We start from the raw sequence: 70,671 nt of genomic DNA on the forward strand, positions 1-70,671 counted from the left end.
ATACAACGGAACAATATGCAGTGCTTTAAAAAAAAAAAAAAAAGCCATCAAGCCATGAAAAATCATAGATGGATCTTAAATGCATGTTGCTAAGTGGAAAAAGCTACCTACTGTATGATTCCAACTATATGACATTCTGGAAAAGGCAAAACTAGGCAGACTAGGTAGAGGGCCCAGGAGGAGAGAGGGAGGGATGAACACTTACAGCACAGGGGATTTTTTAGATACAAGAAACTATTCTGTGAGATACTGTATATACATGATATTAGGTATCTGTCAAAACCCACAAAAGGTACAACACAGAAGGAATCTTAACATAAACTATGGACTTCAGTTAATCATCTTGGATCAATAATGGTTCAACTGTAACAATTTACTACATTAATGCAAGATGTTAGCAATAAGGAAAATGGCAAGGAGAGTTTAAATAGAACTCTATGTACTGTCTGCTCCATTATTCTGTAAATCTAAAACTGTACTAAAAAGAAACTTACTATTAAAAATAATTATATGAAATTCAGGGGGCACCTGCCTGCCTCAGCCAGCAGACCTTGCAACTCTTGATCTCAGAGTTCAAGCCTCACGTTGAAAGTAGAAATTACTTAAAAATAAGTGTAAAAATCTTAAAACAGAATAAAATAATTACATGAAATTCAGAGTTCAGTGTCATAAATAAGGTTGTATGGGAACACAGTCTTCCTCATCTCCATGTTCAGCTGACGCTGCCTATGGCTGCTTCTGCATCGTAACAGCAGAGGTGAGTAGCTGCAACAGAGACCACAGAACCACAAAGCCTAAAAAACTTACTATCCGGACCTCTACAGAAAATGTTTGCAGACACTGCTCTAAATGTCACTACCCAAGTTAGAGGGGAAAAGCCCCTCCCACCATAGACTGTTCTGACCTAATCACTCTATTTAATTATTCAAAGTTATGAGAGTGACAAGTACTAATTACATACTCTAAATTTTTAAATATCACTGGCCACCTTCTAACATTAAAAAAAAAAAAAAAGTTGGGGGCGTCTGGGTGGCTCAGTAGGTTAAGGATCTGCACTGGGCTCAGCCATGATCCCCAGGGTGCTGTGATGGAGCTCCACATCAGGCTCCCTGCTCTACAGGAGCCTGCTTCTCTCTCTCCCTGCCACTCCCCTGCTTGTACTCTCTCTCTCTCTATTAAATAAATAAATAAAATCTTAAAAAAAAAAACAAAAAAACAAAAAAACAGATAAATCAGTGAGGTCTTTGGATCCTCAAGATGGCAATTCCCAGAAAATGAATCCCTATTCTACTGAAAAACAGCAGCAGACGGTAGTGTTTCACTTTTGTGCCTGTGAAATCGATCCTACTTACTGACTACCTAACAAATCAGAATTAAAGTGTGCAACCAGGAGAAGACTGTCAACAGTCTGAAAAGAGAAGCCTGGAAAACAATGGGAAATGAACACATTCAGGGAGGAGCAGGGCAGGATATCTGAGTTAACTCAGTGAAATGACTACAAAGAACTGAATGCTCTGTCAATGAACAGTAGGACTATTCGTCAATTTACGCATCAATTTATCGGGTTAATCAGGAAAATGCAGCCTGAGTATCAAAAGACAAAATAATGCTTCAAGAAAGTGCCCCACAGTAGCAGTTTAAGAAATATCATGAGGGGTGCCTGGGTGGCTCAGTGGGTTAAAGCCTCTGCCTTCAGCTCAGGTCATGGTCCCAGGGTTCTGGGATCGAGCCCCGAGCGAGCAGGGAGCCTGCTTCCTCCTTTCTCTCTCTGCCTGTTTCTCTGCCTCCTTGTGATCTCTGTCTGTCGAATAAATAAATAAAATCTTAAAAAAAAAAAAAGATCATGAAAATGTAACAGCTGACTAGCTGAGAAAAAAACGTAACCACCTGACACTTTAATGTAGATTTATTAATAACTGGGGGGGGATGGTGTTGGGAAGAATCACATCTGCAGAAATAATTAAGGAAAGCATTACGGAATAATGACTAAGAGCACAGGCTTTGGAGGTAGACAAACAGGTTCTGATCCTGCCTGTGCCCCTCACAGGCTAGAAGACTGACCACTCTCCCTCAGCCTCAGTTTTCTCATCTGTAAATTAGTATTAACTTCTTGCGCTGTTGAGAGGATTGAAGAAGATAATGCATGTAGAAGCTCTGCGGCACACCTGACACAAATGAAGTCCTAGATAAAGGGTAACCACCATGACCACTCTATCTGGCACAGGAAAACACACTTGAAATTGACAGTCTACAGTCCTTCCAACAACTGCTAGGAAATCCACCAACGACTGAAATAAATTTCTCATGTCACATAATTGTAGAAAAGTTCTGTCCTTAGAAAGTCAAACGAGGACTTCAGGTCAATAAATAGAATTGAGATTGCCCTTTGCTTCTCAGAATGATGGTCCAAGGGGGAAAGCTGAGCATCAGCCCGGGTCATCCCCAAAAGTTCCAAAGTAGGTGAATGGCATAGGCTCAACTACAGGGCCCACTCGACCTATGCAATCCTAAATTCTCACTGAAGCTCGAGACCAGCATTAGTATTACATCCCACAACAAAGAGAAGAATAAAAGGTTCCTCTAAACACCTAGATGAGGAAGTTTCCCCACTCTGAGTCGCACTGCATTGCCTTCCGCTCTTCCTGACCATAAAGCCGAACAAAAATACAGGAGGCAAATTTTTAAAACAACAAACAACAACAACAACTAGAGCTGTTTCTGGAAGGCAGTAAGGATTACATCAGTCTTCAAGTACTAGGTCTAGGTCGTCGGGGACCCAAGGTCTGGTGCTTTGGTTCTCTGCCAAAATGGACATCAGCCTAGACCAACAGTGGCAGCTGCGACACGAAGATCACCGTATACACTCCCATTCTCTCCCACAGACACACTCCCGACAGACACACTTCACGGCAATCACCGCCCACACCCCACACCGAGAAAACAGCTTGGAGCCTTGGGGTGGTCACAGTCCTCCTGCCCTCTGCTTCTTACCTACACCCTTTCCAGCCCCACACAACGATCATCTCGTACTTTCCCAGCGGAAACGCTGAAGAACGATAATAATTCCAATCAGGCAACATTTCACGCTCGCTGCTTCCCGGGCCGAAACCGACGGGTTCGGCGAGACCCTCCCAGGGAGGACCGCGGACGGAAGCGACGGGCGAGCCCCGGCTCCCGGGGCAGAGTTCGCCCACACCTGCCTCCACAAGTGCGCGTCAGGAGGAAGAACCCCACGGCCGGCAGCGGCCCGTTCGCAGCTGCCACTCACCCCAATCCTCCTCGGCTCGGTGAGAGAGGCCCGGGCTGAGAGGCGACTCCATGGTGCCGGCAACGCCAGCCGGCTCCCGCAAGCCCCACGCTCCGGCGGCCTGGAACTCGGTGACTGATATCCCGTACGGCGGCGCCCGGCGGACAAAATACCGCCCACCGCGCTGCGGACGGTGGCCGAGGGAGGACAAATTCTCACTGAAGCTCGGGCCCTTGGGCGGATCTGAAAGGAGGAGCGTGAGATACTGACGAGCTCGTTTAAACAAACGTCCGAGTAAATATTTCCCTGTAGGGCTTTTCGGCACTTTCTGTCCCGCTAGTTTAAGGAAAAAGAGAGAGAGAGAGAGAGAGACGGACAGACACATAAACACTACATTGGTTAAATAGAATGTACGGATAATATTAAGAAAAGTAAGAGCCCTTTCTGAACATGCTGGATGTCTTTAATACCACAGCGTAGCTCTCGCGGAGCAAAAGCAGAGCCCGAGAAAGCGAATCCGATTTAATTTTCCGAATCGCTCGCTAGCGATGTAGAAACTCGCGGTACACACGAGCGTGAGGGAGAACAGCTCTGGTGCGGCGCTCGTCAGACGCCGCCCTCGCAGGCCCCGCGCGCGGCGCGACCACCAGGGCCGCGCGCGGGGCCGCTCTAGAAAGCCTACTTTTGTTGAAACAGATTTAAGCGAGGCGAGTATAGACGATGAGCCGCCCGGCTCAGGCCGATCGCCTAGATTCGCGGGTCTACATCGTGACGGGTGGAAAGGCGGGCGCGCGTACCCCATATATGCAACCTACAATCAGGAAAGTCCCGATCTCTTTGTTACTAAAACTTAAGGTTCCGTTTTGTGTCGAAGAAATTCACATCTCGAGCTGCGACTGCAAACCTGAGCCGAGTTTGACACCACAGCGTCCGGACCGCAGTGTCCCAGCCTTTCTCTTCGCGGCACTGCAGCGGCGACGGGGGTCGCACGCCCTGAGAACACGTATCGCTTTAGGACCAAGCGGAGTCTTTCCCACAGTTTCGGAACCAAACGCGCGCTTCCCAGAATCCGCCCCAGTCCTCGCGCCCGGAGGGTTACTCCGGATTGCATAATCCGCCGCGGGCCGTGCCGCCCCGGGACCCAGAGCCGGAAAAAAACAAAAACAAGACGAAACCCCGCTTGCTCTCTTTCACCGTCGGATGGCTAACCAGGTTTCGGGTCCGGTGAAATATGCATCAGGTGTTCTCACCTGCAAATCCCAAACTGACAAACTAAGGTAGAACCAGCGAGAGTCTTCTTTCCGTATCCACCGGGCACCTCAGTGCTTTTTTTTAAATCACCATGACTGAACTCCTGCCAGCGTTGCTTTTTGTTAATTTTTGAAAATTTTATTTTTATCCCCAAAGTGCAGATAATGAAACAAACGTTTGCATACCTATCACCAAAAATTAACAAATATTAACGTTTTCCACTTTTGTTTCAGGTTTTTCATAATATAAGAAATTAAACATTGCAGATAAGACCCAAGTCTGCTTTTCCCCCGCTTCATTTCCCTCCCTCCACATAGATGGCTTATATGACACACACAGACACACTTCTATGACACAGTATTGGGTTGGGTTTTTTAATTTACATAAATGTGTCATTCTCATGTTCTCCAAATCACTTTTCTTATCCAACATTACTTTTTGATGATCTATTCATGTTTTAACTGTTACACGGTATTTCCTTGAAAATACATATACATATATATATACACACATACATATAACTCTCAATTTCTTCTTTCATTTCCCTACTAATGGACATTTGGATTGTTTCAAATTTTTACCATTACATTCGCCTTTGTATGAGTCCCTGTGCATATAAGCAAGAATGTCTTTAAGATATATGCTGGGTCATAGAATAGGAATGTTAATATTTGCCAGATTATACCATTTTACATCCCTGCTAGCAGCAATGAGTTCTGCACATTCTGACCAACACTAGATTTGGTCACTTTAACATTTTTTGCCCCTGAGAAGGGTGTGACCATAATTTACATTTCCCTGACAATTAAGGAGATGGTGCATCTTTTCGCGTTTATTAAACCTTACTTACTCTTCTGTGAATCGTCTTTTCTTACAAAATTTGCTATTGCATTTTCTTTCTCTGATGATACTCACATCTTTAGCTAGCCTACTGTCTTCATTTAACAGATACATATATGGCAAATACATTCTCTCAAGTTGCACTTGTCTTTTTTAAGGGGTTTGTCTTTTAGGTTTTAATTTCAGTGTAGTCAAATTTACCGGTCTTCTGTTTAAGATCTGTGGCATTTGTAACTTGCTTAAAACTCCTTCCCTCTCCTGAGGTCATAGAGATTTTCTTATTTTCCCTGAATATTTTTATAGTTTTGTTTTTCACATTCTTCCTCCTACCCCCCTCATCTGTTATTCCTTGGGTATAGTAACACTGTTGATTTTTATACTGCAATCTTGTATCCAAAAACTTGCTGAATTGTGTGACTTGTAGTATTTTGTCTGTAAATTCTATAGGATTTTCTATGTAGAAAAATTCGCATGCGAACACTGACATTTTAAATTTTATTTTAACACTGTAACCATTTTAAAATTAATCTCTAATGTGGAAAATTTCAAACACACACAAGAGACAAACCAACCAATCCTCTTGTTCCTGGCACCCAGCTTCAACAATTTGCCATTCTTGTTTTATCTACTTTCTCTCCCCACAACAATTTTATTTTTTGTTTTGGTTTGTTTTTTTCCCCTGGGGTGTTTTTTAAACATATTTAAAAATATTTTCTTTATGTGCTTATTTATTTAGAAAAAGAGAGCATAAGCAGGGGGAGGAGCAGAGGGAGAGGGAGAGAGAGAATTTCCAGCGCTCTCCACTAAGGATGGAGCCGGAGGCAGGGCTGGATCCCACCACCCTGAGATCATGACCTGAGTTGAAATCAAGAGTTGGACACTGAACCGACTGAGCCACCCAGGCACCCCATCCCCTGGAGTATTTTAAAGCAAATCCCAGGTATCATGTTATTTCACCTAAAAATACTTCAATAAGTATCCTGACAAAGATTTTTCCAATTTTTTAAAAACATAGCTACAATACCATTATGATACCCACCAAAAATAATTCCTTAATATCATCTCTACCCATTCCACACTCAATTTTCTCCCCAAAATCCCTTTCTACAACTGGTTTGCTCAAATCAGGATCACCGGGGTGCATATGGTTCATGGGACAGTCCCCTCTTCCCCTTGTCACCCCATGCCCTTTGTTAAAGGATCTGTCATTTGTGCTGTAGAATTTCCTACTGCTCAGGGTCTTCATGGTGATTTGTTCCTGTAAACTGCCAGTTAAATGTAAACTTGACTAGATGGTTTTTGTTTCATTTGTTTTCGCAGGAATGTTTCTTACGTACTTCCTTGCATCATACAAGGAGGCACCTAATTTCTAAATATCCCACTTTTAGAGATGTCAACACCTATCAGTGATTTCTGTTTTTTTCCTAAGGTTTAATCCTTTTCCCCTTCTTATTTTATTGCAATAGCAAGGACCTCTGGTACCACACTGAAGGTAGATACACAAATACACATCTTTTACCTTGTTCTCAACTTTAATGTGAAACTTTTTAAAAGTTTTACTATTGATAAGATTTTTCCTGTAGTATTTCAGTGCAAGGAAAATTTCATTTTCATCCAGAAATTCGCTGTGGTTGTTGTAGTTTTTATACACACTGTGGTCATATACTCCTTCCATTCTGGTTACTGTGTGTGTGTGTGTGTGTGTGTGTGTGTGTGTGTGTGTTTAATGATAAGTGTCAAATGTTATTGAATCTTCTTTCTTTATTACCTTGCTTTCAACTTAAACCCTTGGAAGCAAAGTGAAATTTGAAAGAGAGTTTTGCCTAGAGACATAAAGGAGGTCCTTGCCTAGATCCACACTTCGGAGGACTCAACTCTGGCATCTGGCAGTGTCTCTTCCCACAGGGTGAGAATCCATGGTGCCAAGGGGATACGCCCAACCAGAACACATGCCTCCTTCTAGATATGCTTCTCATGCCCAAATAGCTCCATGCCTGTTTCTAAAGTTTGCTCAGGCCTCTGACTTCCCAAGGGTGAACTGTGCCAATGCCATATGCCAGGAGTACAAGACTAAGTTTAGAAATGTGAGGTGGGAAGTTCACCTATGCATATGCACCAGGCATGTGAATGAACTCCAGGGTGGGGAAAGGGGCCGACTCTGCAGGTTGCTCTGTAGGTTGGGAGCCTACTCTCTCTACATTGTCATATTGTCAGGAACTCCATAAAGTCAGAGAATTTTAAACTCAAACCTTGTCTCCCAGATTTTCATGAAGTTATGTTTGTCAAGATAAGAGAATGACACAGTTTATTTAATAGTTTGGTAACTGGATTTATAACTTTCAAGTACTAAGACAAGTAGCATCTAGGCCCCAATTTGCACTCATCAGAACTCTGCAAGTGCTAGGGGGGCACCTGACCAGTATATTTACAACTTGGTTAAAAATTGCATTTCACCAGTACTTTTATATTTGACAATCTCACATTTTGAGTATGAGTATGACATCTTTTCTATCACCCTAAACAGTGAACTCAAACCTAGAATACAGAGTTGAAAGATCAGATTTTGGAATAAGCCAAATCTTCATTCTATTCTAGGTTCAACCATTTGCCAGCAATGTTACTTTGATGAAGTGGCTTAATCTTTCTAAGCCTCAGTTTGCCCAGTAAAATGGGAATAATGGGATCTATCCCACACAGGATTGTGGGATTAGATAAAACACCTTAAATGGGGACACCTGGGTGGCTCAGTGGGTTAAAGCCTCTGCCTTCGGCTCAGGTCATGATCCCAGAGTCCTGGGATCGATTCCCGCATCGGGCTCTCTGCTCAGAGGGGAAACTGCTTCCCTTCCTCTCTCTCTGCCTGCCTCTCTGCTTACTTATGATCTCTGTCTGTCAAATAAATAAATAAATAAAATCTCTTAAAAACACATACATTAATTGCACAGTGACTAGCACATGGTAAATTCTCAATAAATTGCAGCTATTTTAAGGAACCGTGTTGAAATTTACTAGCTAGGTACTGTTTTACATTCTGTGCCTGCATTGTATCATTAAAATCTCCACAACTGCCCGGACTGGATATAATTATTATCTCCCTTTTATACAAGTGTTTTATTTAAGGCTTATATAAATGACCTTTAAAACAACCCTACTAAGAGGGCGGAGCAGTAGAACATACATTACTTCCATTTCATGAAGGAGATGCCTGACCCTCAGCTTGCAGAAGACCTTCCCAGCAGCTAGAGACAGGTGGGGCCAGAAAGATCAGAGCCTAGGCAGACTTCTACTTCAGTACTATCTTAACTGCACCTGAAACACCACCTATGAAAGTTCATATCACTCTTTTGGACAAATATGTAAACCCATTTGTTGTAAATAGATGTTCTTAAATATTAAAAAGGGTTCCACTTGTTTGTTTTTTAAAGATTTTGTTTCTTTTTCATAATGGATTTTCTATTTACCATTTCTATTTACTATTTACCAAGTAAAATATTCATGGAGTTTAAATTGGGAATTGTTACTTAGTGGATGTTTCACAGAATTTCAAAATTTACGTAAAGAAAAGTCAATTTCCCCAAACTCATTTTCCACTGTCAAATACCAATTATCTTTCAAAAAAGGAATCTTGTCAGAGGACCTGGGTGGCTCAGTCAGATAAGCATCCACCTTTGGCTCGGGTCATGATCCCAGGGTCCTGGGATTGAGCCCACATGGGGCTCCCTGCTCAGCAGAGTCTGCTTCTCCCTCTGCCCTTCACCACCCCTGCCCCCCACATGCCTGTGCACACGTGCATGCTAGGTGCACTCTCTCTCAAATAAACAAAATCTTTAAAAAAAAAAAAAAGAAAGAAAAGTACCCTCTCTCCCAGCCAGAATATAAATTGTTAAGACAGGTTTTGGGGTGCCTGGATGGCTTAGCCAGTTAAGTGTCTGCCTTTGGCTTAGGTTGTGATCCCAGGGTTGTGGGATCAAGTCCCCCTTTGAGCTCCCTGATCCTTCATCTGCCTCTGCCTCTCCGTCTCTCATGAATAAATGAATAAAATCTTAAAGAGAGGGTTTTTTTCTAGTTTGTTCACTGCATCACCTAGAATCTGCACATAATAGGTGCTCAGTAAATACTTAATGAATTGAGAATTGCAAATTCAGATAAAATCTATGTAATTTTCTCTGTGTTAGATGCTAGTGTGGATAGCCATACAAAACTCTCGCTACTCAGTTTTGCACCTACAAAAGACACAATTCATAATTGTTTTCAAAAAGCTTGTAGAGTACATTATGAAGCAAAGTGAACACATATTACAAAAGCTAAGAAAGAAATGGAGAAATTTTTTCTCATAAAAAAAACCATTTTATGAAGTTACCAAAGGCTTCAGGCCCTATGCCAAGATGTTCTCAAGAACCACCAATAACACTCCCAACATTTCAAAAACAAACTAGGTAGGGGCGGCTTTTTTTTTTTTTTCCCCAAGCCAAACTGTATCCAGCTTTATTAAAGATACTTTTCATAAACAATCATGGTATTTCAGGCAGGACATGGGCAGACAATCATTAACAGTATACAACAACTTTCAAACTCCCTTCTTCAATGAACTACCAAAATCAGAAAGCCACTATAAAACCCAATGCAGTCTTCATGGGATGCTCGGAGCAGGGACGTTTAGAGTGAGTTTAGAGTTTAGCGTGACGTTTAGAGTTGGTTAATCTCAGGTCATGATCTCAGGGTCATGAGATCCTTCTGGGGAACTGGGCTCTGGGACCCGTGCCAGGTGTGGAGCTTGCTTTGATTCTCTCTTCCTCTCCCTCTGCCCCTTCCCACCTCCCCAGTGGCTCTGGCACTCTCCCTCAGTAAAAATAAATAAATAAATAAAATTTAGGTATTTTTAAAGAGGTTCATTTTCACTTTTTGCATTTAAAATTACTCCCATTTTGGTGTTTATATAGACATATTCACATGTAAATATGCAAAGCGGCTTAAGAACATGGACTATATTTCTCTTTACTAGCTAATGCTGATTTCATGTAATTGTTCAAATATCTAATTAGGTCCAATTCTAATTATTAGTAATGAGTAAAATAAACTCCAGTTTCCAGAGAGATGTTAAAAAGCTAATATGGACACAGTACCTTTTCCAATTCTCCAACCTATCAGGCTAAAAAAGTAACTGACATATAGTTATTCCACATGTATTTTCCTTATCATTAGAAACATACCTAACATTAATACATTTTTAAGTAGATTACTTCAAAATGTATCTTAAACATGCTTTTCTAAAAATTTACATAATTGGGATTCCTAAAGAGTAACAGAAAAAGCTTATTTTAGTCAAGGTTTTACTAATAGCCTTTCCTTCTACACTTCCAAGAAAAATCCAGACATATGTAGATTTACTAATGTCCCTTAAAGAAAGAGAAATAGTTTTGAATTATGGCCAAACAAATCTGCTTTACATTTCTAGAAATAAAAATCTATTTAAACATGATAATTTCCAATTTTTATAAATAATTTTGTCTATCTCGACCTTAATATCACATACCTACACACTCCAAAAATCAGAACTCTTGAAAATAAATGAAACAAAGAATATGCGTTATAGAAAATTTTAATATCAAATAAAGTACAATTTACATGATTAAAAGTTTTGATTTGCAAATAAAGTATTCTGCTTAAATAGAGTAGGAGTCTAACAAATAACAGAGTACAGTTTCCATGTCACATCAAATGAAATGCTCATGGCCTATAAACTAAACAATTTGCCACAAATGACAGTAAGCAAGGGAAGCATGTATCAGCAAATTTCTTTCCAAGCTATCAAAAATGTCACAAGTTCATGTTTTTCTTGTCTGTGATCCCAAAACTGGCAGCATTTTCATTTCATCCACTCTATTCTTATGTATTTGAAAAGCAGGTGTTATCCATCGACCACATGAGCACTGTTCACCGTACCAATTGAAAGAACCCAACTTGGCATTGCATTTGGGGCAAAGAAGCTGAAATAAAGGAACTGTGTTACTTCATTCACTCACTTCTAAGACAAATAATTATTACTGGCAATAGAAGATATAAAAACAGGTTAGACACAGTCAGTTAAGCACCGTACTCTTGATTCAGGCTCAGGTCACGATCTCAGGGTCCTGAAATCAAGCCCCACCTTGGGCTCCGTACTCAGCAGGGAGTCTGCATCTCTCCTCCCTTTCCTCTGCCCCTCCCCCTCTCTCCCTAGTAACACAAACAAATGAAACAAAATAAAAACCAGGTTAAGACATGGCTCCTAGCTTCCAGGCGTTTATGATCGAATCAGCAAGGTAAAAGGCAATGGCAATTTACCATAACAGATAGTGGACTATGATAATCGTGTAAGAAACATGTATCCTGGGAGTCTGGAGAAAGATCAGATTAATCTGGTCTTCATGCCCCAGTATGAGGGCAGAAAGGTTGAGATAGGACCCAAGATTTCAGGAAGTGGCATGTGTGCCTTTTATATCAATCTGCAGTTTAATATTTCAAACTAAGATCATCATGACTAAAGAACAGGAAAGTATGTGAAGAGTCTCATGTCAATATCAGTATTGCGACTGACAGCATGTAGGTTAGGCCTCAGATTCACGGCTTTTTAACGACTAAGCCACCTAGACATCCCTGATTCACAGCTTTTTAAAAACAAACTGATACTCAAGTAAAATAGATTAATTAAAAAAAAAAAAACCCTGAGCACGTCAATTATATTTTATGTATATAGAGCATTATTTTTTAAAATTTAGCTTGTTATTTTGTGCATGAAATGAGTCAGGGAGTCTTATTTTTAATCTTAAATGATACAAAGCTCTGGACATAAAACTCAGAAACCAAATTTGATTACATAAGTAAGTTAATTTTTTCTTTAAAGATTTTATTTATTTATTTCACAGACGGAGATCACAAGTAGGCAGAGAGGCTAGCAGAGAGAGAGGGGGATGCCGAGCAGAGCTGGAGCAGGATGCAGGACTGGATCCCAGGGATCTCGATCCTTTGGGATCATGACCTTAGCCCAAGGCAGAGGCTTTAACCCACTGAGTCACCCAGGTGCCCCAGTATCTTAAATTTCAATATGACAAAATACACCACAAAGCTGAGATATGCGACAGGAGGAAATATTTGCAATATATTAGAGGAATCATTAACATCTAGACTATATAAAGAGCTCCTATAAATCAATAAGAAAAAGGCAAAATCCAGAGAAAAATGGACCAAGGTTGTAAAGGAAATGTACAGAAAAGCTGTAAATAGCTGATAAGTATATAACAATATTGGTCCTCAGTAGTAGTCACGGAAATTCAAATGATGACATTTTAAGATGAATATTTTTCATCTCTCAGATTGACAAAACGTTACCAGTTTTATAATATCCACTATGCCAAGAGTATCGGAAAATGGGTACATGCATTCAATGCTAGTGAAAAGCCAAGTTGTATAAGCATTTTTATTGTCAGGGTAGAATATTAGCAATATTTAAGACGTACACACACCACAAACCAGGGATTCCACTTTCAGGTCTACAGGAAAATTCAAGTAAGTGTACAAAGAAGTATGCACAAATGTGATATAGTCTTCCACAAAAATGCCTCCATCTTATATGTTTTCTAGGCTAATTAAGCCACAAAAGAAAGAAAGAAAGAAAAAACAAAAAGATAAAGTGGATTTCAAAATTAAAACCCCACTGCTGCAAATGATATCATCAAGAACAGGAAGTGATGGCTAACGGGTGTAGTGCTTATTTTGGGAATGGTGAAAACAATGATGTTGCAAGAATTCTGTGACTATTCTAAAAACCACTGAACTGTACACTTTAAATGGGTAAGATTATATAGTAAGTGACTTATATCTCAATAAGCAGAATTGTCTGAAAATGTGGGTTTGAATATAGGGTATCTCTTTCTAGGCAAGATACTAAGTTTCTTCACATATAAAACATGACTATGTATGTTTTACCTATTTGTACAGTTACTGTAGTCTTCAAGTGAAATATAGTGAGTTTCATAAAATTTTCATTATACAAACTTTTATACAAACCATAAACCTTTATCATTATTAATCATATCTTAGATTATATTAATAGATATATATTATCTATAATAATATGTATTAATATAATTAGATTATATTAATTATATCTTAGATTAAGAATATCTTTAAATTAAGTAACCCTAAAGGACAAATGTGGCATGCCAGGATACTCTCATGAGCTGCAGTCTTAAGAATAAATAGGAAATGAAAATGAATCTCTTAGCAAACATACTGAATTGAAATATCAGGGAAAAAAGAGAGAGGAGACGTAAGAGAAGAAGAAAGAGAAGAAGGAAAGAAACTTTAAATGTAATCTTAAAATCTTCGACTTGCACTACTTGTTACCAAATTTGAATTTGTTAAATACATTCTAATCAGCTTACGTTAGTCTTCTATTTGAAAAAATATAAATAGCCTTAAAAGGAATTCACATAGACCAACAGTTCTCAACCAAACGTGGTTCACTACTTTAGATAGGCTGGATTTTTACTTAATTTATTTGATAGATTCTTATCTGCACTAGAAAGATATAATCTTCATAAGAAAATATTTATGATGGAATGAAACACCAGTTAAAATATGGTTGAGAGGGCAAGAAACAAAATATAGATGATACAATGAAATTGCAGAAAATAAAATGCGTTCTCACCTGGCCATCCATCACACCCAACAAAGAAGATTCCATCCACTGTACAGGCTCAATGAAATATGATGTACACTGAGCCTGACTCCCAGCGGTGAGCGTGAAAGATGGCGTCACTCTCTTGTGGGCAAAGGCTATGGGACCACTTCCTTCATTATGATCCAAAATGCTAGAACTTCGAAATAAAGATCGCCTGCAACCCCCAAACAAACAAAAACATTAATGACCTCCAAAAGGATGAAGAAACAGATGAATTGTGCAGCGTTTCTTAGCAAAATAAAAAAGGATTATGCTACTTTAATTTTCAATAACCTTTACAAGTAACCTTTCACTCTTAAGAGTTTATATTCTTTTTTTTTTTTTTAAGATTTTATTTATTTGACAAAGAGAGAGATCACAAGTAGGCAGAGAGGCAGGCAGAGAGAGAGGGGGAAGCAGGCTCCCTGATTAGCAGAGAGCCTGATCCCAGGACCCTGGGATCTTGACCTGGGCTGAAGGCAGAGGATTAACCCACTGAGCCACCCAAGTGCCCTAAAATTTATATTCTTTTTTTTTTCTAATTTTTAATTTTTTATAAACATATATTTTTATCCCCAGGGGTACAAGTCTGTGAATCACCAGGTTTACAAACTTCACAGCACTCACCAAAGCACATACCCTCCCCAGTGTCCATAACCCCACCCCCCTTCTCCCCACCCCGCCCCCAGCAACCCTCAGTTTGTTTTGTGAGATTAAGAGTCACTTATGGTTTGTCTCCCTCCCAATCCCATCTTGTTTCATTCAAAATTTATATTCTTTTTTTTTTTTTTAAGATTTTATTTATTTATTTGACAGAGAGAGACCACAAGTAGACAGAGAGGCAGGCAGAGAGAGAGAGGAGGAAGCAGGCTCCCTGCTGAGCAGAAAGCCCGATGGGGGACTCGATCCCAGGACCTTGAGATCATGACCTGAGCCGAAGGCAGCGGCTTAACCCACTGAGCCACCCAGGCGCCCCCAAAATTTATATTCTTAAAAGTAGTTTTGAATTTGAAATTTTTATAATATTCAATTGAACAAATTCTTCCTACAGATTTTAAGAAAATGAAACTTTTAGTACAGTTCAGCTCCTGATATAAGATAAAATCTCCAGAGGATAGAAAATATTTTACCTGCACTTTCTACATTTGTAGAGAATGCCGTCTTTCAATCCTTGTGAAATGGTGGTTGGGTCAACAGCAAAGAGTTCTTGAGGTAAGTTCTGTAATTCTACATGAGATCATTAAAATTTATCTATTTGTTGCAATCAGCTCTGCATTTTCAGACAAAATTCAGCTAATGTTAAATTGAGGCAAGAAATGCTAACCTCAGAAATTAAAAATAATAAAAATTAAAAAATTAAAACCTCCAGCGTTGAGAAATGAGGGTGAGGTCAGAGAACATTGTGAAGAAGCCCTTGGTTCTGAGCACAGACTGCCTGAGTTCAAATCCCAGCCCACCACTTACACACCATGTGACCTCAAACAAGTTACTTCTTGGTAAACCACTTTTTCAGAAGGAAGTAACAGCACCTGTCTCAAGGGACGACTGGAAAAGTAAGGTAACACACTGGAAGCCTTTAGCATCAGAGTAAAGAGCATGTAACAAGGGCCCAATAAGTACTAGTAATTATTACTTACCTGGATACTTTTCCGTAACCTTTTGTAAACGATATTGCTTATAAATTGCACTAGAAGTATCTACTTCATATCCCATTGCCTGGTATAATTTCAGTTGCCACTCAAATCCCTCATTCATCCTATAAGGACAAATATAAAGCTAAGTTTTCTTTAAATGGATAAAATCACTTTGAAAAACCAGAATTATTTCTTTAACAAAGAACTCACTTAGCCTCTGGTTTGATGGTCTGGAGATTTTCATAGGCTTTTTCAAAGGTAAACTGGTCAGTCTTCATCATAAAAGCAGTAATCACAGCCACACTACGACTAATTCCTGCATGACTGAAAAAGAGACCTTTAAAATAAAATAGCAAACAGCAGCAATTAAAAAAAAAAAAAAAAAAAGCCCAGCTTCCCATAAACGGTGAAGTTCAGGTCCACTTCACGCCTGCTCCTTCTACCCAAATAAAAACCCTTTGCCTCTGAAATGAATGACTCCTTTATTTCCTTAATCTTTTTGAATTCTGAACCACGCAAATGTATTACCTTTTCAAAAATAATTACACTAATTTAAAAAATTGTATAATGGCTTTGAAAAAAAATCCAAAGCTCCCCTCTCTTGGCATTACCGGCCGGAAGATCTGGTCCCAGGCTTCTTTCCATTTTACCACTAGCTTATGTCCTGTGTGTAAATATTTAAAACAAGTGTTGGCACGCAGTAAAAGGGCTGATTCACTAAGTTTAAACTAATTATTACACTCCAGTGCAACTAAAGAAGACTACTAAGAATTCCCAAATACCTATCAAGATTTTCTTTTACGCATTTCTATAAACTTACTCCATCTCTGCCCTCGGCACGGCTTAGGGCTCCTTCGTCCTAACCAATTCTTCTCTCCCCATTTCCCTTCACCAACCGTCCTCTGCCCCAAACAAAAACACTGAAAACAATCTGCCTTTGCGGTGAACTGTGAATAATCTTAATCTTTGTTATTATCTTTTACTGCATGACTGGCATCCTAATCTGCATTATAATCATCTGGGTAGGTGCCTGAAAAGCTTTCGACCCTTTTTAGGGCCAGGGGCTTTGCCACCTCTCAGTCCCCCCTAAAAAGCAACTCGGGGTTGGGAGGGGCGGGGGCTGCAGAATGAATCAACCACGCCAGCCTGAACGCAGGCACGCACGCCCTCGGGGGCCCGCCACCGGCCCCTCCTCTCTCTCTGACACTCGCCAGCCGCGGAACCGTGGTCTGACAGCCCCTGGGTCCTCCGCTAGGGTCCTCGGAGGAAGGGGCGGCGGCTGCAGGCTGGAAGCAAAGCCGGGGGGCTGCCCCACGTGCGCGCCACTCACCAGTGCACCAACACGGCGCGGCCCTCGGCGCGGGCCTGGCTGATGAAGGCCACGCACCGGTCCAGATGGCTCAGTAGGTCAGTCTCGGGCTTGTCCAGCGCCCACACGAAGAGGCTCCGTAGACCCTCCATCCCAGCCCCCGACCTGAAGTCGGGCTCCTCCGAATCCACCGTCAGCACGGCCGTGATGCCCGCCTGCCTCAGGCGGTCCGGCTCCGCCACGGCCGCGGCTCCACCCAGGTACAGGCCCGGCCGTACCTCCAGCATCTGCCCGGCGGAGCTGGCGCAGCTCTGACCACGCACCTGCCGACCGCAGCCATGGTTCCCTCCCGGAGCCTCCAACATGGCGGCCGCCGGGGCCGAGCGGGCCGGGGCCCCACCATCGAGTACGCCGGCAGCTGGCTAGAGCGCCCTTCCTCCGAGTCGAGCCGGCCTGAGATGCGCAGGGCTCCCTCGGAGGACCACGGAGACTGTAGGAGTGTGTACTACTGGGGAGCCTTTAATCCCGTGTCTGGGCCCCAGCGCTTGCAACTTGGTGGTAGAGGATAAACCCCAAATACAGGGTTTTCCAGGCTTATAGTGCCGAGGCTTTACAGAAAGGGACAACAAGAGTAGTTGGACTCCAATTTGAAATGATGTCCCACCAACTGAAGCAGCAGTGTGCATTTGGGGTAAAACACTTAAAAAAATTTTTTATGAAGCCATTTGCTTGTATTTCTTCTCTTGTGACTATTTTTTTCTTTCTTTGTCCAGTTTTTTTTTTATTGGTATGTGAATCTCTTTCTTATTGATGCATACTGTCCTATATACTTTGAAAATAGTAATCTCGTGTTTTCGTACGCCCATACCCTCCAACCAACGACCGCCAGGAACCCACTTCACTTTCTTATCATTTGCATGTTCACTGAAGTAGCATTTTTAATTTCCTTCAAGAACTTTTCCTTTGCATTCACATTTTTAGCTAATTGTTTGGTACAAAAGGCCTAATTTTCAGCCTAGTTTGGCTTTTGACATGCCTCCCCCACTAAACTTAATCATTTCCAGCTTCTGCCTTAAAGTGAGAGACATGTGAGTCTTCCTTTCACTTGAACATTTAGAGACCATTGTAGGATGATTAATTGGCTTGCTTTCAGTATTATTGTGTCTCAGGGATAGGGAGGCCCACGGAGAGGGAGAGGGATTGGGGGAATGACTGGTCTGTGAAGCAGGGAGAACATGCATAACATTTATGAAATTTGTCATCTTTTATAGGCGTGATTTGTGGCACCCCAAAAACAATTACAATAGTAACATCAAAGATCACTGATCGGAGATCACTATAACAAATATAATAGTAATAAAAATTTTGAAATGTGGGGAGAATTGCCAAAATGTGACAGAGACGTGAAGTGAACAAATGCTAAATGCTGTTGGGAAAATAATGCCAATACACTTGCTCAATGCAGGGTTGACAACGACCTTCAATTTGTTTAAAAACTACTTGTTAAGCACAATATCACAGGTATGCCTGTGTAGGATCTGGGCTTACACTGGGTGATTTTGGACAGAGTTCAAGGAAGCAGGGCTTTGCTCTGGATTGGATGCTGTCAGGAAGTGGTGGTGATTTTATGATTGGGTATCTCCGCGTATTTTCCCTACAGACACAAGGACCAATGGAACAGGATATAGAGCCCAGAAATAGACCTTCACATATATGCTTAAATGAAAATGGGGGAAACTAGCCTCTTCAAATGGTGCTGGGAAAACTATATATGCACATGTAAAAGAATGGAGTGTGATCCCTACCTTAAACAATGTACTAAATTAATTCAAAATTGATGAAGGACCTAAACGTAAGACTATAAAACCTAGGGCACCTGGGTGGTTCAGTCGGTTGAGCATCTGACTCTTGACTTTGGCTCAGGTCATGATCTTAGGATCATAGATTGAGCCCAGCATTGGGCTCCACACTCAGCGTGGAGTTGGCTAGTCCCTCTCCCTCTGTTCCTCCCTCTGGTTGTGCTTTCTCTCTCAAATAAATAAATAAAAATCTTTATGGGCACCTGCGTCGCTCGGTCAGGTAAGCGTCTGCCTTTGGTTCAGGTCATGGTCCCAGGGTCCTGGGATCAGGCCCCGCATCAGGCTCTGCCAGGGAGCCTGCTTCTCCCTCTCCCTCAGCCTGCTGATCCCCTTGCTTGTGTGCTCTCTCTCTGTCAAATAAATCAATAAAATCTTGGGGTGCCTGGGTGGCTCAGTGGTTTAAGCCGCTGCCTTCGGCTCAGGTCATGATCTCAGGGTGCTGGGATCGAGTCCCGCATCGGGCTTTCTGCTCAGCGGGGAGCCTGCTTCCCTCTGTCTCTCTCTGTCTGCCTCTCCATCTACTTGTGATTTCTCTCTGTCAAATAAATAAATAAATAAAATCTTTAAAAAAAAATCAATAAAATCTTTTTTAAAAGATCTTAAAAAAAAAAAAAAGACTACAAAACTCCTAGAAGAAACTTAGAAATAAATCTTCATGACAGGATTATATCAAAATTTAAAATTTCTGCACATCAAAGGAAATAATCAAAAGAGCAAAAGGGCTACCTATGGAATGGGAGAAAATAATTGCCAATCATACATCTGATAAGAAATTAATATCCAAAAAATACAAAGAACTCTAGAAGGTGATAATCAGCATCATGGCTGAATAAGATGTTCCTCTTCCCATGTTCCCCCACCCCCAACAACAAGTTAACACCCATCCACAGGCAAAAGGGCCTTGGTGGGAGCTGTGAAATCCCGTACCATATGCCAAGGGACCTGGGAGGAGTCTTGCCCTCCTGTATGTGAGGTATTAGGCACATGGACCTTGGTCCTAGCTACAGACCCTGTGGTGGCCTGTGAACCATCTTCCCTCTTGGCTCTGGTCAGGGACCCTGCAGAAAACACTGACTTAGATACTCAACAGGGATAGGAGAGCCTTTGTGGAAACCCAGGTTTCCAGCAGAGACGTCCTAGCAGACAGTTGGAACAAAAAAAGTATGGTTGGATGCATCAGAGAGGGTAAGATTGACTTTCCTCACATCACTCCTCCCCCAAGGCAGCACAACTGAGGGCCAAGAGAGGTCTCCTGGGCCTGAGCTTTATCCTGGGGTTTGGGGTGGGGGAACATGGGGGATGGAGGGAAGAGACCGAAAGAACCACACAGAGGACTCTCAGAGGGCACCAAAGGAACATAGGTCCTACTAAGTAATTCAACAGGCTCCATCAAGAAGCCAGCCCAGGAGCCCAGGAGCCTTGCCCCTGGAACCCCTTGTCTGCCTATGGGCACCCCTAGTGCTCTGTGCACCTCAACCCCACTCTCACCTCCACCCTGTGGCCAGCTCCTCATGGGTGCTCCCAATGGCAGCAGCAAGAGTGTTTTGTCAAGTGTCTGGAGAGCATGTGCAGAGAGCCAGCCTGAATCTGCAAGACAGGAAGAGATCACAAACTTAGACTTTAGTGCCACTTTTGGGAAAAAGAAGGGAAGCTGTCAGCATTTGGCCTAGTGTGTTGCCGCATCTGAGAAGGCACTCAGGCTTAAGATATCTGCCTCAAGAGGGAACAAGGAAGCATGGAGTAGGTGTATCCATAGAAGACTTGAAGAAACCTCAGAATCTCTAGGGGGGGCTGATGGAAGGCATCTCTCCTCTGAAGGCAGTTAGTAAAGACTGGGGGTGACTATGACTTCAAATGCAAAGGTAACAATGCAAAACTTCAGGGAACATGAAAAGTCAAAGAAATGGTACCACTGAAGGATCAAAATAGTCTTCCAATAACCAACCCCAAAGACATGGAGATCTTCAATTTATCTGATAAAAAATCCAAAACAGCTGTTTAAGGAAACTCAGGGAGCTACAAGAAAAGAAATAAGGACAATTCAATGAAATCAAGAAAACAACACAAAATGACAAGTTTAACAAAGAGATAGAAACCATTAAAAAGAACCAATCAGAAATTCTGGAGCTGAGGAACACATTTAATGAAATACAAAAATGCAGTAGAGAGTATCAGTATCAGAATGGATCAAGCAGAAGAGAGAACCTGTCAGTTAGAAGAAAGGAATTTTAAGGGCACCTGGGTGATTCTGTTGATTAAATGTCTGTCTTCAGTTCAGATCATGATCCCAGGGACCTGGAATTGAGCCCTGCATGGGGCTCCCTGCTCAGCAGGGGAGTCTGCTTTTCCCTTTCTCTCTCCTGCCACTCATGTGCTCTCTCTTTCTCTCTCTCTCTCTCACCTTCTCTCAAATAAATAAATAATACTAAAATCTTAAAAAAAAAAAAGAAAGAAAAGAAAAAACAACAGAAGAAGAAGACAGGAATTTTGGAATTACCCAGTCAGAGGAGAGCAAAGGAAAAAGAATGAGAAAAACTGAAGAAAGCCTAATTGATCTACGGGATACTAGCAAAGGAAATAATTTGCAAGTTATTGGAGTTCCAGAAAGAGAAGAGAGGGAGAAGGAAGTACACAGCTTATTTAAGGAAGTAATGGTTAAGAACTTGCAAATCTGGGGAGAAATTTGTATATCCAAATTCATGCCGCTCATAGGTTACCAAACAAACTTAAAGAGATCCTGTCTAAGACACATTTTAATAACATTGTGAAAAATCAAAGACAAAGAGAAAATCTTAAAAGCATCAAGAAAATAGAAGCTTGTAACTTGTAAGGGAATCCTCATAAGGCTATCAGCAGATTTCTCGGTAGGAACCTTACAAGCCAGGAGAGAAAGGGATGATATATGCAAAGTGTTGAAGGAAAGAAAAAACTGCCATGGAAGAACACTCTATCTGGCAAAAGTTGTCCCTCACAAATAAAGGACAGGTAAAGACTTTCCCGGAAAAACAAAAGCTGAGGGAAACCACTAGATCTGCCTTTGCTGAAAGAAACTCTTCAAGCTGAAACCAAAAGATGCTATTTAATAACATGAAAATATGCAACACATTGTTAAAAATACATATATAGTCAGGTTCAGAATAATACAGTGATATGGTGGTGTGGAAGCCACTCAACTCTAGTATAAAGGCAAAGGATGAGGATATTATAAGTAACTAGAACTATATTTTGTTGATAAATACACAATATAAAAAGAGGTTGGGCGCCTGGCTGGCTCAGTCCATTGAGCGTCTGACTCAGATGAGTGTTTCAACTCAGGTCATGATCTCGGGGTCCTGAGATTGAGCCCCACACCGGGCTCTGTGCTCAGTGGGGGATCTGCTTGAGATTCTTTCTCTCCCTCTCCCTCTGCCCCTCCCCCATCCTCTCTGTCTCAAATAAATAAATAAATATTTTCTTAAAAAAAAAAAAGAGGTTGGGACATCTGGGTGGCTCAGTTGTTAAGCATCTGTCTTCGGCTCAGGTCATGATCGATCCCAGGGTGTTTGGATGGAGTTCCACATTGGGCTCCTTGCTCAGTGGGGAGCCTGCTCTGGCTGTTCTACCTACAGCTCTCCCTGCTTCTGCTCGCTCTCTCTGACAAATAAAATCTTTAAAAATAAAATAAAATAAAATTTAAAAAGAGGTTAATTGTGATTTCAGAAAATCAAAAGGGGGAGAGGACTAAAAGGGTGGAGATTTGCATGGATTAAAGTCATTTTCAGGGCCAAATAGACAGTTACAGCTACAAGATGTTTTATATCAGCCTCATAGTAACCACAAAACAAAAACCTACAGTAGATACAGTACAAATGAGATAAAAAACAAGGAATCAAAGCACACTCCTGGGAAAATCATCACTTCATTAATGAAGGAAGCAAAAGCGGAAAAAAGGAACAAGGGAACTACAAAACAGCCAGAAAATAATCAACCAGACTGCAGTAGTCAATCCTTGCCTTCCCATAATCATTCTAATTGTTAATGGATTGAATTCTCCAATTAAAGTGCATAGAGTGGTTGGATGGATAAAAAGGAAGACCCAAGTATATGCTCTCTGCGAGAGAATCGCTTCTGCTTTAAAGACACACACTCTAAGTGTGTGACCAGATGGAAAATGATATTCCATTCAAGGGGAAACCAAAAGAGCACAGGGATAATTATATCAGATAAAATTGACTTCAAGCCAAGAACAGTAACAAGAGACAAAGATGGTCATTGTATAATGATAAGGCGGTCCATTTATCAAGAAGCTATAACAATATTAAATTTATATGCACAAAATGAGAGCACTTGATATATCAAACACTACAGATCTAAAGGGAGAAATAAATAGCAATACAATAATAGTAGGAGACTTCAGTCCCCCACTTTCAACAATAAATAGATCATCCAGACAGAAACCAACAAGGAAATGTTGGAATTGAGCCATAATTTCAACCAAATGGCCCAACAGACATTTACAAAACATCCCATGAAATAACAACAAAATGCATATTCTTCTCAAAAACCCACAGAGGGGCGCCTGGGTGGCTCAGTGGGTTAAAGTCTTTGCCTTTGGCTCAGGTCATGATCCCGGGGTCCTGGATGTGAGCCCCACATCGGGCTCCTTGCTTGGTGGGAGGCCTGCTTTTCCCTCCTCTCCCACTCCCCCTGTGGATGTTCCCTCTCTCGCTGTCTCTCTGTCACATAAATAAATAAAATCTAAAAATAAAATAAAATAATTATCCTGGTGGGAAACCTGAACCTGAGTGGTTCAGTTGGTTGGCCTCTGTCTTGGTATCAGGTCACGATCTCAGGGTCCTGGGATAGAGCCCCCCCCCCAAAATCAGGTTCCCTGCTCAGTGGGGGGTCTGCTTCTCTCTCTCCCTTCTGCCCCTACTCCTTACTTGTGTGCTCTCTCTCATATAAATAAATAAATAAATAAACAAATAAAAATCTTTAAAAAAAAAGACATATCTTGAAACAAGTGAAAATGGAAGCACAACCTATCAAAACCTAGGGATGCTACAAAAGCAGTTTGAAGAGGGATATTTATAGCGATAAATACCTACATTAAGAAACAAAAAAGATCTGAAATAAGTAACCTAACTTTATACCTCAAGGAACTAGAAAAAAGTGAGCTGAGTCCAAAGTTATCAGGAGGAAGGAAACCACAAAGATCAGAGCAGAAATAAATGAAATTGAGACCAGAAAAGCAATAGGGAACATCAGTGCAACAAAGGTCTGGGTTTGTTTTTTTTTTTTTTTAAGTGAACAAAATTGGCAAAACTTTAGTCAGGCTCACTAAACCAAAAAGAGGGAAAACAAAATCAGAAAGAGGAAACATTACAACTGATATCACAGAAATATAAGGGAACATGAGAGACGAGTATGAACAATTATCTGCTAACAACCTGGATAACCTAGAAGAAATAGACACATTCTAGGAAACATGTAACCTACAAAGACTGAATCATGAAGAAATGGAAAATCTGAGCAGATCAATAATAAGTAAATTGGATCAGTAATCAAAAATCTTCTAAAAAACAAAATTCCCAGGGCCAGATGGTATCGCTGGTGAATTCTACCAATATTTAAGGAAAAATTAAGGCCAATCCTTTTCGAGGTCTTCCAAAAAATTAAAGAGGAGGGAAAACTCTCAAATCCATTTTACAAGGGCAGCATTACCATGATTACAAAGACAGAGAAGGACCCTCCAAGGAAAGAGAACTACAATAAATGTATGATACAGATGATACAGATGCAAAAACTCTCAACAAAATATTAGTAAGTAGAATTCAACCACAAATTAAAGGATTATAGACCATGATCCAGTGGGATTTATCCCTGGGAGGTAAGGATGGCTCAATATTTGCAAATTAATCAATGTGATACACCTAAAATTAGCAGAATGAAGGATAAAAATCACATGAGCGCCTCCACAGATGCATACAAAGCATCTGACAATACATGACATCCTTTCATGGTAGAAGAAAAAAACACAAACTTTCAACAATTGGACATGAAGGGACATGCCCCAACATAATACCGGCCATGTATAACAAGCCCGTGGCTAACACCAGACTCAACAATGAAAGACTGAACGCTTTTCCTCTAAGATCGGGGTCAGGGCATAACTGCCCACTCTTCACCACTCCTATTCCACATAGTTCCGGAGGTGCCAGCCAGAGCAATCAGGCAAGAAAAGAAATAAAACCTCCAACTTGGAAAGGCAGAAATACACTTGCCTTTGCTTGCAAATATGTGATCTTATATATAGAAAATCCTAAAGACCCTCCCCCCCCAAAAAACTGTTAGAACTCATTCACAATTTCTATAAAATTACAGGATACAGAGTCAACACACGGAAATCGGTCGCATTCCTATACACTAAAAACAAACTCTCTGAAAAAGAAAGAAAGCAATCTCATTCACAACTGTGTCAGAAAGAACAGCTCAGGGATCAACGTGACCAAGGAGGTAAAAGGTCTGTCCAGTGAAATATGAAGGATTAGCCTTGTCCGTGGTCACTGAAGGAAAGGGGGAAAGAGCACGTGCGGATGAAAGGGGACTCTGTGGTTTGGTGGCAAGAAGCTAAAGGCATGCTCTTGTGATGTCTTCTATTTTCTGGGTGAAGAATCTGTATATGCTGAGAATGAGGATGGAAGTTTGAGAAGAAAAGGCAGTCTGCGGAAAATTTGCCTGAAGAGAGTGGAGAACGTCCGTGGGAGCTAACCTGTGGGGTCAGGCAGCCCGGGTCCTGATCAGTGTTCGCATCATAACGATAAAAATCTTCCGCACAGTAAAGAGTTAACTCAGTAGCCTCAGTTGCTCAGGCTCAAGCCTGAGGGTAGTCTCTGATATAGAACATATTGTCTAGAATAATGAAAAACCAGAACTATCTCAAACGACTACAGATCCTAGTCGTTGGATCTGCATACTTGCCCAGTATCTGGATGAGATACTAGGCAAGTATTTCAAAGATAACAAAGGGAAAGGTCAATGCTAGCTTTGTTATAGTTGTTTTTTTAAAGCTGGTTTACAAATAGAAAACATGTCTCAGCCCACTTATATGTACATGAAAATTATTAAAAGATTTGTATCAAACCGTTAACAGTGGTTATTTCTGGGAGCTGGCTTAAGAGACTTACATGATAGTCTTCACACACTTCATTCTGTGTAGCTGTTTTGGTTTTTTGGTGGTTTGTTTTTGTTTTTGTTGTTATTTGTTTTTTTAACTACTATCATTAGAAGTATTCATTGCAGGGGTGCCTTGCTGGGTCTGTTGGAAGAACACGTGACTCTTGATCTTGGGGTCATGAGTTTGAGCCCCATGTGGTTTATACAGATTATTTAAATAAAAACTTTAAAAAGTTAAATTTTTTGTTGTTAACAATTTTAGATATTTATATTCCGGGGAGAGGAGGGAAAAGGCTATTAAGGGTTCATCTCCTGGAGATTTTATGTAGTTACCTTAATCATTCCCTCAGCTTTATTAGTTTTTTGTTGGAAGTGAGCTTTCAATCCTCAACTCCCTAAAATGATTGTAAGCTCCTTCACGGACAGGAGTAGGAGACACACCTGAATTGTTAACTACAGAGTCTGGACCAGTAAATCTGTAACTGGATAGCTGAAGCCGAAGGTTATTTACCAGGTTCTGCACTTAGAGTCTTCACCACTAGATGGCAGCATTGACCCTTTGGCCAGATACATTTTCCATCCCTCGGTTGCAATAGGGAAAAATGAGTGTGACAACCTGTAGGAAAAGCAGGATGTTAGCAGAGGAAATGCAGGCTTTAGAGAGGGAGCTGGATTGTCTTCTGTCAAGAGGAAAAGCGGCTCTCTGTCCTAGGAATAGTGGGCCCCACCCCCACCCTGCCACACCACACAGACCCAAAGGCAATTAACTGTTCATTTTATCACCAGAAACTCTGCAACCCTGATAAATATGGAGTAGGCAAGAATTCTTATAATTGCTAAGTGATCGTCAAGTATGTGGTGGCTTGCATGTTAAGAAAACACCATTTTATGTAATGTGACCGGATCTCATGGGAATACACATTACCCAAACTTCCCCTTCTTTGGTTGTTTCTCAGAGATTTTTGGCTACAGTCTCATAATTTATCATTTTCATTTTTAAAAATATTTTCTGTAAGTGTATATCTGTGCTGAGCCATAAGCAAGGAAATTTCCCCTCTTCTGTCCCATCACCTCCCCACCCAAGTCCAAAAACAAACTTCCTCTTTCTATCCTCAACATGTTTCCTGAACCCTCTTGTACCCAATGAGTTTTCAGTAAATGTTGGTCAGTGGTGTTCTTCATGGGACTTAAAATCAAAGACAAGGATGAAGAACCCCCTGAAATGTACTTTGAAACCAAGGAAAAATGAACAAAAATGTAAACGGGTGATAATGACATAATTCTATTATTTGGCTTGCATCTGTGAGGGGAAGTGATTATCTCAAGAGTGATGAACTGGGACTTGGCATTGCTCTGGAGGGACACAGTCTGAAGCCAGAGAAAACTTGGGTGTGATCCTGAGCTGCGCCGGCCCCTGCTTCCCAGCAACATGCGGTGATGTGCCTTTCTAGAAAGTTCTCTGATTTCCCTAAGTCTCTGTTTCTTCCTCTGCAAAATAGGGGTGATCACAGAAAGATATCCTGCACTGAACCACTGCACCAGGAACAGCCTTGAGGGGCTTGGGAGAGGGGAGCTGAGCTGGGGTAAGAGAGATGCCTGCCCATGGCTTGTTCTGCTGAAGCTGTTGAGCAGAGATGAACCATGAACTGGGATCTGCCCAGGAATTCAGGTGGTCATGAAGCTCAGGGGAAAGTGGGTCCCAAACACCTACCCTACTACAACCCCATCCCTGCCCAAACTCACTTATTCACTTGGAGTCTGTGTCTTTGTAAAGGTGTGTTCTCCACAGAGGGGTACCTGCTGCCAAGATTCTGAGGACAAAACTTCAGAGTCCTGGGACCAGAGATGACTGCAAGGAGTTGGAGCATCCTTGGTATGTAGGGACAGCTTGGTCAACGGACCCAGCAACTCTTCCTGCCTTACTCCCACCTCCTCCCCAGCCCCCATCTTTTGCAAACTTACCATGTGGGGTAGCTATCCCGAGAAACGCTGGGTCAGGAACTGATCTGTTTCTTTATGACTCAAAGAGAAACTGGTCAACAGAGAGTCAGATGCGCAGAGCAAAGGAGACCACAGATGTTCCCTGCTGCACACTAGAGGTTTGCTGGGTTATATTTGGCAGAACCTGCTTCCCCTTCCCAGCGCTGCTTCTACAGACAAACAACATGCAGGGAATGGCCTATGTCACAACCTTCCCAGCATTACAAGTTTGGAGCTCTTTTGCTGCCAAATTTCATCCAGCGAGTTACACTGGGGAGAGCTCTGGACAGGTGCACACAAGACCTAGACGGAAGCGTGGTTCTGTCATGTGGTGGTCGTAGAACTTGGCCAAGCCAGTTAAACCCTTTGAACTGCAATGTCTCTAGCCACAAAAGACAAAGCCAATGATACCACCTCTAACATTCCCCAGAGAGCTTAAACTATGAAATCTGAAATCCGATAAGTTTTGGATCAGTCCACAAAAGATTTCGAAATCCTTTAAGATGCTATTCCTTCCTCACCACCAAATACACTCCACTTGTTAGTGTTTCATGTTTGCAATTGCACCCACCCCTTTCAGGAAATATTTCTTTGCCTGCGCCTACCAGTAATCTATCTACTCATCCTCAGCCAGGAGAACTGAAAGTAGAGATGGGCCATTCACAAACATTCAAATCAGCAGGAGGAAACTGCCCAAGGTGAAAAAAGAAAAAACAAAAAACAAAAAAACTGGATTTGGATGTTCATAGAAGCATCTTCATGTGGTCCCCAAGTTGAAATCTTTTTAAATTACTTAATGAAACCTCACTGATTTTATCTCCATTGGTTCATTCTTGCTCAGCAACGGGAATACAGCATGGAATCAGGTGAAGACTTTAGGGTTAAGTTTGCACTACATAGGCAGGGGTAGAGACACCCAAACCACGTGTGAAACCAGCCCTACAAACAAAATATTTGGGGCTCAGACCAAAAAACAAAACAAAACAAAACAAAAACACCAAAACAGGAATACATTTTGGCTGGGAGAAACTGGGAGAAACTCTCTGAGAAGGTGGCATCTGAGTTGGTTCTCTCCCACAGGTAAAGGAGGCGAAGGGAAAGGGTTGGGGAGGAGAGCCAGGAGGAAGGTACTGATCTGAGGGCTGACCCCCCAAGACTGTCTTGTTCGGCATGCCCGATGTCACTAAAGGGACGATTTCTTGTCACACTTCATGAGATGTGTTCATAAGAATTGCAGCCCCTGTGAAGGCCTCATGGTTCCACAGCACCCACCCCTACCCGTCGCGGAGGGTCTCAGGATCCCTTAGCAGCCCACTGAGCGCTGAGTGAATAGGCTTCCATCTCCCCCTATACCCTTAGACCATCAAACCAGTAAGGTTGCCTGCAAACCAAGACAATATTCCAGAGCAGGTTCCTGTGGAAATGACCGATAAGCACTTACAGAAATAAGTGGCTACATTAAGCACAGTGTTATTAGCCCCAGGCGCATGTTTATTAACTATAGTTAAGCATATGGTGGGCATGGGGATGATCGTTAATAATATTGTACTGCATACTTAAAAATTACTAAGAGAATAGATCTTAAAAGTTCTCGCCACAAGAAAAAAAAATTCTGTTAACTATGTGTGGTGATGGGTGTTAAGTAGACCTCGTGAGGTGATCATTTCACAGCATGTGTCAATACGGAGTCATTCCATTGTGTTTAAAAGCAGCAATGGCAGCAACGTCCACTAGGGGCCAGCACGAGCTCACCAAGGCCAGTCTGGCTCCGAGAACCTGTTCTTTGCCGACAGAACAACAGAGGTCGATCAAGACTGGTCGCATGCCTGGATCTGTACTTCTCCAGGTTGGGACACATCTCCTGTGAACAAGCGCTGAAATACATGCCGGATATCAGAACAACTGAGTCGTGGGTTGAGGTTGGTAGGTGGTGTAACGATTTGGATTAGAGCACTGAAGGTCAGCTTAGACTTGCATGTGTTATAGCCGAGTGGAGCTACGCTGGGATCCAAAATGATCACAGGAAGCTAACAAAGACAAAATTCAAAAGAGATCAGCATAAGGTTCTGCACTTCCGTCCCCTAAATCAACCACACAAGTAAGAGTTGAGGGGCAAAGAAGAGCATCTTAGCTGGTAACAGTCTCACAGGTGGGTTCACGGGCAGTAAGATTAATGAGGCTGGATGACATCACTGGACCCCTGGAAAACCCGCTGTCCTTCTCTACCCGGAACCCCGTGTCTGCCTCTCCCCCACCACTAATGAGTCCTTTAGTCTCTGGGTCTCCATCCCCGTCTCTAGATTCAACAAGCTGGATTAAATCTCCAGGTCCCCGACAGCAGGAAATGACAGCCTTTTACTGTCTCTGGACCTGGGGTCAGTGTTCACTCCACTACCTCTTCAATTACCTTCCTGAGCTGTGGAGTCGCCGGCTGGAAGGGACAGAGACCCCCTTCAGTGTGGGCCCCAGTGGACGTCTGGCCACTTGGAAGCCGAAGAGGCTGTACTTCTGTCTCTTCTGTTCCTTCTGGAAAGAGGGTGCAGAGGCTTTGGGGTGTTCTGTAGCAGTCACCACCGGGATCCAGCTCAGTGGTGCTCACGCACAGGGTCCTGAGCATCCATTTCTTGGGCTATAACAGACCAGGTTCCATCCTGGTGCGGCCGAAATCACAGCTTCTTTCTTACCGTATCACGGCTGTTTCTCCGTTCACAGCTGCATCTGAATGGTCCTTGGCCAGCGATTTTCTGACTGTGGAAGGGGCCACAATTCCCATAGTGGCCTGGTACTGGGAGGCCTCACGGAATACTCAAACTAGAATCTGTTTCATCTCTCCCAACTGTTCTGTAGGCTGCTAAATACTATATAATAAATTCCTTTTTACTTAATCCAGCTAGAGTGGATTCTGTTCTCCAAAACTGAATGCTGACCAATATGACAGTATGTTGTGTGTGTGTGTATGTTATTTAAGTCCTGGAAGACTGCAAAACAGTATGGAGATTCCTCAAAAGTTGAAATTAGAGCTACCCTATGACCCAGCAATTGCACTACTGGGTATCTACCCCAAAGATACAAATGTAGTTATCTGAAGGGGCACGTGCCCTCCAATGTTTATAGCAGCAATGTCCACAACAGCCAAACTAGGAAAAGAGCCCAGATGTCCATCAATAGATAAATGGATAAAGAAAATGTGGTACACAAACACACACTCATGTGCCGCTTCCAGTCTGCAACGAGAGAAGAATTAAGCACAAACAAGTCAGCTGCAAAAGACTGGGAACTGGGGACAATAGACGAGAAGGAGAGAGGCCCCGAGCAACTCCACCGTCTCACTTTTATTGGATAGAAACAATAGCCAACAGAAGGACTGATGAAGGTCAAACGTTAATCCCGTCTTGCAGACAAGCGAGAAGGAGGATCAAGTTTATAGTTAACCAAGCACATTCAAAGGACTCTTCTAACTAACAGCAGGCACTTCTGGGAAGAGAAAGGAGCGACCACGAAAAAGGGAAGCAGGCGGTTTTCATTCCACCCTGAGCTGACCGGGCGTTCCAGGCTGCCCGGCTTCGGTGAAGGGGCGGCCTTCCGCCCTGAGCGAGGCAGGTATCCCCAGCTGCCCAGCTTCACGGTCGTACATCGTTCTTCTCCCCAAAGACCTGTTGCCAGTATATGTATTTCTTAAGGCCATATCTAAATGTGCTTGGCAACTAGTAAAATCCTCCAGGGGTTACAGTTTAAGTAACAAATTGTTCCGAGGGGCAGCAGCAATTATGCAGCCATCGAAAATGAAATCTTGCTATTTGCAACACTGTGGATGGAACTAGAGAGTATTATGCTAAGTGAGATAAGTTAATCAGAGAAAGATAATTACAGTATGATCTCACTGATATGTGGAATTTGAGAAACAAGGCAGAGGATCATAGGGGAAGAGAGGAAAAAGTGAAATAAGATGAAACCAGAGAAGGAAACAAACCATAAGAGACTCAATCTCGGGAAGCAAACAGAGAGGGGTGGGGGTGTCAGGGTAATGGGTGTTGGGGAGGGTATATGTTGGTGGTGAGTGCTGCGTATTGTGTAAGACTGCTGAACCACGGGGGCACCTGGGTGGCTCAGTTGGTGAAGCATCTGCCTTTGGCTCAGGTCATGATCCCAGGGTCATCTTCTTCCTCTCCCTCTGCAGCTCCCCCTGCTGTGCTCTCTCTCTGTAAAATAAATAAAATAATCTTAAAAAAAAAAAAAAAAAGACTGATGAATCACAGACCTGTACCACTGAAACAAATAATACATTATATGTTAATGATTAAAAAAATAAATAAAGGCCTGGAAGACCACACACCAAACTGTCAGATGGTGATGGCCTCACCGCAGGGGTGGGAAGGTAGCATCTGAAAGTGGACTTGAATATTTTTCTATACACAGTGACTTTAAAAAAAAGGGGGGGGATTTTTAAAAAGATTTTATTTATTTATTTGACAGATAGAGATCACAAGTAGGCAGAGAGGCAGGCAGAAAGAGAGGAGGAAGCAGGCTCCTGGCTGAACAGAGAGCCCGATGCAGGATTCCAGGATCCTGAGATCATGACCTGAGCCAAAGGCAGAGGCTTTAATCCACTGAGCCACCCAGGTGCCCCATACTTGTGACTTTTTATAAAAACAAGTACAACGTAGTCCCTTGTGAGCCTCTGCTTAAAAAATGTAATAAGGGTGGACAACTTGTCTGTTGAAAGCCCAATTCGTGGCATAATCAAAATGCTCCTTTTTAACCTTTTTATAATCCATTTAAAATTTATTCAGTGGGGCACTCTTTCCCTGGTCGAACCACTTTCCCAGCACTATGCGCATCCACTGGGAGCTTGTTAGAAATGCTGGGTCTCTGGCCCCACCATGGACCCACTGAGCCAGAACCTGTATCAGAAGAGGGCTGGAAGACTCAGGTGTACATGACTGTTTGAGACAACTCATGATTTTTCTCCTTCTCTTGATAATCGATAGTCTTATAATGACTTTAGGTCACAAGCATAGTTCCAATTTATAAATTAGAATGCCCAGTCAGTCGTCCATGTTACTCAGACCTCAAACTTAATTCCAAGATAAGTCTTTGTCCTCCTACTTCCCCTGCTCAGGTTCTGTTTTGGGGAAGGAGCTTGACTGGCCTCCCTCCTGCTTTCTGCCTCCCCATCCTCTCCACTCCCCTTTCATTAGGGTATTTCCCTTGGGGTCTCTCCTAAGCCAAAGTTGGAGGGCAGAGAGAAGGATGAGTACGGAAGCGGGAAGTTCTCCTGCACCTGGGCAGTTTTCTGCTCTCTGAACTTGGCAGGTCACTTAAGCCAGTGCTTTTTCCCATGGGGAATCTTTCTGGACTTCCTGGGGTTGTTTATTTCAGAGGCTGCTCCCCTCTGGCCCTGTGTTCAAGGCAGAGGCCTCATGGGTCTTGCTCCCAGGCCTTTCCTTGTCCTTCTCCTCTCAGCTCCGGGGAATTCAGATCCACCTTCAGCTTTTCTGGGACTTCAACCACCCCTCCTGATGGCCTTAGTACAGGAACCAAGACAACCCCATGACAGCTTGTAACCAGATTCAGGTTCATCTGCCCGGGATGCACCACAAAGACCATTTACTGGGACACAGGTGTACAGCAAAGGAAAGCGTTTATTCCAGAGGAGACTGGAGGGCAAACCTCAAATCAGCCTCCAGGAGGAGGAGAGAAAGTCAGGGGTATTCAAAGGCAAATGAAAGGCCCAGTTGCTGCTGAATTTGTCCAGTTTATAGCTGGGATTAGTCCCATTAACCCTTTGGTTGCTAGTTCAGGCTCCATCTTCCAGGAACCATGGAAATACACGGCTTTGCCCTGGGATGTTCTGTAGCACAGGCTGATCCCCAGACAGGCTCTTCTGTGCTATAGTCAACTTCTCACCATAACCTTCTGAGATGTGCGTCAGGCTGGCTGCCCTGTGTCTTCCAGCTGAACCCATTTCAGACCTCCCTGAGTGACCCCATGGGCATTTTCATCGTTAGGCTTGAGGGAGACATGGGGAGCTTCCCACACCTTCACACTATGAGGGAGAATTGTGATGGGAACTCATATCAGGCAAAGGAATCTCTTTACACACGCTCTCTCTTCCTCGTGTTCCTCTCCCTGTTATCTCCCCCATGTGACCGCAGTGTCCAGAAGTCAGAGAACAGATCCTCCACCATTTCCTCTGTAAATCGTGCGTGTGATAATCTGGTTTCAGAATTTCACGTCTATTGTGTCATGAAATATCACTGTAGACATCCTGTCATGAGTGCAATTTTTTGATTGTAAAAAATAAAAATAAAATCCTGCCTTCCTGCCATATTCTCCCCAGACAGGCCCCCCTGAGGAACTGTAATAAATTTTGGGTCCCGTGTTCTAAACCAGAGATAGAGCAGCTGGAGATGTGCTCAGAAAAGCCAGGATGGAGAAGGAACTCCGAATTAGGGATGGTTGCAAACACTGAAAAAACAACAACAACAACAACAACAAGAAAAAGAGTCTATCTCTAATCAAACCTAAACATGACCTACCCAGAGTCTTTAAAAATCTGTGAAGGGCTCACAAGAGGGTCAGGAATCAGATTTGTTCTGCATCCCCCTAAGGAGTGCAGTGGATAAAAGCTATAACAAAACCATTCCAAATCACATTTGAACCTAAGTCTGAGCTCCTGAGCCAGCGTTCTAAACCTCTACACTCGGCGACCTCCAGGTCCAAAGCTGATTAGCTTGGCTATTACAGTTTAACACGGTACACTGTGGGCATACTCACTCTGAGAGAGGAGGAGAATGATCATCTCCCACATGCCTGCGATAAGATTGGCTCCTTTGAACTGAAAAAGATGAAAATGTCTGATCCCTATTCTTCTGCCTTGGATCTTAGCGGGACCAAGGATATGCAATTATATGAGGCCTCTCATTATGAGGAGGGTTCAAGCATGGAAACCAGTTACCTTTGCAGGTGTAGTGACTGGGAAAGGAGCTAACCCAATGTGGGCTAGCTGTAGTATATGTTGGAGATAAGAGCTCTACTTGGCAGAAAGTCTGCTCTAAATAAGTAAGTAGGGTCAGGAGTGCATTTCCCTTAGTTAACTAGGGACCAGGAGCAGGTAATTCAGAAGATGGGTGAGGCAGCATCACTGACAGGGGCATTGGCTCTGGGCTGCTGCGTGACACTAAGTCAGTAATGGTTCAGGATCCAGTGGGAACAGTCAACAGTGGATAAAGAGTTAAAAGAGTCTCTGGGTCTAATTAAGAAAGAAAAGCATGATGGTGCGCTCTCCTGGCTGGGGTAGGTGAGACAAGCCCTCTCGTGCATATCTGGCAGAAATTCAAATTGCTACAGTCTCTTTAAGGGATAATTTGACAACATGTATTAAAATGTAATATAGAATCCAACAGTTTTTCTTATAGAAGTTTATCCCATGGATCTATTCAAAGATCGGCGTAAAGATGTAGGGGATGGGCCCCTGGCTGGCTCACCTGGTTAAGCTTCCGACGCTTAATTTTGGCTCAGTGATGATCTCAGGGTCATGTGATCAACTACATAGGGCTCTGCATTCACTGGGGAGTCTGCTTGAGGATCCTCTCTCCCTCTCCCTCTCTCTCTCCCCTGATGGTGTTCTCTCTCTCTCTTAAATAAATAAATAAATAAATAAATCTTTAAAAATAAAGATCTAGGGGTAAGTATATTCACTGCAGTATAATGTAAAACAGCAGAAGTTTAGAAACAATCTAATACTCTGTCAGTAGGGACTGGCGGATGTCATCTCTCTGGGAAATGACTTGTGGACCCCCACGTTGGGCTTAGTGTCCCTCCTCTGTGCTTCTAAGCATCCTAACATCCTCTGTCTTAAGACTTCAGGTAATGAAAGAATTCATTTACTTGTTTGTGTCTCCCTGTAAGGTTTCTCTTATTTCCCTCATTTTGCAGATGAGGATACTTGGGCTCAGAAGGCCTAGCAGCATTCTCCACCCCCACCCCCGCCATGGGGGTCGAGGCAAGAGTACATGACAAGGCACAGAGGTGGGCAAGGTGCTGTGTTGGGGAGAGAGTGAGGGTTCGGTGTGACTGCAGTATAGCGTGAATGGGCTTCATGGGCCATGATAGGGAGTTTTGACTCTAACCAGAGGATTTGATTCAATCTTTTAGGGAAAATGTCATCAGTGTAGAACCCAAAGTGTTTCTCCTTTCCATAGAGTTGAGATGAGATAAGAAACTGAGACTCGGGGAGGCTGAGATCCAAATGAAGTAACTTGCCAGGATTCTCTCTGCTCTCTGATAACAGACAGTTGGGTTCCTTGCCTGGAATCTGGTTTAGAGTCCGACACTGGAGTCTAAGACACTGAACTGATCAGAGAACCAGAGAGAAGCAGCTTCCTCCTCAGGCTTCTCCAGCATTTTGCTGCTATCCTTGCTGCTTCAGAATGAGCTCTAAGCTCTCCTTGGGAAGCCTGGGCTAGCTATTTTTCTGTTTCCTTGAATGCATATTGGAACTTCAACCTGATGCTGGATGAGGTCATTCCCCCCCCCCCCTTCCCCGGAGAAGGGCATGGCCAGTAGGCTGCCTGTCTGATTATTTTCTGCTATTTTCACAGTGTAGACTTTCCTGGAGATCATTAACAGGAGTTGTAGGGGATGATCTATAAGACCTGGGGGCTTAAAACAGAGGGCAGGAGGGCTTATGAGTCAATCCCTCTTGCCCCTGGTGAGACACACACACACACACACACACACACACACACACACACAGAATTTGCAGAATGAATGACTTTCGTTCTAACGCTTAAGCCTTATTCTTCCCCATCTCCCACATCTCTAGTGCAACAGTGAGGAACGTGACAGGACAGGAAGGAAGCGGTGTGTTGTGGCTACTCACGGGATGTGAGTGAAGGAGATACTGCCCTACTAGATTTCTTGTGAGTGGCTATTTCACTTATTTTCTTTCTTGACAAATGATCAATTGGTTTCTTCGGTTCTGGGGGTTTTTGACTTGCAATCCTTTGACCCCCAAGCTTCATGGCACTAAAACTGGTCACTTCCTATTTAATTCAGAGATGGCAGAAACATCAGCAGAACAAAACCAGAAGGAGGAAGGGCGCTCGCCCCCCGAGTAGCATGGGATTAGCCAGAACTCTAGGAGAGTTCTGAGAAGAGAGATGAGCTTGCATTAGAGAGCTTGAAACCAGAGCCACAGTGATTCTTGTAAACCAGAACCCAGTACTGGGTTATAGGGGCCTGGACATGCCTTCTCAGAAATAAGTAAGTGTCCACTGAGATCTGTTTAACTGATTTTTCTTTTCTGATTTTAAATTGGCATCTCCTCCAATAAGGCTTTTTGATGCCTTCAGTAAAGAATGCTTCCAAACACCCATCCCAAATATCCAACAGGTTGAAGAACTTCTTAACAAGACTTTTTACTTTTTCATGTCCTTCTCCTGTCATCTTCTCCCTAAAAGTCATCTCCCCCCACAAAGACACACACAATTCTCCAGCAACTCTCAAATTATTTGCAGCTCTAAAGGATCTTCCAAGTCTCCATGTGTTTGTTTCCACAGCCCACACACCCGACTCCCAAACTTTTTCGCATCTCCACTTGAATTCTTATTCTTTTTCCAAGATTCAGCTTCCTTCTCTGAAATCCCATGTTTCAGAGAGCATGTATTACATTGCACTGTAATTTATGGGTGGACCTGCCTGCCTCTCTCCCTGTACAATTTTAATGACTTTGTAGTAATAGGATGACGAGTCATACTAAGAAGAGTGTGATGAAGGATGTTGATGTCATTCTGGTTGATCACTCAAAAAGAAAGGGGAAATTGGGTTTTGACAAGTTCAAGTAGAAGTGAAAGACGGGAGGGTTGAGTTGTTATTAGTTCTTAGCCTTAACAGTGCGCTTACTTAATGATGGGTGTGGACCCAATGACCTTCTGGGAACCAGTCACACCAGCCCTGCGGAGAATAAATGGCTCTAGCAGGCAGATGGGGATTCACATTCCTGAGATCACAACTGACACGGTGTCTTGCTTTTTTCCTTCAAGTAACTGTGAAGTCGCCATGCAGGATGGTATATGGACCATGCAGGATGGTATATGGTCATGCATGTCTCAATGTGTTAGGGTTGAAGTGACTCTTAGGGAAGTAAAAAAACTGCTAAAAACTAGAATTCTGCAATTTTCAGGATCTGTCTTAAAACTTCCTTGAAAGAATTTTCTGAATCAAATAACACCGCTTAGTTTAAGTTCTGGCTGAAGTGAACCTGGTCAAAGCCCACCCCACTGTCCAGATCCACAGGGGGCAGGAGGAGCCAAAGGGTTCATTGTCTCAATGACCCGAAACACCCAACTGTTTCCTGTGCTGCCCTGCGTACTGGGTCGGCATCTATGGAAAGCTAAGGGTGACTAAATAAACTTGCCAATAGAAGGCAAGTAACAGAAAGGGAGTCCTGCGAGTGGAGGAAGAGACCTGAGGACCGGCCTCATGCTTGCAGATGCTCAAGAAGATGCGACCCCAGATCGTCAGCCACCACACTTTATGATGCTCCTTTACCATCACCGCCAAACAAAGCGCAAGCAGAGATGGCTTCGCGGGGTCTCTGCAGGTGGGAAGCAGGGGAGAGGAGAGGCAGGACCCTGGAGGAGGGGACAGGAGCGCCCCCCCCCTCAGCTCTCCACAATAGTGGTCTCCGGGGTTCTCCCGCTCACGGCAAAGTGGGAGGTGGGGGTCTCCAGCGTTCCCCTGTGCTCTGGGAAGGCCTGGGGCTCCTTTAATTCCAGGACCACCCGGTTCAGAAGGCCCTTGAGCAGCTGCATTTCTTGGAGCAGAAGGTCCACGTCGGGTTTCAGGGCTCCAGCGGACGGTTCCAAGGGCGTCGGCGGGGCGCAGGCGGGCGGCCCAGCTGTGGGGGCTCTGCCCGCGGGGAACTGCAGCCCGGATGAGGTGGTGTTCTGGACGGAGGTGGCCGTCGAGGCCGATCTGGACACCGGGGGCTTTCTGACGGAAAGCGGCTGGTTACCCGGCGCCAACGTGGCAGCCTGGGGGCCTGCGGCGGAGGTGGACGCCAAGTCCAGCGGAGAACCTGCGAACGCAACACACGGCTCTCGCACAGCCCGCGGCGGAAGCGGGGCGCACGGGCCAGAGGGGAGTAAGGAGGGCCGGGATGGAGCGGAAGGGGAGAGGGAAGAGTGAAGAAGAGGGGTTGGGGTGGAGAGGAGAGAGAAAAGGGGTGGGTGAGGAGAGCAGAGGGGATGGGGTGGAGAGGAGAGGAGGGGGGGGTAGTGAGGAGGGCGTAGACCCGGAGACGGAGCTGGAAGGGCCGCGTGACGCGAGGGAGACTCGGGGTGCGGAGGCGGAGGCGGAGGCGGGGCTGCCCGCCGCGGGGTGGGGTGCGATGGGTTGGGGGGAAACGTGCGGGAGGTGCGGTCACTCACCGCGCCCGGCAAGCTGCAGCCAAGGGCTGCGTTTCCGGACGCTCCGCGTGGCGGTAGCGGCCTCGCACCAGTACGACTCGAGCTCCTCGACCTCGGACTCGGGGACCGTGTACTCCGCGCCCCAGTCGAAGCGGCGCACGGGGCGACTGTACTTGTAGAAGGCGAACTGCAGCGGCGTGTCGCGCTTCTGCGGGTGCAGGCGGGTGTCGCAGCGCACGGCCACCCCGCCGCGGGCCTCCGCCCGGCCCGTCACCCTCAGCACCGGCGCCGGGAACAGCTCTGCGGAGAGGGGTTCCGGAGGCTGAGGGTACACGGTGGGCCAGCGCAGGGGTCCCAGGGGACGAGGTCTCGCGGGTCCACGGCCCCGCGACCCCTCTGTCCTTCGGGTTTCCCGTGAGGGCTCCCCGCGGACCAGGGGACAGAGAAGGAGTGGGAGGAGCTGTGTGTGCGTGCAGAGGGAGGGGGGAAGACTTCTGAAGTGTGGGGCAAGGGGCCGAGGCCTCGAAGGACGAGGAAAACTCGCAGGGGAGTCGGGGGAGAGCCGGCAAGACCCTTCCTGTCACATCCGGACTAACACCCAGTTTGATCCCCTGACTCGGGGGGAGGAGCGTCCGCCTGGCAGGATGCTCCGAGCCATTCCCTCGCCCCACTAGTACAGCCACCCCGACCCCTGCCGCCCCATTTGCCTGGGACTTGGATAGAGCTGCCCCCTATGTGGAGTTCCCCTCAGCTAAGAAGTAAGAAGCCGGAGGTGTGCAGGGAGATAGGGACACTCGTCCCCGCGCAGGCTGAGCAGCAGGGGCGCCTTCACAGCGGAGGAGAGGCGAAAGCTTCGGTGGGCTCGGGGAGAAATCTGCCTCGCGGCGGCTACTTGAACCTCCTTCCTCCCCGCCCTCCTTGGTTCCCGTCCCAGAACTTCCCAGCGCTCGATTGCCTCCCTCCCGGGGCCGCAGGTGTTCCCACCTTGCACGGTCACGGCCGCCTTGGCGGAGAACATGGGCGCGCTCTCCACCGGGATGCGCATGGTGCCCGAGCACTGGTAGCGGCCGCTGTCGCTGGCGCGCGCCTGCGGCACCGTGTAGTTGGCGCTGGAGTGGAAGTAGCGCACCGCCTTGCCGTCGTGGTAGTAGTGAAGCTTGTAGACCATCTTGTCGTACCAGCCGCGGCAGCGCATGACCAGCGGCTCGCCCTCGAACACCGCCGCGTAGGGCACTTGCAGGATCAGCCAGTCTACGACAGTCACCACAGACCGGCCTGATCCCCAGAGAAGTCCAGCCCTGGGGGTCTCCCGTTCTCCTAGGCCTCCCTGCACGGTGGCTCGCCTCCTCCCCACTTAATACACTGCAGGCGGGCGCCCCAGGAGCCTCGGAGCTGGATGCACTGGGAGGCGAGGGGAGAGGAAAGCCAATGGCCCCCTCTGCCCTTACGGCTTAGGAAGGCAAAGATGCCTGGTTCTGGGTTCCAGCCCCATCAAAGAGTAATGGCCATCAGGATCAGGTTTACACTCCCCAGGATGCCCTAGGGGCCTTCTTCACCTGGGCCCTGCTTAGCTTTCCAGGACCATCTCAGTATTGTCGCTTGCCCAGTGTCTCCCTCACTGTCCCCACCTGCCACTCCTAATGCAGACTAAGTGGAACCTTGCACAGCATACACATTGGGAGCACTGTACCTGCTCTGTGCCTGGGGCCTTTGTACCTACCAAGAAGACCACCCCTTACACACACACATCTGTTTTAGTTGAGACCTACTTGTCCTGTAGGTCTAGCCTTAGACCTTTTCTCCTCCAGGAAACTTCCCTAACCCTGCAGGACAGGGCAGGGCATCTCCCACAGCACCTCACATTTACGGATCACCATCGTCTTCATACCTGATCTGTTCTGAACGCCATCGGAGAAAGAACTCTGAGAGCAACAGTCCCAATCCGTCTGCTACGCTATTCACAGTCGGCAGCCACCTGCTCTCATGGCCAGTGTCTCATCTGAACTATCAACTTCCAAACAACAAACCAGAGAGTGCAGGCAGGAGATAGAGGCTATGGGAAGGATGAGCTTTGAGTCCTGAATACAAACCGTGGCCCATCAGGCTAAGATGATGTGATATTCCCTATCAAGTAGCTAATCCTGTACTCTAAAGAATGAACTATTGCTATTTTCTTATCCTGCTTTGAAACCCTTTACATGACTCCGGGAAGTCAGTTTCTGAAATGAGCCCTATGTACACGTGTGTGTCTGCAATACACTTCTGAGCGCTTTGTTCCACAGCTGCCCTCTTTTTTCCCTGACAACGAGTTGTAATTCTTTTTTCATCCTCACAACCACCAAAGACACAGATACAATTATTGTCCCTGTTTTGCTGCTGGGAAGCACAGAGAAGCATGGTGCTGTTCAATCAGGAATAATTCTCCCAGCCGCACACAGCCTGCCCAGGGACCCTCACTCCCTACCCCCCTTGCTCTTCCCCGTCCTTCGCTGACCCCTCCTCCAAAGTTCCCTGTCCAGTACCCCAGGCCCTTAGAGCCTCTGCCCTTCTGAGCTAGACTCATAAATAAGCACAAATGTTTATTGCTTCCCACTCAGGCAGAGGGGTGAGGGGAACTTTGGGGTCAGACAAGCCTTACCTCCTCTTGCACATAACGCCACATCTGCAGAGAACCGAGTTAGTCCCCAGTCCCCGCCCCAGACGGAGTGGCCTGATGTTCTCTCCCACTGGAGGGCCAGTAAGTCCAGGGGAGATGAGCGGAGCCCCGCCCCCAGGCTCAAACACTCACCGTTGGAAACAGAGAGGTGGATGGGGTCACTGACAGGTGCTCCCCGAGTCTGGCATCGATACACCCCTGGTGTCTGTACCTCGATGCTCTTCTTGTGGGAGGGCAGAAGGAGGTGGCCCGAGTACCAGAGAGTGCTGATAGGCCGGAGCTCCAGAAGCAGAGGGTGGTACCCATCACAGCGCAAGGTCACCCGCTCCCCCTTGAAGATGGTGGTCCAGGGCGGGTGTAGAGACAACGTAGGCTTCTCCAGAGTAGCTGGGGGTGTATGGGAGGGGGGCAGTGTGGGCCAGAGAATCAAGGCGAGGTGCCCAGAGTGTGGTCTGAGGTTGGCAAATCTGAGCAAACTCCAGCTTCCAGGACCCAGCCCACATGACCACACCGTCCCCGTGGCAGGACACACCACACCGGACTGCAAGCTCCCAGGACCCATTTCGGAGTGCTTAGAAGTAAACTGAGTCACAGGGATTGAGGAGACATGGAAAGAGACACTGTCCCACAACGGCCAGGAAGTGGGGTGGCCCAAGCAGGTCACTTGGGTGTGTGTGTGTGTGTGGAAGTTGTCAAAAGTTGGGCTGAGGGATGTCAAGACTCACCAGCTCGCCCGCCGCTTGGGACTGCAAAACGAGAGTGAGGGAGAATGTCAGGGACGAGAGGAAACTGAAGTACCTCTTCACCTCGGGGGAAACTCCATGGGTCTCCAGACCTGGTTTTCTTCTGCTTTTAGTTTCCCTGGCTCTGAGAAAACCCCCTTCTCTTTATCCTCGAAAAATAGTGAACTACTGTTTGGAATTGGGGACTATCGCCCAACACACACACACACACACATACACACTCTGGTCCCCTCTCCCCTACAGCCAGTCCCTATGCTGTTGGTGGTGCATGGAGGACTCACCGAGGAGCAGAAGGGCTGTCAGTGCCCACATGACGGACCTGCCCTCAGTGGCTGCAGGACGACGTCTGCAATCAGTTTTTAAGTGCTTTGTTCCACCGCTGTTCTCTTTTTTCCTTAACACCATGTCATAATTTCATCTTTCATCCTCACAGCAACCAAAGAGGCAGAGACGATTCATGTCTCCATTTTACTACTGGAAAGGCTGACCAGTGCTGAGCCCTGAGCCCCGATGGGGGGGCATTGCGCTCCTCCTACCCATTCTCAATTCCTGAAAATGGTGACTGGAGGCAGCAGCACACGGGCTGCATAAGTGTCAGCCCTCCGGTGTCCCAGGCACCAGGCACCGTCTTCCCCAGCACCCCTGAAGCCACCTCACATCTCAGTTCAGCCCCAACCCCTACAGAGAAGGCATTCGGAGCAGAGTTTATGCCCTCTGCAGCCTAAGAAGTCACATCCCACCCCAAACGGTGACAGGTGACCCTGTCTCCTTCAGGCTCCCACTGACATCCCCCCCCCCTTCCCCCCCCCCCCCACTTTCCAGCTGGCCCTGTAAACCTCAACTGACAGAAATACCTCCCCATGTCCTCAAGGTCTACCTGGGGCCTTTATTCTGCTCATTCCCTGCTGGTGCGAGGCCTTGGGAGGCTGGCCCTGGGGTCCCTGTCCCCAGAGCTCAGCCTCCTGAGTGGACAGAAGGGTAGGACTCGCCAACCACCTTCCCTATCACTGTTTTCTGAAGTTCCAGTTAAGAAGGGAACTGCAATGCGTTTCCCCTTCTTTCTCCCTTCCCGAAAATTTAAACCCTCAGAAAGGTTGTTTTTGACCCCCCCCCCACCGCATCTCCACTCCAGCATCTCTCACCCTACAGCATCTCCACTCCAGCATCTCTCACCCTACAGCATCTCCACTCCTGTGCCTTCCTCCCTCTAACCCTCCCTGCAAGCTCTCCCCACCCAGCTTACCTGGTGCAGGAGGTCACTGCATCAGCCCCTCAGAAACTTCTCAGATCTGACCTCCCAGCTCTAATTCTTGTGCTTCGAGAGCCACGTGATCATACCCTAAGCAATGGGGAACCTGAATTCTCATGTAAATACTTAATGAATTTTCCAACCTGATTGTATGTCTCCTTGGACGGTCTCCTATCCTCACCTGTGGTCTTAGAGTACCAAGCACCTCTTTGCTCTGGGACTGTGGCAGGGAGGAAAAGGACAATATGTTAAATCCCTTCAACAGTCTTCTCCCTCTTGCTTGCTGATAGCGACTACTCCACTCCGAGAATTCCCTCATGGTTGTTCTTTGTATGGCAGCTTTTGTTAAAAATGCAAGTGCCCTGGTGGCTCAGTTGTTAAGTATCCAGGGATTAAGCCCCACATTGGGCTCCCTGCTCTGTGGGAAGTCTGCTTCTCCCACTCGCGCTCCCCCTTCCTGTATTCCCTCTCTCACTGTCTCTCTCTCTCTCTGTCAAATAAATAAATAATAAAATAAAAAAATATTTTTTAATAAACATATAATATATTTCTATCCCCAGGGGTACAGGTCTGTGAATCGCCAGGTTTACACACTTCACAGCACTCGCCATAGCACATACCCTCCCCAATGTCCATAACCCCACCCCCCTTCTCCCAACCCCCCTCCCCCCAGCAACCCTCAGTTGTTTTGTGAGATTAAGAGTCACTTATGGTTTGTCTCCCTCCCAATCCCATCTTGTTTCATTTGTTCTTGTTTCATTTATTCTTGTTTCATTTATTCATTTTATTTTAAAATAAAAATATTTTAAAAATGCAAATGGCTCTTAGGGAAATGTGGTTGGTCATTTGAGGTAGGCTGGCCATTTCAGATCCTGTTTGTGGACGGATTTTAATAAAAGACAGTCATATATGGATCTGAAAACTCATGGCTCTGAAAAGCAGGGACCTGATTATACCAACTATTCATGAGGTGTATAGTCTTCCTGAAAATCTCTAGACTCATTGATAGACTTCCTGTCGTACTGTGCTCAGAATCTGGCTTGAAGCATCTCCCACCCAACATATCTTTATTCCGGGCTTCCTTCTGCATTTTCCCCCATGTTGGATCTTTTTCTCCATCCAAGACTTTTCCCGGCAGAATTTCTAATTCTTCACCTCTTTACTGTGCAGAGATGTAGCAGTTATCACTTGTTACCTGAGCAATTCTTGGAAGCCCTTCATGACGTAATTTGTGGACAAGATACGCCATCTTCTGCTAAGAATTCGGATGACCAAAATGTTCTCAGTGACGATGACAGTACTGCTGCTGCTGACCATGACGGCGACAGTGCCTCCTTTCTCTCCGTGAGTGCTGGAGCAGGGAGCCCCTGAGCCCACAGACACCCCATTCCTGTGTTTAATCCTGACAAGGGGCCATTGAGGATGATGATTAGTAACCGAGGTGGTAGAGCTGGGATTTGAGTAGAAGTCCATCTCACTCCAAAACGTGCGCTGTCTCTCCTGCTCACAGCAGCTTGTCCCCCAGACTGTTCAGGTCCCCTCTCCAGGTCTATTATTCATTTTTTACCTCTATGTATACTGCCCTTCTCCTCTGCCCCCCACGAGTACCCATAGCATGATGCTTTTCAGATGTACCCGATACACACACGTGTTCATCCCTGAGGAATGTCTCGTGTTATTGATATACATAAATGGTATTGTGTTCTAGGCATTATTTTCTCTTTTAGAGAAAAAGCCAGAGGTAAGAGGAGTTTGCACAGTCCCCTACCCCACCTTCCCCATTTCTATGACTGAACTGGGATATCTCATCTCATCTTCTCTGGCCCTCGGACTGGGATTTATACCATCAGCTGTCCTGCTTCTCAGGCCTTTGGACTCAGACTGAATTACATCTTCCTGGGTCTCCAGCGGCAGACACCCCATCGTGGGACTTCTCAGGCTCCATAATCTCATGAAGCAATTCCTCATTCTCTCTCTCCCTCTCTCTCTTTCTCTCTGAGCCTCTGACAACCACCATTCTACCATCTGCTTGAGTCTATTTTAGATTCCACACATAAATAATATTTGCCTTTCTGTGTCTGGCTTATTTTGCTTAGCAGAATGTCTTCTAAGTTCATCCATGCTGTTGTGAGTGGCAGGACTCTGACACATGCACATGCAAGTCTCACGTTTCCTCATCCCTTCATCTTCGATAGACGTTTAGCATTTAGGTCGTTCCCACACTTTGGCTACTGTGAACAGTACTGCATTGAGCTTGGGAGTGCAGGTATCTCCTTGAGATAATGATTTTGTCTCCTTTGAATATGACTCCAGAAGTGGGATTCCTGCTCATAAGATTGTTCTTTATTTTTTAAAAAAATTTAATTATGCATTTGAGAGAAAGAGAGAGAGAGCAAGAGAGAGAGCATGCATGAGGTAGGGGGAGGGGCAGAGAGGGAGGAAGAGTCACACTCCTCCTGAGCAAGGAGCTGGACTCGGGGCTCCATCCTAGGACCTGGACATCATGATCTGAGCCAAAGGCAGATGCTTTACCATCTGACCTGCCCTGGAGAACTTTTTTTTTTTTTTTAAGGTTTATTTATTTATTTGAGAGGGAGAGAGAGAAAGAGTGAGCGAGCAAGGGAAGTGACAGAGGGAGAGAGAGAATCTCAAGCAGACTCTGACCACAGAGCCCTACAAGGGGCTTGATCTCACAACCCTGAGATCATGACCTGAGCCAAAACCAAGAGTTGGCCACTTAACCCACTGCACCACAGTGTCCCTCATAAGATAGTTCTATTTTTAACTTTTTAAGGAGCCCCCCCATACTGTTTTGTACAGTGGCTGCACCAGTTTGCATTCCCACCAGCAGTGCACAGAGGTCTCTCTCCTCCAAATTCTCATCACTACTTCTGACTTCTTGTCTTTTTGATACTAGCCAGTCTCACAGGTGTGCAGTGTATCTCCTAGTGGTTTTGATTTGCATTTTCCTGATGACTGGTGATGTCGAGCGCCTTTTCACATACCTGATGGACATTTTTTGGTTTTATTTTGAGAAACGTCTATGTAGGTCCTTGCCCATTTTTAATTCAAGTTATTTGTTTTTTTTCCTATTTAATTGTAAGAGTTCCTTATATATTTCGGATGTTAATGCCTTATCAGATAAATGGTTTGCAGATATTTTCTCCCATTTCATAGATTTCCCTTTCACTGTGCTTACTGTTTCCATTGCTGTGCTGTTGTTGTGGATTTTTTTTCCCTCACAGATGTATAACACAATCAACTTATGGCTTTATAAACTTCAGTTGAACTCTTCTTTGAAAACCAAGGTCATGTTAAATTTATTTTTTTATAGCACTTTTTTTTTTCTAACAACACAATACTCCATATACAACTGTCAAATTAAATGAAGATTCTTCAGTATTGAAAAAAAATTAGCTATTTTGTCTGACCTGATTAAGATTGGGGAAAATGTGTGAAACACACAGTCATGACTTTCAGGTCAACAAACAAAGGTTCACCAAATTCAGTAATACTGAGGGTACACTGGGGCAGTCTTTAACAGGTTGGAATGATTACATGAGGAGGAGCAATAGAGGAAAGAACTACTCCACATAGTAGGTAACGAACTTGGCTTTTGTTACATCTGAGAAAAAATAAAGGCAGCAAACACATAGGAATTTGAAAATAATTTAGAGAATATATATATTTAAAGGAAACCTAAATTCTTACTCAGAGAAGATTTTTAAAATTACTAATAATTTATATGTACCTATGTGTTTCTCCCTCGTGGTCTCCCCAGTCAGCCTGTCAAGGTAACTAATACCCTGATCTTGGTGTTTCCACATCATGCCTTTTAAAAAGTTTATCCTATGCTAGTATAAGTGCCTAAATAATATATTCTTGTACTAGTTTTTAAATTTCTATAAAGAGTGTCTTACTATGTGGTATCTTTCCCCTCAATGTTATATTCCTGATATTTTTTATATTGCTTGATTTTAGCTATGGTTTAATTTTTTTACTGTTGTATAGTATTCCACTCTGAAAATAGCAGTTTTCCCATTTTTCTGTTGGTGGACAACTGAATTGATTCCAAAGTTTTGCTTTTACAGATAGTGCTATTATGAACATTATTATACTTGTCTTCTGATACACATACACTAAAATTTATTTTGGGCATATACACCCAGGCATTGGATTCAACTTCACAACATAGTGGTTGTGCTTGCTATCTAACGTTGACTTCAGAGACAAAAATCTAACATGGATGCACTGGGACTTCTGTGGGTTACAGAATCCTAGACTGCACAGCCATAAACCCAACCCAGTGTAACAATTCATCTCCCCCACCCAAACTCCCCAGGCTAGAGGGGCAGAAGGAAACAAGTAAATCCCTCCCCCCATTCTTTCAGCTCTGTTCTTGCCTTACCCCTGATGATGGGAGATCCTTTTCTTGAGGCTTCCAAGTAGTTGACTAGGCTAGTTCCCCCAGAGCAGAGTCTGGAGATTTTGCTGATGTCAGACATGACACTCATCCTGTAAAGTCCAGCTTAATTTCGATCTCCTTCTAGGTATCATCCCTTATCCTGGCCCAATTCAATTCAACTAACAGAATTTTAGCGCTTAACTATATCTCATTAAACTAGACACCAAAGAATCAATGTGGCACAAAGAGGTCAAGGAGCTCTCAAAGAGCTCACTCTCCAAAAGAAGTAAGGTTAAAAAAAAAAAAAATCAGATGCAGTGCGAAGATAGAGGCGTACCTAGACACATGGATGAGGAGTTCAGAGCTGACACTTATCTCAGTCAGCTGTATCCATGACTTCCTTCCTGGATCTCTGATAGCTTTTCTTATCTGTACACAGATTCTTTATTCAGCATGAGAGTTTGCATTCATGACAATGGTACCATTTGCTGAAATCAACCCCACGTGAAATGGTTCTAACATAGTATATCCAGCATGGTCCTCTGGCAATTGAGCTTCCATGTTTTCAAATCCACCAAAGTCAAGAAATACCTTTGGTCATCATTTCTTGCAACTCCCATTCACACAACTGTGAGCTGATCCTCTCAGGCTGCAAAGACGTTTATCAGCCTTTTCCAGTTCCCAGCTGCCTCCTGATCCTTCCCCCTGAAAGTGTTAGGAACCACCATAAAACTTGCATTTTGGAGAGTGCTAGGAACCACCATAAAACTCATATTTTAATATCCAGCATGATTCTATTCCTTTGTTTCCTTGTGGCATGTCTGGAGTGATCACACGCACATTTTTGTAAATCACTGTGGGTCAGTATTGCACAGAATAAATGGCACAAACAAAAAATAAGGTGGATAACATCATACCACATGATTTAGGATAACATGGTAGAATGCTCATTGACTGAGGTCATTCTAAAATGGTGTGCAAACCCATTGACCAAAGGTTACTGTAGAGTCTGTCAACCTATCTTTCATTGGCTGTGACTGTACAATAGAGTCCAAATGCAGAAAAAAGCATCATTATGTACCAAAATAAACTCAAATATGCCTTTAAAAAATATTTCAGAGACAAGTATATTAAAACCGAAAATTGCTGTTTTGGCAATGTTATGCTTGATCATGTATTTCTGAGTTTAGTAGGATCCTGTGGGAAATTTTTACACACCCTCCTTTTATTGCTTTATGGAAAAGCATATTACTGCTCCTTTATCCCAAAGTCTAAACCCTCTGTAGACAGAGACACTATCTAATCAGTATACTTAACATAGCACAAATTTTGATAGGTCATAGAGGCCAACAAAATACTAGCATGTAATTAATATCTGCTGAATGATGCTGGAGGGGGCGGCAAGTAGAAGAAGCAAGGGGCCACCCCAGAGTCTAACATCTAGCTTCCATAAGGCTGAAGTTTCTTAATCTCAGCACTACTGACCACTTTGGGCGAGATAATCTTCTGCTGTGGGGGCTGTCCATAGTGTTATTTGACGGTTAGCAGCACCTTTGGCTTCTACTCACTAGATGCCGATGGCACTACCCCCACAATGTGAAGACCAAACATGTCTCTAGACATTGTCAAATGTCCCCTTTGGTGGGGGTGGGTGATGGCCTCCAATTGAAACTGCTGCATTAAATCCATCTCGCTGATTTTCTTTCAGTCACCAGATTCTGGTCTGAGCAAAGGAAGGTAACCCCTGGTCACAGAGATCAGAACCTAAGTTATGAGCGAACATACAATTATGGCTAAATTCTGAGGATCACTCTGTGCACATTTATTTATACTCACCCATCTCTGTTACTCTAACAAAATACTAGGCAATTTGTAAGACTATTTATGTGTGTGTAAAGGACAGAAAGAGGAAAAGTAGAAAAAGTCAAATTTATTGGGAGTAGTTGAGCAACACTGCAAGTGAATTATTTACTCATATTTGGCAGAACCCTTTGTGGTCTCAAGCTTCAGGAGGGCAGATAAGTTCCTCAGTTCTGTGACCAGGTGACCGAGGAGAGCTCTCATATCCTGCATTTGTTTGAGAAGAATGCCCATCTGGTGATACAGATGGGGATCTGACACCTGCGCAGGAGTGGAGAAGCCTGGATCCTTTGAAGGGGTGGACAGTGGAGGCTGAGGTCCAGGGGAGGCTGCTGGAGTAGGTTCTGGAACAGCTGATTTCTGAGGAGCTTGATTCAAGGTGGGGGGTGCAGTCGAGCTGGAGGGACCTGCATTTTGGGGTAAGAGGCAGATATTATCAGAGTGAAGTCTGACTCTGGCCCTAACCTCATATTCGTGGTCAATCTTTCTTGTTTCCTGAAAGTAGCTGCAGCAGACAGCTGAAGACTCCCTCATGGTCAAAATTGGAATCTGAAGCTTGGCTACCTCAGTTTGAAAATCTTTAGTGATGAGGCTTCATCATTATAGGGCCTATCGATATTAGCCAATTCTTACTCTATCAAGGCAGAACCTAATTCTGGGCAATGTGGATGCGGTCACTGGTTCTAGGTCAACATCTTCACTGTATATGACATTAGTGTAATTCCTCATCTTTGTGCCAGCCTTCCGTGTTTTGAGGACACCTCCACTGGCCCCTTGGGTCAACTCCTCTTCAAGATGAGTATCTTCTGCTCCCTCCATTATTTTTCTTATGACATGGCTTCAAGCCCTTCATTGCCCTGGTTACCGCCTCCTCTGGATATATTATTTCAGGTCAAGTGCAGCCTTTTTAATTGGGGGTCCCTGAACTGAACATAAACTCCAGAGTACCTCATCTTCATTCTAGACACTATATTCCTGTGGATTCCCATAGTTCATGTAGGGAGCAGAAGGTCTATGGGACAGCAGCTGTGGAGCTGGCTCAGGTCTTGGTTTGGTGAGTTGTGCACCGTGGTCTGAGAAAGAAGTTCCCTATCTGTGTTCTCTTCCATCCCCAGGGACTCTGGCTTATTGTTCCTGACTTCTCTGTGTCCTTCTTAACCTACTTATACCAAACCCCAGCTCATGCACTCAGTCTTCTCCCTCACTTTTCATACACATCTGACAAACATGCACTAACTTACCCTGTACCCGGATCTCCAGCTTGGAGCTCTGTTTCCAAACTTGGTTGTCCTCAGTGGCTGCCTCACACCAGTAGGACCCAGAGTGTGCTTCTGAAGCTGTGGGGATCTGTAGTTCTGGGGAGAGGCCTCTGTCACGCACTATCCTGCTGTCCTTATAGAAGGAGTAGAAGAGGCGGGCAGTTGACCTCTGCAGGGGCAGTTTTGTCTGACAACTCAAGGTCACCGGGTCTCCATATTGAGGCTCAGCTGAGGGGGTGGCTCTGAGAAGTGGGACTGGAAATAGTTCTGAGGGAGAGAGAGGTGAGAAAGAAGAGCTCAGCCATCATACATTTAGGTGGACCCACGCCAGGCAAAGAACCCAGCCACAGTTTCTTCCCACTATTTCCATCAGTAATAAACACTCTTAGCAAAGTAGGATCGGAGCCTTTCAAATCTTCTCTCTCTTCAACTAAACAAGATTAGGAAAGACCCAGAGATGGACAAATCTGACAATAGTCCAGATGCCCCATCAGTGAACACTGGGAAGCACAGATCTGTAGGATAGAGCTGTGGGAAACACACTGGGCTTGGAGAGGGCTGAATGACTTGAGAACGTAATACTGAGATGCTGTCCCTCCTGAAACCCAACTTGGGCATTTTCCAAGCCTTAGCCTTCGGTGATCTTGCCACCTCCAATGACAGACAGTCTTGGTCCCTCTGTGTCTCTCCACCTGCCCTTGTCATAATTACATTCCCTTCAGCTCTTACCTTGGACCTTGATGGCCACAGGAGATGCTGTTTCTGGGCTCCCAGGACCAGGGCTTCTGAAGATGCCACTGCAGTGGTAGTGCCCGCTGTCAGCCTCTCGTACCACAGCAATGGAGAGTTCCTTCTTGGGTCCAGGAGGACCCATTGCTGAGCCATGTCGGTAGAAGGTCACTTGGGTCAATGGCCAGTCTTGCCAGGCCTGGCAGCGTAGAATCAATGGATCTCCTTCAAATATAGGGCTGACTGGACCTTGGAGTATCAGCCAGTCTGTGGCCCAAAGCAAGAGTTGAGTGTGACCCACTGTCTTCCTTGGGAGTTCCCCGTGCTACCCACATAGACTTCTCCCTAAGCTTTCTCTGAGAGTCCAGGTAATTCTTGCCCTAGTTGGGAAAGCAAAACAAGTTCTTTAAGGACTAAGACTGAGGGAACCCTGGCTTTTGTGGGCTGAATATGGCGAAGAAGGCACAGTAGTCCCCCCTCATCCATAGTTTTGTTTTCCATGGTCAACTGCAGTCCAGAAGCAAATGATCCTCCTTCTGATATATCATCAGAAGATCAATAGTATGGGGCACCTGCATGGCTCAGTGGGTTAAAGCCTCTGCCTTCGGCTAGGGTCATGAACCCAGAGTCCTGGGATCGAGCCCCACATCGGGCTCCCTGCCTGGAGGGGGCCTGCTTCCCCTCTCTTTCTCTCTGCCTGCCCCTCTGCCTACTTGTGATCTCTGTCAAATAAATAAATAAAATTTAATAAAAGAAGAAGATCAATAGCAGCCTAACACAAGGCCTAGTCATTCCCCTCCCTTGCCTTATCAAGTAGGCATTTTATCATCTCACATCATCACAAGATAGGTAAGTATTAGTACAATAAGGTATTTTGAGAGAGGGAGAGACCATTCTTATAACTTTTACCATAGTACATTGTTATAACTATTCTATTATTAGGTATTGTTTCTAATCTCTTGCTGATCTCTTACTGTGACTAATTTATATTTTATCATAGGTATGTATGTCTAGAAAGAACAGTATATTTAGGCTTTGGTACTCTCTGCAGTTTCAGACATCCACTGGGGGGTTTCGGAACATATCTTCCATGGATAAGTGGGGGGCGGGAGCTACTGTATCTCATCCCATGGCCAGTTTCCTAGGGGCAACTTCCTGAGTGGTTGGCGGGCTGAACAGGCAGGTTTGGGAAATGGGAGAAAGAGAAAGAGAAGGCCTGTACTTCCCGAGACCTCACCGTATGACACAATCAGATGGAAGGGTTTACTGAAAGTGTAGCCCTTGACCTGGAAGTCAACTTCCCCTGGGGCTGTGAAGTCCTCCTGGGAATCGCAGCTGCTATCCTGGGTCCTGACCGGTCCTTCACATTGCAGCATCTCAAAGCCGGCAGCTGAGAAGGGCATGGTTTGAGAACCAGAAAACAATGTTGTGACGTGGAGGAAGAAGACAGAAGACTTCCCTCCACAAGGGAATCTCCAGGGGAATCATCCTTTTTAGAATGAAAAGGGGAAGATGCCAAAACCTATTCGGGTCTCTTGACCCAGTACTTTAAACTTGATTCACTGGCTTTCCAGGGTTTTCAGTGAATGGACTGTGGTATGAGGAAGAGGGCAGGGAGGGAATGGCAGAATGTGAACTCACCAGCATGAAATCCAGCTGCTGGCACAGGAAAACAGAGGCCAAAGGCAATGATGACCCCAGAGCAGGCAGTCACAGGACACAAGGGAAAGGCAGATGATCAGATTTTAATACTTACTGGGAGGTGTTTAATGTACACCACACACCACGAGACACTTGTACACATGATTTTACTTAGTCTTGACAAGTTTTCTAGGTATGTGATTTCATGTCCCATTTTATAAAGTTAAGAGAAACAGGCTTAGAATAGTTCAATAACTTACCCCAAAATTCAAAAGGAGTAGGGAATGGAGCAAGAAAGAAAGGTTGTCTGAGTCCAGAAATCAGTGTTCTCTTCACTTCACTGTTTAGACTTGATCAGCTGCAGGTCTCAGACCTTCCTTGGGGATTTCCTTCCAGATTTTCATTCTCCCCAAATTCCCTTGGCTCTCCATCCATGAATATATCATCTACCCGTGAGCTTTCAGGACCGAGTGGTGTCTCCTCCTCTCTCGCTCCCTCCTTTCAGGTCTTCATTTTTCAGCTGTCTCTACCTTGATGCCCACTGTCCCCTAAACTTTCCATGGCAGCTGTAGAGCCCTTCCAATGTCCTTCTCTCTGATCCGAACCTCTGCTCCCAGTCTGTACTGGTAACTGTGGAACAATTCTTTCTTTGCTTCAAGGTTGAATCTTCTCACTGCTTCTCCCCCATCTCTCTCTTCGCTCCATGCTTGACTCAAGCAAGGTAATTTCCATTCTTCCCATTTTCATTCCTGCTTCTTGTCCCTTAATCTCTCTCCCCTTCTTCCAGCCCCACAACCGTTCCCATACACTCAATCCTTCACTCCATTCTTTCCTGATCCACTTGCCTTCATTCCACTTCTGAAAGCCCAAAACTCTTCTTCTACCCTGTAACTTCCCCTAGCAAGGTCCTTTTCCACTTCCTGATTTTCACTGCATCAGTACCAGGTGTTTTCTTGAGATCCTGCTTCAGCTCCCCTCGCCACCCCGCTGCTACCTTTTTCAGTTCCTCTGCTATCATTCAACGAGACTTAGCCTCCACTCCATTTTGAAAATGAACTTGTGGGTTGCCAGGCACTTTCACTCAGTAAATTATGTGGTAGGTATTAGGCTCATTTTATGAATAAGAAAATGGCATTAGAGGGACACCTGGGTGGCTCAGTTGGTGAAGCATCTGCCTTCAGCTCGGGTCATGATCCCAGGGCTCTAGGACTGAGACCTGCATCAGGCTCTCTGCTCAGTGGAGAGTCTGCTTCTCCCTCTCCTGCTACCCCCCCCCCCTGATTCCAGCTTGCACTCACTCACTCACTCTCTCTCTCAAATAAATAAAATATTTTTTAAAAAAGAAAATGGAATTAGAGATATAAAAAGTGAATTTTCCAAGGTGACACAGAGCTAGTTAATAGAAAAACAGCATGAAACCAGAGCATCTGGAGTTCTTGCCACGATATCAGTGCTGTGTCTTCATACAGTCACCCAGTCCTGTTTCTACTCCAGTAAAAGGATTCAACAATTTTTTTTTAATCAGGGACAAAGCAGTTGCTAAAAATTCAAACATAAATTTGACAAGGTTAAAAAACAAAAGCAAAAACAAAAAGCGCTGTCCCTGTCTACAAATAACTCAGTTTAGTGGACAGCAAGGTCATATGAGGAGATGATTTCATGAGGAGGAAGGTAATAACAAAGACACGCAACAGGCAGTCACTGGGGCTGAAAGAAGAGTTCAAAGAAGCTTCCCTGGAAGATGGCAGCCATGCGGAATCTTCAGGGGATGCCCAAAAGTTTGTGAGTGAGAGGGAATGGGGCCATGGAAAGAGATCATTTCAAGTAGAGGTAGGAGTTTGAGCGCAGCTTGGAGATAGGGAAGAACGTGGTGTGTGAGTGGATAAATACCAGCTGGTTGGGGCGTATTTCAGGGCAATATGCAGGCCTCCAGGATAACAGCAGAGACTGAAGTGCTAAATAGGAACTAGGCGATGGTGGGCCTTGTGTGCATTGGCTGCAGAGCGCAGAATCCATTTCAAGGGCACAAGGCTGAGACACAGAGGTTAGTCAGGAAGTTACTGGACTATCCAAAGTCCACAATGATGGGGGCTTTTCCTAGCATCCCATTAGTTCTGTCTTTGAGAACAGTTTAGAAGATACACTTTGCCAAACTTGCTGATTGATTATATGCAGAGGATGAAGAGGGAGGAGTCTAGGTGTTCTCCCAAGTTTTTAGCCTCCATGCCTGGGTGGGTAGTTGTGAACTGAGACAGACACAGTGAAAGATGAAATTAGGGAGAGGTAGGGGCCAAGAGGACAGCTCTGGTAATATTGGACTGAGATACCTGTGAAACATGCAGATAGATATGTTTTGTGCAAAGTTGGATCTTTGTGAAACTCAAAAGCACAATTAGGGTTGGCGATATGACTTTGGACTCTTAAGTAGATAGCTGAAGTGGCAAAAATGATACAGATAAATGAACTCACTAAGGAGATTGTGTAAAGAGTGTAGGGTAGGGAGGCAGAAATGCAGCAGTAGAAAACACCAGCCTATAAAGGGAAGAGAATAGAAGCCACCAAAGGGACAAAGACAGGTACATGGAGTGCAAGGATAAAATGGCATGTGGACAAAGACTCATACATGGAATGCAAGGAGAAAATGGCATGTTGAAGTTAGGCAAGCAGAGAATGCCAAGAAAGAATAAGTGACCAGGGTGCCTGGGTGGCTCAGTGGGTTAAGCCGCTGCCTTCGGCTCAGGTCATGATCTCGGGGTCCTGGGATCGAGTCCCGCATCGGGCTCTCTGCTCAGCAGGGAGCCTGCTTCCTCCTCTGTCTCTCTGCCTACTTGTAATCTCTCTCTGTCAAATAAATAAATAAAATCTTTAAAATAAATAAATAAATAAAAATAAAAATAATAAAAAAAAAGAATAAGTGACCAACACTGCTCAGTGCAGCAGACAAGTCTAGCAGCAGAAAAACAAAAGTGTGGGCAGTGGCGCAGTCAAAATGGAAGTCATTGCACCCTAGGCAAAACTGTTTCCAGTGGAAGCCAGACTGGGAACACTGAGGTATGAGTGAGAAGTGAAGAAGTGCAGAAAGCAAGTGCAAGCTACTCTTTCAAGAAATTTGAGAAAAGGAAGGAAAAGGTTCAGATGGTAGCTCAATAGGGTATTACAGTCAAGGACACCTTAAGAATGGAAAAGGCTTGAAGATTTTTATATTCAGAAAGAGCCATTCCATCCAGCACACCAGACATTCTAATACCTATCCTTCATTTCCTACCTGCACATTGCTTCTCTGGACCAAAGTCAGTCCACGTATCTTTCCATTGATCAAAGTCAGGCATATCTCCAGTCCCACACCAACGTTTGAACATATCACTTACCCAGTAGCATCTGTACTGCCCAGAGCATGGTAGGAGAAAAGTAGAGGACCCCAGCTGTGAGGACACAGCCCAGCTTCATGGTGACTCTGTTTAGGTCTTCTGCAGCCTCTAACACACTGATTTTCATCAACATGAAACCTCTCAAATTAGAAAAGAGGAAGTAATCTGTCTCATCTCCTTGCATCTGGGGCCTATTTTCAACTTCGTGATTGGCTTTCACCAGTCAGATTTGGCTAGGTTGACCCCAGCATCATCTACACCCTTAGGGTTGTGGATGAAGTATCAGCACTCTCAGTTGTTCAAGAACTCCCCCACAGAGCTCAGAGAACTTCCCAAGCACACAATTGTCTGATATCCTTCTGGACTTCATGACACCCTGGGAAGGGCCAGTGCAACAACCCTTCATTTCACTGGTGAACCAACTGGGGACAAGAGGGAGGAAACTGCTTAAAGGCGACACGGAAATTCCCTGGGAGAGCAACGATGAGAATTCGCGTCCTGCCCTATCTTGCTCCAAGGCTTCCATGTTTCTAGTGACCAGACTGTCAGAGGGGGAAGTAGGTTGGTAATGGCACCCGATCAGATATCAGATTAGTCCCTTGAGCGCTCCAACCATCCAAAGCCCTCATAAATTTGTACGCAAATTTCTCTATTCTCATATCTCAGCTCTCTGTTTCTGCAGCAAGATTAAGGCTATTCAGCCTCAGAGGAAATCTGAGTATGAGGCAGGGAGAGTCCCCTGGGAACAGGAGAGGAAAGAAGAAAATTGACTTCCAGTGGACATAGCAGTAAGCCCAGGGCTCAGGCTCAGGTCCAAAGCTTGAGCCACTGATCCTGGGGAAATTAGAGACAGGAGGCATCTGATAGCTGGAGAAACCTAAGGAGACTCAGGAATAAGGGTGATATGGAGGGTGTAGCATCTCTCTGTGGCTCCAGGTGGCCTTATGGGGACTGTTGTCCTTGCCTCTGAATGTTTGCTGTTAGATCGAGTCCTCCTTAATGGCAAGGCTCATACCTCTTGTCCCAGGGATGACACTCTTTAACCCTCCCCATCACAATACTCACCATGAGATGAAACAAGTCATCAGAAATGGGAGAAATGCAGTCCTGCTTGAAGGCAGAGGGAGGGCCAGCATGACCCTTCAACTGTGCAAAAACCACAGATCAGAGCAGACATATTAGCAACATGAGCATGAGAGAACGGATATTTCTCTATCTAAAATAAGTGCTTAGAATAAATTTTCCATTATCAGAGAGGCATATATTTTTGTGCAGGTGGCCCCGGAATCCATTGGGGGTTGAATATGGGCGTGGGGAGAGTCAGTGAGGCAGTAAGCCTTGCAGCTGACGTGATGTGAAAGACCTAGCAGCCTCAGAAGAGGAAGAAAATTCTTGGCCAGACCTGACCAAAATTAAGAAAATGAAATGTGTTTATATGGACCTCCACTCCTAATACTCCCTAGAACAGAGTCTCAAGGTTAGATAGGTCTTCAAGGGGCTTCTAAACCAACCACAAAAATCTTTCCCTTCTCACGCCACCCACGCTATCATACCTTCATCGAAACCCTCTTCCATACCACCTCCATCACCTCACAAGATCTCAATATGAGAAGCAAAAAGGCCTCTGAAGACATGGGTGAAGCTACATATTCTTCACATTTATTTTTTATTTTTTAAAAGATTTTGTTTATTTATTTGACAGATATCACAAGCAGGCAGAGAGAGAGAGGAGGAAACAGGCTCCCTGCTGAGCAGAGAGCCTAATGCGGGGCTTGATCCCAAAACCCTGGGATCATGACCTGAGCTGAAGGCAGAGGCTTTAACCTACTGAGCCACTCAGGCACCCCTGTTCTTCACATTTAAATTCCTACTAAGGCTCTGGGAAATTTTACTCACTTGAAGCCTGATCGATGAACTATTTAGAGTAGGAGAAAAAGGCAACCTTGGGTCTTGCTATATGCTTATGAAGACTGAAATCCAGTTCACTGAGTCAGCTCTGCCATCAAGATCATCCCAGAATTCTCATGGGGAGATGGGACAAGTCCTTGATTTCACCCCATTCCAACACCATGGGTTAATGGCTGTTACCATTCCTAGCTGCACCTGGCTTGTCACTAGTGGGCTGATGCTCATTTTTCCTTTGTTTTTAATTGAGTAAAAATACTCATAAAAGATGTGAAGGTTTAAAGAGTAATGGTGCAATATGCAGTTTTGTACCCTCACCCAGTTGAAGAAATAGAGTGATACCATTATCCTGGATATACAGTATGGGTCCCTCCTGATGACATTCTCCTTCCCTGGGATAATCATTCACAACCCTGGTCTTGTGTTTATTGCTCCCATTATTTTAGTACTTTTAGTACTTTTGAACTTTTAATAAATAGAATCATATTATATTTATTGTTCTGAGACTTGCTTTCTTCTTTTTTCTTGTGAATTTCTTTTATTAGCCTTTTGCTTGGTCCTTAATTCCTTATCTGCCATCCTTCAGGTTAAGGGTGTGTGTGTGTGTGTGTGTGTGTGTGTGTGTAGGACATTTAAACAATTTTTTAAGAGTAGTTTTTTCTTTTAAGAATAATTTTAGATTCATGGTTTTAGATTTTAGATTCACAGTTAAGAGTAGTTTTAGATTCAATTTAAATTGAGGGGAAGGTGTAGACAGTGCCCCTCTACCCCTTGCCCCTACACACCCACAACCTCCGTCATTGCCAACATTCTCCTAAGAGTGGTACATTCGTTACAGTTGGTGAACCTACACCGACACATTATCATCACTCAAAATCCATAGCTTAAATTTGGGTTTATTCTTGGTGTTTACACACTAGGGTTTGGACAAATGCATAGTGACAAATACCCATTATTACAGTATCATATGGGGTATTTTCACTGCTTTAACCACTCTGTGCTCTGATATTCATCATAAATCCTAGTAACCACCAGTCTTTTTACCGTCTCTATAATTTTGCCTTTTCCAGAATGTCACAGAGTTGGAATTATACAGTGTGTAACTTTTTCAGATTCACTAGTTTCACTTGGCAATGTGTGTTTGGGTTTCCTCCATGTCATTTTCTGGCTCGATGGCATATATATATATATATATATATATATATCCCTAAATAAAATAAATAAAACTACCATGGATATTATATACCAGCTGTTGCATACACAATTGCTTATTTATTTATTTTTTTAATTTATAGGGAGATATAAATGACATATAACATTTTATTAGTTTCAGGTGTACATCATTATTCAGTATTTATATGTCACAAAATGACTACCACAACTCTAATTAACATCCCTCGCCACACATAGTTACATATTTTTTTCTTGTGTTGCGGACTTTTAAGATCTACTGTCTTATCAGCTTTCAAATATACAACCCAGCAATATTATCCTGAGTCACCACGCTGTAGTTAGTGCCCCAGGACTAACCAACTTTCATTTTTACTGAGCAAACAACAGTAGACGGGCTGCCTCCAGAAGTGTAGGTGTATGCTTCACTTTTTTATTTTTATTTTTAAGTTATTTCTGTATGTATTATGTGTGAATTGCTATAATTTTTATTGTCATAAAATACACATAACAATGGACACATTAACCATTTTTAAGTGTCCAGCTCAGAGGTATTAAATGCATTCGTAATATTATGCCACCATGGCCACCACCCATCCCCATCACTCCTTCATCTGTGAAACTGAAGCTCTGTCCCTGTTGAACAATAACTCCTCATCTTTCCCAGCAGAAGTTCATCTACTGTTCTACCTTCTCTCTCTATAATTTTGACGAAGTACCTAAGATAACTGAATCATAAAGTATTTGGGTTTTTTGTGACTGGCTGAGTTCACTTATTACAACATCTTTAAGATGCATCCATGTTGAAGCCTATGTCGGAATTTCCTTTCTTTTTGGAGGTTCCTGGGTATGTCAGTCAGTTAAGCATCTGCCTTCAGCTCAGGTCATAAACCTGGTGACCTGGGACTGAGCCCCACATCAAGCCCTGCATCGAGCTCCTTGCTCAGCGGGGAGACTGCTTCTCCCTCTGCCTGCCTCTCTGCCTGCTTGTGTTCTCTCTCTCTCTCTTTCTGCCTCTCTGACAAATAAATAAACTCTTAAAAATTTTTTTTAAAGAATTTTCTTCCTTTTTAAGTGTAAATAATAAATATTCTACTATGTACATGTATATACATATATATGTATATACACACACATACCACATTTTGCTTATCCATTGATGGGCAGTTGGGCGGCTTCCACAATTCAGCTAATGTGAAAAATGCTGCTAATAAGTACACGGGTGCACAATATCTCATCGAGACCCCGCTTCCAATTCTTTAGGGTATATGCTCACAAGCGGAATTTCTGGATCATATAATACTATTTTTAATTTTCTGAGGAACCACCATTCACCTTCCACAGCAGCTGTACATTCCCTCCAGCCGTGCACAAGTGTTCCAATCAAGTGCTCAGAAATACTTGGCATTTTCTGTTTTTTTGGTGTTTTTTTTCCTGCTAGTAGCCATCCTAATGGTACAAGACAGTATCTCCTTATAGTTCTGATTTGCATTTCCCTAATGATTAGTGATCGTGAGCATCTTTTTATGTGCTTTTTGGCCATTTGTTTATCTTCTTTAGAAAAATGTCTATTCAAATTCTTTGCCCATTTTAAAACTTGATTTTTTTTATTGTTGAGTTTAGGAGTTCTCTATATATTCCGGACATGAACTCCTTAGCAGATTTATGATCTGCAAATGTTCTCACTCATTCTGTGGATTGTCTCTTCGTGATGTGGACATTGTCATTTTTTTTTAAAGATTTTTATGTATTTATTTAACAGACAGAGATCACAAGTAGGCAGAGAGAGGTGAGGGGGAAGCAGGCTCCCCGCTGAGCAGAAAGCCCGATGCAGGGCTTCATCCCAGGACCCTGAGATCCTGACCTGAGTTGAGGGCAGAGGTCCCAACCCACTGAGCCACTCAGGCACCCTGGACATTGTCTTTTGATGCACAAAATTTTTAAGTTTTTATAAAGTCCAATTTGTCTATTTTTCTTTTGTTGCCTGTACCTTTGATGTTGTATCCAAGAAATCAATGCTAGATTCAATGCCATGACACTTCTGCCATGTTTTTTTCCTAAGGGTTTTTTAGTTTTAAGTCTAGTATGTTTAACTCTTTAAGAAACAGTCATGCTGTTTTTTTTTTTTAAGTTGTTGAACTATTTTACAAGCCCACTCACAGTGTAGGAGAGTTTCAGTTGCTTATTCATTTCTTGCAAAAGAAAGACAAAAGGAATGAAGGAAGGGAGAGAGGGAGAGAGGGATGGAAAAGGGGAAGGAATGAGGGGGGAAAAGCAGGAAAGGAAGAAAGGAGAGAGGCAAGGAGAGGAAAAAATAAAGAATACACTCAGGGCTAGCTTCAGGTTGCTCAAGTAGAAGTTGAAAGTGTCCAGATAAGCCAGACATGAATTGACATATGCTAGACGCATGCTTTCTGCGCACAGATTTTAGAACATACATTCCGAAAGCACGCACAAGGATGCCCTGAGTCTCCCAGGCACCAAACCTCTCTCGCTCAACTATTACTCTTTCAGGAAGTGGCTCCAATTCCTTGAGAAAACTAATCCCTTACCCCCAGGACACTAGAAGTATGAGAAATTCACTCTGCTGCCAGGTGGGTCTCATTTCATAAGGAAAATGTACATATTCCAGGAAGATAGTGCCCTGAGCTTTTCCTTTAACTTGACACCTGGCAGCAAATAAAGGAATCAAGGATATTTCACAGAGGCTAGTGCCCTGAATTTTTTCTCCTGGAGAAATTAATGCTGGTTGAGGCTCTTGGGCCACAAAGAATTAAAAAAATATATGTGTGTGTATTTTTTTCTTATGTGCTGTGTGATGGGTCTGCAGAGTAATTCTGAGCTGGCAAGATACAGTACAGAGTGGGCCAGGTTCCTGCTGGAGCCCACGGTAATGGTCTCTCTCCCTTGTCTTTGCTGCTTTATCCGGTCCCGTCAACACAGAGCACAGTCTTCAGTTCTCAGCTGCCCCATGTATTGCTTCTGGCATTTGTTAATTAACTGAAACACATCTCTCAGTGTCTTTGGCGAAGTAGACTATCTAGCAGAACTAAAGGCTTTCCCATACCTCCAACATACATGAATGAAAAATGAGTGTGTCAAGTAACTACTTCCTATTTGACAAGCAATCTTACAACTATGTATTCTGTGCAGAAATACAGAGATGTCAATTACAACGTTACTGCCCAGACAACACATTCTAAAATGAGACAACCAAAAAAGAATCAAGGGTTTCCTTCTAAAGGTGATTTTCATTGAACATGGCAATTTTTTAAAGAAGTTCTTCTATGAGGCCCACTTAGTCAAGTTTTACTTCCAAAAACAGATTGATATTAACACAGCAAGTTGGTAATTATGAATATTCACACAAGTCTCTAAATGCTCAAGAAAACAAGACTGATGTTCTCATGAAAGTGATTAGTTTAACACCTTATCCAACTGGATTCTTTGGGCCAGCTTTTATGATGTAGAAGGATAATTCTCCCTCTGTTGATTCAGAAGAGAAGGCACGCTTCTTTCATATCTTTCTAGACTCCTTTTATTAGTTACAAAGACTTTCATTTTTAAGTTTAGGGCCTGCAATTTTATTGGTTTATCACTGCAGGCAAAAAGAAGTCTATAAAACTCTATTTTACTGTTAGAAATAAGCAAGATTTTAGTTAATATAACAACATAGGGCACACAGTTCTGTACCTATTAAGCTTCCAAATATTTTTTGCAACAATACTTGCTCACTGGAGAAAGTGTAGAGAATACAGAAAAAGGAAATAAAGAAATAAAAATCATCTGTAATTCTTCTACCTCGAGACTTTTCTTATTGATATTTTGGTTTATTTTCTTCTTGGGTATTCCCCTCATCCAACAAGCTCAGGGGAAACATAGACTGTGATTAATTTTATGTACTGATAGAAAATAAAAATTTAAATATGTATATTAAATACATAAAGCTCTTGGGGTGCCCGGTGGCTCAGTTGGTTGGGTGTCTGACTTTTTTTTTTTTAAGATTTTATTTATATCTTTGAGAAAGAAAGATCACAAGTAGGCAGAGAGACAGGCGGAAGCAGGTGCCCTGCTAAGCTGAGAGCCTGATGTGGGGCTCAATTCCAGAACCCTGAGACCATGACCTGAGCTGAAGGCAGAGGCTTAACCCAGTGAGCCACCAAGGCACCCCTAGGTGTCTGACTCTTCATCTAAGCTTGGGTCTTGATCTCATGGTCATGAGTTCAGGCCCTGTGTTGGGCTTCACACCAAGAATGGAACCTACTTAAAAATAAACAAAACAAAACAAACCCCCACAAACAAACAAACAAAAATAAAAAACTCTAAAAAATTTTTCTAAAACTCTAGAAATCTGGAATAGGAAATGTGGAGTAGAGGTACTCTTCCTTATTTCCCTACTAAATGAAACTAAAAATTCTGGACATTACATATAAAAATAAAACCTTTAAAAATGTAAAGAAGAAAGCAAACCAGTTAGGGCTCCTGGAACCCAGGGAACAAATGATGGTAAGTTCCCTGGGTTCCTTTTTCTTTTTATATCTCAGACTTGGAGTTGAAAGAGCCAGCCACCCAGAAATGCAGTGGCAGAGAAAAAAAAAAATCCCCAGCAAAAGTCTGCTCTCTTTAGTCAAAGGACTGGGAAAGGGACAGTTTAGCATGACTGAAAACATTTAGACAGTAAATGTTCTACTTCAGTAACATCAGAGGAAAAAGACATCCCATATGTATATATACTAAACAACAGAGCTGCAAAACATGTGAAGCAAAAATGATAGAAAAGTGGACAAATTTACAATTATAGTTGGAAGCTTCAACACTCCTCTCAACAATTGTTGGAACAACTAGATAGAAAATCAACAAGGATATAGAAGAACCTACAACACCATCAACCAACAAGATGTAATCCATATTTATAGAACACTGCACCCAGTAAGAGGAGAATGGACATTCTTTTTATGTGTCCGTACACTAAAATAGACCATATCCTGGGCCAAAAAAAAAACGCTTAACAAATTTTCAAAAATTAAAATCATGCAGAGTGTGTTTTCCAGCCACAGTGGAATCAAACTAGAAATCAATAATAGAAAGAGAGCAGAAAAATCTCGTAAGAGTTGGAAACTAAGGAACACACTTCCAAATAATCCACGAGTCAAAGGAAATTAGGGGCACCTGTGTGGCTCATTCGGTTAAGCATCTGCCTTCAGCTCAGGTCATGATCCCAGCATCCTGGGATGGAGCCCAACATTGGGCTCTCTGCTTAGTGGGGGAGTCTGCTTCTCCTTCTGTCACTCTGCCTACTTGTGTGCTCTCTCTCTCTGTAAAATAAATAAATAAAATCTTTTTTTAAAGGTGGATTAAAAAAAGACACACTGGACTGAATGAAAATGAAGATACAACATGTCAAAATTTGTAGGACATGGTTAAAGCAGTGTTGAGAGGGAAATGTATAGCACCAACTGCATACACTAGAAAAGAGAAAAATCTTAAATCAATTATCTAAGCTCCCTAGAAAAAGAAGGGCAAAAAAAATCCAAACAAGAAAAAATAAGGAAATAATAAAGAGCAGAAAAACAATAAAATTAAAAATGGAAAAACAATAGAAAAAAATCAGTGAAGTTAAACAAGAGAAAATTAATTTTTCCTGGAAGGACTAGTAAGACTGACAGACCTCTAGCAAGGCTGACAAAGTAAAAAGAGAGGAAGAAGACATAAATAAGCAATATCTGGACAAAACAGAGGATATCACTACAGAAACTGCAGATATCAAAAGCAGAGTAAGGAAATACTACAAATTATTTTATACACATAAATCTGACTTAGATCAAATGGGCCAATTCCTTGAAAGCCCAAACTACCACAATTTATCCAAAATTAAATATAAGTGAATAAACCTATAATTTTTTACAGATTCTATTTTCTTGACAAAAAGTGAGAGAGACTGAGAGAGAGAGCACAGAAGGAGAGAGAGAAGCATACTCCCTGCTGAGCAGAGAGCCTGACATGGGACTCAATCCTAGGACCCTGAGATCATGATCTGAACCAAAGGCAGACACTTAACTGACTGAGACACCCAGGCACCCCAAATAACCCTATAATTATAAAGAAAATTGAATTCATAAGTTTAAAACTCCCCAAAAAGAAATCTCAAGGCCCAAATGGTTTTTCTGGAGAATTCTGCCAAAAAATTAAAGAATTAACTTCAATTCTACACAGTTTTTTGGAATATAGAAGAGGGGACACATCCCAGGTCATTTTAGGAAGTTAATATTACCCTGATACTGAAGTCAAACAAAGAATACATGTTTTTTTTCAAGTGCCCATGGAACATATTTGAAATAGACCATATACTGGGGCAAAACAAATACAAGCTTAACACACACATCACAGACTTGTATCTCTCACGAATATAAATGCAACAATCCTTAACAAAATATTAGCAAATAGAGTTTGGTAACATGTAAAAGGAATTATACACCATGCCAATGTAGGGTTTATTCCTGGAATACAAGGATGGTTCAATATTTTTAAAGTATTCCATTTAAGCCACTGTATTAACAGCCTAACTAAGAAAAGTCACATGATAATGGTATTCAACTCAAAAAAGCACTTGATAGGGCGCCTGGGTGGCTCAGTGGGTTAAAGCCTCTGCCTTCTGCTCAGGTCATGATCCCAGGGTCCTGGGATCGAGCCCCGCATCAGGCTCTCTGTTCCACAGGGAGCCTGCTTCCTTGCCTGCCTCTCTGCCTACTTGTGATTTCTCTCTCTGTGTCAAATAAATAAAATCTTAAAAAAAAAAAAAGCACATGATAAAATCAACACCCATTCATGATTTTAAAAACTCTAAAAAAGGGGGGGTGGAATAGAAAGGAATTTCCTCAACTTGATAAAGAGCAGCTACAAGACCTACAGCTAACATCATACTTAACAATGAGAGACTGCATGCTCTCCCCGGAGATGGGAAGCCAGGCAAAGATGACTGCTTTCAAAATAACTCTCTGCCTTGGGCCAACTGTCTAGCCCCAGTGTTGTTGTTAGGGACACCACTGGGTGACCCAACAGTCAATTTTTTTTTCTCGCCTCTGGGATGCCCCTGGAGAGATCTAATTTTCTCTCACTCCTTCCTAATGCCTGAGAGCCCCACACCTCTTTTCAGTAGAGGTATTATCACTCATACTGATAGCCCCTGGGAAGACAAGCAATTGGCTCCCCCTTAATAGAGGTTGATATCCATTCCCAGGTCTGGGCAACTCAGGCTCAAGGGGGTTGGTCCTTAACACCAGTGCCTGTTCCATACACCTTAAGGACCCTGCAGCTTTCCCTCATAGGAAAGGTTTTTTGGGCATAACAGGACACTGTCACTCGTGGATACTGGGATATATAGAAATAGCACGCCCCCTCTATCTATTGATCAAGGATACTGAGACATCTGGTACCCATCTATTAACGTGGGATCCAGAGTCAGAAAAAGTTTTTAAAAATCTCAAGAGGGCCTTCCTCAACACTCCAGCTTTAAAGGGAATGGCCTTGGGTACCCTAACCCAGGGCCGGGGACCAGATCACCAGAAAGTGGGACATTTATCAACTAGACGAGAAGAGAAAAGGTGGCTCCAGTATCACAAAGGAAACTGACTGGTTTTCCTTCTATTTCCAAAACTGCCTGAGGTACTGGGTTCCCTATGGTGAGCTGTTTTGGAGAAGCCACCACGGAGACACCTGGGTCCCATCAGTCCCAATCAGGGGCACTGGCCACCTGAATCCTCATCCACTGAGATCCCTGAGGGCATTCAGATTTCTAGTGTCCTCCTCCACAAGTGGGACAAGGGTTACAGGGCCTTGGTTTTTTGCCACTGGGGACATTCTCACTTCCTATGTCCTGGGCAGCCACAGTGGCCAGAGCTTAGGGAGGCTAAGCGACCCACTGGCAGCTTGTTAGAACTCTTCTAGGATCCCCTCAGGGCCAACAGCCAACTTCTGCATTTTTTCCATATATCTGGGGGCAACTGGGTCTTTAAGAATGATCTTGGCCTCAGATCAAACTGGGGGAAGTAGCTATGTATTTAATGAGAGCCTCTCATAAGAATACAATAAGAGGGACATGTGGGTGGCTCAGTTGGTTAAGCATCTGCCTTCAGCTCAGGTCATGCATAAGCCCAAGGTCCTGGGATCCAGTCCCACATCTGGCTCCTTCCTCAGCAGGAAGCCTGTCTCTCCCCCTGCCTCTGCCTGCCATTCCCCTTGCTTGTGCTCTTGTGGTCTTTCACTCTCTCTCTCTGACAAATAAATTTTGTCAGATTTTATTTATTTATTAACAAGTCAATAATATCTTTTTAAAAAGCTCAACATTAAAAAAAAGATTACAATAAGAAAATTGTTGGTGTTTTCTCCCTGAGTTTGGGTTGACAGCATCATGTTTACCAAGAGACCCAAATATCCAAATACCAGAGACTCTGAAGGCTATCTTAACAACTACACATGAAAACTTTGAGACAGACGAGATTAGACACAATTTTTTACCAACAGACCCAAATATCCTTTAAAAGCACAAACCTATGTCTGATAATCAAAGCTTTAGCACTTTATCATATTTGGAAAAGACCCAGATGTAATCCCATTTATCAACCAAGAAAACTTACTTGCCAATTACCCAGGAAGATTTTGAAACAGACAAGATTAGCTGCCATTTTAATGGGAACTTATTTGACCTTCAGCAAACCTAGATAGAATCATCCCCAGTTCTAAACCACATCAGCTCAGAGAGAGGAGGAGATGCCGTGTTTTCTTCCACCAAATTGGAAATATGCAGTTCTTGGAAGCCCAGAGGAGACAGGGAATTTCCCGAAACAGAGTTTCAGCAGCTGCTTGGGAATATTCCTTAAAGTCTCCAACCCAAGGCAGAACTAAGCATAGTTGGCTTCAATTATAGCCATTGACCTGGGAAATGAAGGAGGGTGAAGACCCCATGTACCGCTCAGTCCCTGTATGATGCAGGCTTGGAAGTGATGGCGATACCAGTTTCCAAAGAGATCATTAGGGTCCCAACTGGGGTCTTGAGGTAGTACAGCATGGTCTCTAGTCGGAAACTGAAGCCACCCACAGACTCATCCATCCCTTGATCCTGGTATCTTTCAGCGGTGGCCAGAACCCCACATTTTTCTGCTTTGGAGAGGGTCTGATTTAACAGACCCAACTTTGGAAAACTTTGAGATACCCCTTTATCTCAGGTCTTGTAGTGGCACCTCCACTTGGTCTCTCTTGGAGCACTACCTGTTCATGCAGAGAGTAAAGCCCTTGAGCACTGGCAGAGGTTCCAACATTGGGTGGGACATGTACGAGGATTTGATCTTACCTGGGGAAAGTTGGAGCCAGTGGTGAAAATTCCACTGCGGACTCCATTTACCTATCTACTTTTGATGTGGAGGTGGTGGTTCTTTGTTTCTTCACCCCACCCAGGAGGGTGGGGCCCAGAAGACAGCAACCCAAGTCTGGAATCCATCCTACCTTGCTGAGATCAGAACAAAAGAAAATGAGCTGCATTTTTCCCTGTTGAAACTTGAAAGGCAAAGTCCCTCAGGTGGCCATGCCACTCCTCCAACTTGTTGTACTATGGCTATGCCCCAGAACAAAAGAAAATGAGTTTCCTTAGTCCAATTAAAACCAGGAAAGCATCTAAGTAAATGATACATTGAGTGATTTACTGGTCTGATTCTCTTTCTGTAGCCTATAATGCCAGGAAGGGATCGTAAAGGAGTAAAGATCCTGGTCAGGTCTACAAGGAAAGCGGAAAAGTTGTCCCTTACCTCAGTTTCTTATAGTTGATCAGGGAGACTTGGGAAGAAAGAAAAAGATGCCCCTCACCTCAGTTTCTCATCTTTTTCCTGGTATGTGGCCCTAGCAACTCATGTGACTGACAGCCAGAGCCCCTGTGCCCTCTCTGAGACTTGCTGGGAGTAGTAGCACTTACCCAGGCTTGGCCCTACTTCCAGAGAGTGACTCTGGTTTCCCCACCCTTAAGTCTCCCTTAGAAGTTGATAGATACACTAGACTTCTTTTAGTAGAATTGTTCTGTCCAGCATAGCCACTTGAAGGGACAAGATGGGGCACCCAAGGAGGAGAAGTGCACCTGGGATAAGCCCTGATTGAACTGAAAAGTTGGGAAATCCTTTAAATCTTGGTTATTTTGCCCTGCTTGGCCATTTCTTCACATGGGTGGTATGGCCAGTCTGAGCGTTGTTCTAGTTATCAGTGGACCTGAGAGGGTTGTCCTAGGAAAAGCAGTCTTTTCAACAAATAGTTACT

At 44.0% G+C, this 70,671-nt stretch overlaps 4 protein-coding genes across 6 annotated transcripts in view; all 4 read right to left on the reverse strand.

Moving 5' to 3' along the window:
• Positions 1 to 3,709, reverse strand: part of ATF6 (activating transcription factor 6) — a 208,974-nt gene extending 205,265 nt beyond the window's left edge. Inside the window, exon 1 of the mRNA XM_059413442.1 lies at positions 3,269 to 3,709. Coding sequence (XP_059269425.1) covers positions 3,269 to 3,632 — 364 coding nt within the window. The 5' untranslated portion in view covers positions 3,633 to 3,709. The remainder of the gene's footprint in view (positions 1 to 3,268) is intronic.
• Positions 3,710 to 10,921: 7,212 nt separating this feature from the next.
• DUSP12 (dual specificity phosphatase 12) lies at positions 10,922 to 17,409 on the reverse strand. Its single transcript, XM_059413443.1, has 6 exons — positions 17,004 to 17,409; positions 15,884 to 15,997; positions 15,677 to 15,795; positions 15,170 to 15,266; positions 14,028 to 14,214; positions 10,922 to 11,325 (listed from the first exon to the last, which is right to left on the reverse strand). The coding sequence occupies exons 1-6, from the start codon at positions 17,345 to 17,347 to the stop codon at positions 11,164 to 11,166; spliced, it is 1,023 nt and encodes a 340-aa protein (XP_059269426.1). The 5' UTR covers positions 17,348 to 17,409; the 3' UTR covers positions 10,922 to 11,163.
• Positions 17,410 to 38,643: 21,234 nt separating this feature from the next.
• Positions 38,644 to 43,101, reverse strand: FCRLB (Fc receptor like B). Of its 3 annotated transcripts, none has more exons than XM_059414127.1 (6): positions 43,071 to 43,101; positions 42,772 to 42,792; positions 42,179 to 42,433; positions 40,375 to 40,641; positions 39,412 to 39,690; positions 38,644 to 39,059 (listed from the first exon to the last, which is right to left on the reverse strand). In XM_059414127.1, exons 1-6 carry the CDS (start codon positions 43,099 to 43,101, stop codon positions 38,644 to 38,646), a joined length of 1,269 nt encoding a protein of 422 aa, XP_059270110.1. The 3 variants fall into 3 exon arrangements, with proteins under 3 accessions (XP_059270110.1, XP_059270111.1, XP_059270113.1); XM_059414128.1 differs by having other exon boundaries at positions 38,823 to 39,059; positions 39,412 to 39,557; XM_059414130.1 differs by lacking the exon at positions 42,772 to 42,792 and having other exon boundaries at positions 38,823 to 39,059; positions 39,412 to 39,557.
• Positions 43,102 to 50,353: 7,252 nt separating this feature from the next.
• On the reverse strand, positions 50,354 to 57,423 carry FCRLA (Fc receptor like A). The gene is made up of 6 exons (XM_059414131.1): positions 57,301 to 57,423; positions 53,933 to 53,950; positions 53,529 to 53,681; positions 52,292 to 52,558; positions 51,545 to 51,829; positions 50,354 to 50,710 (listed from the first exon to the last, which is right to left on the reverse strand). The coding sequence occupies exons 1-6, from the start codon at positions 57,377 to 57,379 to the stop codon at positions 50,412 to 50,414; spliced, it is 1,101 nt and encodes a 366-aa protein (XP_059270114.1). The 5' UTR covers positions 57,380 to 57,423; the 3' UTR covers positions 50,354 to 50,411.
• Positions 57,424 to 70,671: the final 13,248 nt, after the last annotated feature.

The sequence above is a fragment of the Mustela nigripes genome, chromosome 10 (assembly GCF_022355385.1).
Source record: "Mustela nigripes isolate SB6536 chromosome 10, MUSNIG.SB6536, whole genome shotgun sequence".
Taxonomy (NCBI): domain Eukaryota; kingdom Metazoa; phylum Chordata; class Mammalia; order Carnivora; family Mustelidae; genus Mustela; species Mustela nigripes.

What these genes read in the sequence shown, in the direction of transcription:
- FCRLA (XM_059414131.1), bottom strand. Translation starts at nt 57,379, where the DNA reads ATGAAGCTGGGCTGTGTCCTCACAGCTGGGGTCCTCTACTTTTCTCCT. An exon ending in TGTGGCCATCAAGGTCCAAG is followed by an intron (nt 51,830 to 52,291) that starts GTAAGAGCTGAA and finishes TCTCTCCCTCAG; the next exon opens with AACTATTTCCAGTCCCACTT. An exon ending in GCTGGAGATCCGGGTACAGG is followed by an intron (nt 50,711 to 51,544) that starts GTAAGTTAGTGC and finishes CCCAAAATGCAG; the next exon opens with GTCCCTCCAGCTCGACTGCA.
- DUSP12 (XM_059413443.1), bottom strand. Translation starts at nt 17,347, where the DNA reads ATGTTGGAGGCTCCGGGAGGGAACCATGGCTGCGGTCGGCAGGTGCGT. An exon ending in CGCGCCGTGTTGGTGCACTG is followed by an intron (nt 15,998 to 17,003) that starts GTGAGTGGCGCG and finishes TCTCTTTTTCAG; the next exon opens with TCATGCAGGAATTAGTCGTA. An exon ending in TGGGTGTGATGGATGGCCAG is followed by an intron (nt 11,326 to 14,027) that starts GTGAGAACGCAT and finishes CCTTTATTTCAG; the next exon opens with CTTCTTTGCCCCAAATGCAA.
- FCRLB (XM_059414127.1), bottom strand. Translation starts at nt 43,101, where the DNA reads ATGTGGGCACTGACAGCCCTTCTGCTCCTCG. An exon ending in GGCGGCCGTGACCGTGCAAG is followed by an intron (nt 39,691 to 40,374) that starts GTGGGAACACCT and finishes CCCTCTCCGCAG; the next exon opens with AGCTGTTCCCGGCGCCGGTG. An exon ending in GCTGCAGCTTGCCGGGCGCG is followed by an intron (nt 39,060 to 39,411) that starts GTGAGTGACCGC and finishes TTGCGTTCGCAG; the next exon opens with GTTCTCCGCTGGACTTGGCG.